General features: G+C 33.8%; 4 protein-coding genes across 4 annotated transcripts; 2 read left to right on the top strand and 2 right to left on the bottom strand.

Moving 5' to 3' along the window:
• Positions 1-16,394: 16,394 nt before the first annotated feature.
• LOC120069982 (trimethyltridecatetraene synthase-like) lies at positions 16,395-18,365 on the top strand. Its single transcript, XM_039021832.1, has 2 exons — positions 16,395-17,385; positions 17,562-18,365. The coding sequence occupies exons 1-2, from the start codon at positions 16,480-16,482 to the stop codon at positions 18,189-18,191; spliced, it is 1,536 nt and encodes a 511-aa protein (XP_038877760.1). The 5' UTR covers positions 16,395-16,479; the 3' UTR covers positions 18,192-18,365.
• Positions 18,366-22,164: 3,799 nt separating this feature from the next.
• On the top strand, positions 22,165-28,853 carry LOC120072755 (coatomer subunit beta-1-like). Its single transcript, XM_039025237.1, has 5 exons — positions 22,165-22,325; positions 22,430-24,501; positions 25,821-26,333; positions 27,766-27,851; positions 28,318-28,853. The coding sequence occupies exons 2-5, from the start codon at positions 22,456-22,458 to the stop codon at positions 28,520-28,522; spliced, it is 2,850 nt and encodes a 949-aa protein (XP_038881165.1). The 5' UTR covers positions 22,165-22,325; positions 22,430-22,455; the 3' UTR covers positions 28,523-28,853.
• Positions 28,854-29,253: 400 nt separating this feature from the next.
• Positions 29,254-33,121, bottom strand: LOC120083975 (receptor-like protein kinase). Its single transcript, XM_039039881.1, is given in 2 exon segments — positions 29,254-29,804; positions 29,905-33,121. Coding segments are annotated over 2 exon segments (3,315 nt in total). The 5' UTR covers positions 32,885-33,121; the 3' UTR covers positions 29,254-29,469.
• Positions 33,122-39,421: 6,300 nt separating this feature from the next.
• LOC120089310 (receptor-like protein kinase) lies at positions 39,422-43,291 on the bottom strand. The gene is made up of 2 exons (XM_039046746.1): positions 40,082-43,291; positions 39,422-39,969 (listed from the first exon to the last, which is right to left on the bottom strand). The coding sequence occupies exons 1-2, from the start codon at positions 43,056-43,058 to the stop codon at positions 39,620-39,622; spliced, it is 3,327 nt and encodes a 1,108-aa protein (XP_038902674.1). The 5' UTR covers positions 43,059-43,291; the 3' UTR covers positions 39,422-39,619.
• Positions 43,292-72,089: the final 28,798 nt, after the last annotated feature.

Raw genomic sequence — 72,089 nt, forward strand, 5'->3', positions numbered from 1 at the left:
CGATCCACCTATATGTCTCGACATTTATGTTTATGCTACAGAAGATAATCTTGGATCTTAGTTTATTGGTTTTGTGGGTTAATGCTACTAAATGTCAAATAAAATACCTCTTATTTTATTAGATAAATAATATGTTTGTGTAAATATAATCTACAAATTACAAGACCATGAGCTTTAGGGTATCAACCCAAAAAATCTCCCACTTGTCCTATAGCTAGTGAGACGTACCTCATAAAAGTCAAACTATGACAAAAGTACACAAAAACAAGAAACTAGTGCATACAATATGCATCCAATACAAAATCTCCCACTTGTCATAGACTAAATCTTGCTCGGTCCGTAGACCCATACTCTCAGGTGACCCTCAAACACCTTAGTCGTGAGGGCCTTTCTAAACAGATCAGCAACGTTATGCGCCAAAGCTATTTGTGTGACGATCATATCCCTTGATGCATAATATCCCATATCATATGGTACTTCTGCTCTATGTGCTTCCTGCGCTTATGACTCCTAGGGTCCCTAGAATTAGCCACAACACCAGTAATATCACAATAAAGAATGATGGGCTTTGACATGTCTGAAGCTACTTCTAGATCAGTCAAGAGCTTTCTGAGCCAGATGGCCTCCTTAGCAACTACACAAGTTACTACATACTCTACCTCTATGGTGAAATCAACAATGCACCCTTGCTTGGTGTTTCTCTAGACTACAACCCCTCCACTAAGAGTGAATATTGATCCTGAAGTGGGTTTCCTAGAATCCCTATCAGTCTGAAAATCAGAGTCTATATATCTTGCAAGGATCAAATTCTTAGACCCATACATGAGCATGTAGTCCTTCGTTTTCCTATAATACTTGAGGATAATTTTAATGACAGTGTAGTGATCGAATCCTGGATTTAACTGATATCTACTAATTATCCCCACTGCATAGTAGATGTCAGGTCTAGTACATAATATTGCATACATAAGGCTACCAATAGCTTATGCATATGGGATTTGTCTCATCTCTTTAACTTCTAAAGGTGTCTTAGGACACTATTCTATTGATAAAGCAACCCCATGCCTGAAAGGTAGCAAGTCTCTCTTTGCGTTTTGCATCAAATACTTGAGAATCATTTTGTCAATGTATGATGCTTAAGACAAGGCCAATATTTTATTCTTTCGATCCCTAAAGATTTGAATACCTAGAATAAACTACGCCTCTCCCAAAATCTTTCATTTGGAATTAGGTCACCAGCCAATGGTTAATTTCAGTCAGTAGACCTACATCATTTCCAATGAGTAGGATATCATCTACGTACAGCACTAAGAAAGCTACTAATGTAAACCACTAAACTTGTTTTACTAGTTAATTAAGTTTAAGTCCTCTTAATTATGATTTAAAGATGAGTATTAATGTCAATGGGAAGAGTAAGTTAAGTATAGTGAATGATGCGTCTGAAATGTAAAAGAAGGATTTTTTTTAAATGTTATGATTATATGCGTTCAGGTTGTAACACAGTTAATGCGTAGAGAGTTTGAGAAATCTATTAATGGTAAGCCAGAAAAAGGCATGAAAATATGTTAAGTATAGTATGTTGGGTTCTCAGGTGAAGTAGGAAAAAGTTAACACCTAGAGAGAGGAGAGGGTTCCATGCGTTGGAACTAGTAGGTGCCATATGGCTAGCTTGATTGCATGATGCGGCGAGAGGCCTAAAGAGGGGGCATTGTGGTTAAGTATAGCAAGTGGTATGTAGGGTTTGTGCAACCAACTTTGTATACCATTGTTGAGGGCTAAGCTGACGAAGGATGCTGTAAACGATCATGCTGTAAACGATCATTGTTGAGGGCTAATTTGTTTATATTTTTCAAAATGACAAGTTCACTAGTATAATTGTTGGCATCTGATAAAATAATTGGGGATAATTATGCAACCTAGAAATCAAATTTGAATACTATACTGATGATAGACGATTTACGGTTTGTCTTCACAGAGGATTGTCCTCTCATTCCAAGCTTTAATACAAACTGAACTGTTCAGGATGTACGATAGATGGATCAGGGTGAATGACAATGCCCTTGCCTATATCCTTGCCAGCATATTTGATGTTTTGGCGAAGAAACATAAGGATATAGATATTACCAAAGAGATTATGGAATCTCTACGTGGAATGTTTGGGCAACCATCATTCTCCTTAAGGCATGATGATATTAAGTCATTTACAACTATTGTATGAAAGAGGGCGCCTCTGTTCATGAACATGTCCTAGACATGATGGTCCACTTCAATGTGGTAGAAGTAAATAGGGTTGTCGTTGATGAGAGAAGTCAAGTCGATTTTATTCTAGAATCTCTTCCAAAGAGTTTTCTGCAATTCTGCATGAACGCGTTCATAAAAAAATTGAATAGAGTTTGACTACTCTTCTGAATGAGCTACAGCTTACCAGACAATAGTGAGAGATAAAGGTCTGGAACCAGAAGTACACCTTACTGCCGCTGAGAAGAGAGAAACATCATCCAAAAAGCCTGATGTTGCTTCCTCTTCACAAAGTAAGAGTATTCCTATTAAAAAGAGCAAAGGAAAAAGGAAGAAGAAACCCGCTGGGAGAAAAGGCAAGAATAACGTTGTAGACAAAGGAAAGTGTTTCCACTACAACGAAGAAGGGCACTAGAAGAGGAATTGCCCTCAGTTTCTTGCTGAGAAGAGAGTAGAAAAAGCAAAATAGGCAAACTAGTTCTTGAGGACTGCTTGTCAGCTTAACCAGTGGGAGATGTTGTTGGTTGATGATAATCTTATTTGTTTTTGTTATCTTGTAAAGAACAAATTGTATATATTTTTGTTGTAAATGAAATGTTCATTTTCGAAAATTATGTTTGTTCTATCTCATAGCAACTTCTTTTAAAGAACCAACCTAGTTAAAAGCCATTTGCAAATATTCAGATATTTAAAACGGCTAGAAATCAATTAAGGCAAGTAGTTATTTAACCTAAGTGATAAGTTTAGAGCACTAAAAACGTTCAAATTGTACAAAACTTGTTAGGTAAATGAAACCAAAATACTTTGATTGGATCAAAGTATAGAAAGTGTAAGATTTCTAGGTCTATTTGATAGAACATGAAATCCAGTGATAAACTTTCTTCTTGCCTTAGATTGTTTTCTTAAAACATTATTCCAATTATTGGAATATTGTGACAGATCACCTTGTATTATTTGTTTCCATAAAACTTGCATAATCAATAAAGAGTTTTTGAATTAACACTGTTAACAAGAGTTGTTTAGACTAGCTAGATGCATCTTACTCAAAGATTTGAGAGTACCTTGATGTAGTGGGAGGAAAGTATAACTTCCTGGTCATTAATGAGTATAAGATGCATTCCCCATATAGTTTAATAAGAAGTCTATTATACACTAATATGTTTACAACGATTCTCTCGCTAAAGTGTTATAGAATCACCTAGTAAGACTAGGAATACCAGGTTAATAACCTAGGGCAAGTGGGAGAAAAATTGGGTATGGGATACTGAATGGTACCATGGGTATGGGATGCCCTAGTTTATCATATTTCTCTGTAAACTCAGAAACTCAGTTTTATATATTCGGATATATAAGTTACCATTGGAGTTTTAGTCCAAGTGGGAGTTTGTTGGGTTTTATGTCCTAAAACTCGTGGTTTGTAAACAACAAAATTTATTCTGAAAATTCAATAAGTTATTATTGAAAATATTTATTGCTTATTTTGTTTTAAAAATCCAATAAACTAAAAGTCATATGACTATTACATGAGTACTTAACTTTATGTGGAGACATAAAGGTGGATCAGGTTCGAGTAAATAGTCAAAATGATCTACAGTATATGAATGGGCTTGGGTGCCTTATTTTGGAAGCACTATTGGATGCGACCCACTCTGTAGTTGTTACAAAGAATTGTAAAGTGCTACAGAAGATGTGATCCTAACTCTTTAAGTACCACTAATCCCTCTAATGAACATAAGTCATAGTACTGCTATGACTGAGTCCTCTCTTCCAAAGAGAAGCTGTGGCCACTATGTTCAAGCCCTGGAATCAGCCCTTAAAGGAGCAATCTCTCTATTTATCCCTACTTCGGGAAAGAAGTGAATTCTATCTTGTGGATTGAGTTCCCAGCTCTCAGATCAGACAAGTCCCTAAAAAGGTAGGCATGTTGAGTTGGCAATTTGGCCACTCTCACTCATACTAATCAAAGGACCGCCCTCAAAGGCAGGAGTTCCCAAAACACTCAGGATTGAGGTCGTGTCACCTATGGTTATTTAGGTGAGATGTAAGTCTCTAGTATCAACGGCGTTATATACAGAGTCTAGTCATCTCGTGGTCCAGGTCTTATACAAACTCTTTGTATAGGACACCCCCGCTCGCACGTCTCCACATGAATGGTCAGGATCTACCATCTGTAGTAGTTTATAATACTTGCAAGCCTCTACAAAGCGGGTCGTATCCATAGTGTCACCAGGATCAAGTATCCCACCTTAATCCTTATACTACAGACCTATTTAGGTTATCACTTAAGGTATGATCTACTTGTATATCACATATGTATGCTTAAGTTCACGTAAGATAACCGAGGAGCTTTGTTTATTGGATATGAGTAAATGCCATAATTAAATAACATTTATTTTATTCATCAAACAATGTGTATCTTTACAAAATAACGAGACTCTAGGAGAATTAGGACACCAATCCCAACATAAAATAACCTAGGATCTTCGTTTATTGGTTTGAGTATATGCTTATAAAATAACAATTATTTTATTAATAACAATTTGTTTATACATAGTTACAAATTACGAGAATACAAAGAGATTTAAGACACCAATCCCAACAATCTCCCACTTGTTCTAAAGCTTAGAGAACCAAATTTACAATACAAATAAAGTACAATATACAATAAACTAAGACATACATTATACCCAGTAACATCCTCCACTTGCCCTCGACAATATGTCGCATATCCTATGGACCTAGACTTTCTAGATGACTATCGAACACTTTAGTCATGAGAGCCTTTGTAAGCGGATCAGCAATGTTGTGCTTCAAAGCAATCTTCATGAAAATCATGTTACCTCGATGCACAATCTTTCGAATCAAGTGATATTTCTGCTCAATGGGTTTGCCTCTTCGATGACTCCTAGGTTCCTTAGAATTTTCAACAACTACACTGTTATCACAATAAAGTGTGATGAACAAAGACATATTTGGAATAACTTCTAAATTAGTAAGGAACTTCTTAAGCCAAACAACCTCTTTAGCAGCTTCACAAACAGCTACATATTCGGCTTCCATAGTGGTGTCTGTGATGCATCCTTGATTGATGCTCCGCCAAACTATAACTCCTCCATCTAAAGTAAACACTGACCTCGATGTGAATTTCCAAGAATCCCAATCAGTCTGAAGGTCAAAGTCCATGTATCCTGTAAGGATCAAATCCTTATCTCCATACACAAACATATAGTCCCTCGTTCTCCGAAGGTACTTGAGGATTGGTTCGATCACTGTCCAATGATCTAATCCTTGATTGGATTGATATCTACTGACAAACCCTACTGTATAGAAAATGTTAGGTCTAGTACATAACGTTGAATACATAATGCTACCAACAACCAATGCATAGGAAATTCGTCTCATTGCCTCAACCTCTTAAGAAGTCTTAGGACACTGCTCCTTAGACAATACAATTCCATGCCTGAAAGGTAATAAACTCTTTTTGGAATTGTGCATCGAATATCTGACAAACATCTTGTCGATATACGATGCTTGAGACAAGGTTAACCTTTTGTTCTTACGATTCCTGATAATTTGGATCCCTAGAACAAACTGCGCCTCTCCTAAATCTTTCATTTGGAATTGGACGGCTAACAATTTCTTTACATCAGTCAGAAAAACTATATCATTCCTAATGAGTAGGATATCATCCACATACAGCATGAGGAAAGCTACTGAGCTATTGATGATTTTCTTGTAAACACTAAGCTCATCAACATTCTGATCAAAGCCATAAGATTTGATCACTATATCAAATCTTATATTCCAAGATTGAGATGCTTGTTTCAGACCATAAATGGACCGATTAAGCTTGCAATGCTTTTGGTCTTGATCTTGTTTAATGAATCATTTTGGTTGATTCATGTAGATGGTCTCTTCAAGATTGTATTAAAAAAGATAGGCTTGACATTCATTTTCCATATTTCATAGTTCTAATATGTGGTTATGGACAAGAGAATTCTAATAGACTTTAACATGACAACAGGTGAGGAAGTTCCTTCATAGTCCACTCCCTCAACCTGGGTATAACCCTTTGCCACAAGTCTAGCTTTAAAGGTCTGTACCTTTCCATCTACACCTTTTTTTCTTTTGTAGATCCATTTACAACCTATAGGTTTTACCCTATCAGGTTGATCTACAAGCTCCCAAATAGAATTGAAGTACATAGACTCCATTTCTTGATTCATGGCTTTAATCCATTCATCCTTGTCAACATCTTCCATTGCTTGTTTATAAAACAATGGATCCTCAAAACTATCATCAGCTATGATGTCTTAGGCTTCTGTTAAACCCATGTAGTGTACATGTGGGTTCATAACCCTCCCACTACATTGAGGCAATCCCAACTCTTGTGATGGATGTAAATGTCTAGATGAACTGATTTCAACAACTCTTGTTGATGTATCAACCTTTTCAATAACTGTTGTTGAAGTCTCAGTAGATTCATTAGAAATTTCACTTCAAACAATTTTACTTCGTGGTTTATGATCCTTTATGTGGTCTTCTTCCAAGAAGATAACATTTGTGGATATAAACACTTCATTCTCACTTGGATCAAAGAAGTACCCACCTCTCGTTTCCTTGGGGTAGCCTACAAATAGGCATCCTCTTGAACGAGGTTCCAACTTTTTGGGATTTGTCATCAGCACATGGGTTGGACATCCCCAAATTCTGAAGGGAGTAAACTACCTTTACAACCTCTCCATATCTCAAAAGGTGTTTCAGAAACACTCTTTGAGGGAACAGTGTTCAAAATATAAATACCAGTCTCTACTGCATATCCCAAAACAAGTCAGGAAGTTGAGCATAGCTCATCATAGACCGAACCATGTCCAACAAAGTTCTGTTTCTCTTTTCCGATACACCATTCTGTTGAGGTGTACCAAGGGCTGAGAGCTGGGATGTAATTCCATGTTCTATTATATAGTTTTGGAATCTTAAGTTCATATACTCTCTACCACGATTAGATCGTACTCTTTATTTTTGTACCTAACAAGTTTTCTATTAGGGTTAGTGCTCTAAATCTCGTAGGGTTCTATAGTTTGTAATTGTATTGTATAAACATATTATTTATCTAATAAAATATGTGATGTTTTATTTGACATTTAGTTGCATTAATCCACAAACCAATAAACTAACATCCAATGTTATATTGTAGCTTAAACAAGTATGTAGAGATATACGGGTGGATCATGTTTAAGTGATAACCTGAATGGTCTATAGTAGATGGATAAGGCTGGATACTTTATATTGGTGACACTATGAGTATGAGCCACTTTATAGATGTTACAATTGTTGTAAAGTGCTACAAATGATCTGATTCTAATCATTCATGTGGAGATATGTGAGCGGGAGTGTTCTATATAAAGGAGTTTGTATAAGACCAGACCCCGAAATATTTAGTTTTATTATATAATGCCATTCATAATAAAGACTTACATTTCACTAAGATGACCATAGGTCACATAACCTGAATCCTGAGTAAGTTGTGAACTCCTACCTATGAAGGCGGTCTTTTGATTTGTATGGGTGAGAGTAGCCAGATCGTCAACTCAACAAGCCTACCATTTTGGGGATTCATCTGATTGGGGAGCTAGGAACACAGCTACACAAAAAGGAATTCACTCTTTCCCCAATGTCGGGGTAAGTATATTAGATTGCTCTCTTAAGGGTTGATTCTAGGGCTTGAACAATATGACACCTCACCATTTTTTGGCTCGAGAGGGGCTTGGTCATAGTTGGACTATGATTTATTATTCAATAGAGGGATCAATGGTACTTAAGGAGTTAGATGTAACTACAGGGGCAAAACGATAATTTTGGCCCAGCTATACTTACGAGCAATTTGTGAAGGGTCATCGTACTATTGATTGGTTATATCCAATGGACATAGAAATATATTTGGAGTGCGAAGAATACAGCTATCGGTCATTAATGGAGTGCCCGACAGTTAAGGGATGGTGAATACTTTAATTAAAGGAGCTTAATTAATTATTCATGTATCGTTAGAGCTTCAAGCTACAGGTCCATGAGGTCCCCTTTGTTGCTCAACGAGAATTAATGAGAATCAATTTTTGGATTAATTGAATTGTTCAAATTTATTGAGGGAATTAATTATATGTGATATAATTAATTTAATCTAATTATATATGATATAGTTACTATAATATATTTGATACATTATAATATAAAGTTTATTAGAGAGGAAATAAATATTTGAATATAATTCAAATATTAATTATGTCAATTGGATTCATATAATTAAATTTAATATAAATATGATTTATTTTAAAAGTCATTGGGGAGAGAGAATTGAACTATAGTTTATCTTGTATTTGATACAATATAGAAACGATAGATTATATGTTATATTTGATATAACATATAGTTTAATATATATATATTATATAATAAGTTAGTTATTATATAAATATCTATATTAATTGATTTATATATAAAATAAATTAATTTTATTCATTTATTAAAAATCAATTTTGGGAGGGAGTTGTAACTTCCTCCCCCTCTTTTCTCTCCTCAACGTGATAGTGGGAGAGGGTTGCAGTACGTTGTTTATTGATTCATCTTCTTCTTCCTAAAAAAAATTGACAGAAAAGTTCTGTAAGTTCTAGTTTTCTTTCCCAATCTCTTGCTTTCATCTCTCAATTCCCTCTTCCAAAATAGCCAGGGCACACACAAACTCCTAGATTCTCACCTAAGGAATACAGAAGTTTCAGCATGGTGGTGTTCTTTTTGGTTAGAGGGTTTTCTTTCTTGAAGAATGGTTCATCAAAAGTAAGGGTTTCAAAACCTCTTTACGCTTCTTTAATTCTTCTCAAGCATGTTGTAAATTAGTTTTAAATGCATAATCTGTATGTTTTGTTTGCTGTAAAATTTAATTCTATAAATTTTGGATTTGGGTCTGATCCTGTTCATCACTCAAGAACCTTCAATGGTTCCTTCAATTGGTATCAGAGCTGGGTTTCTTGCCCAAATTTTTCCAAAATTTTAGAATTAATTTTACACTTTTCTAGTGGGATTTTACATCTTGCCAATTTTCATGTGATGAATGTTTAAAAATTTGTTTGATTAAAATTGTTGGATGTTTTCGAGATTGGCTCTTTTGTTTATTGCTTTCCATTTACAAAATTGGTTTGTAAGGGCCCATGTTTTGGGGCAATTAAATATGATCGAGTCTATACATTTAAGTCCTTTAATCGTTCGTGATTTTTCTGGTGTCGATGGAGAACACAGCTATACATTAGAGATTGTACTGCAGTGTTGCAACCCTACGATGAAAAACAGTGTTGTGTTCTTTTCGCAACGTTGCAACTCTCCAAGACAGAAAAAACAAACTGATTCTAGTCCAATTTGAAGGTTGGATGGTTTGTTTCGAGCGGCTCAAGGCCCAATTTGCTTGTTTTGAACCGGTTGATCATTTAATTATGAAGTAGAAAAACTAAGGGTATATTAGATTATTTTTCTAAAATTGATTGGTTTCTCTAAGTGGTTTAATACAAATATAATAATATAAATAATTTATATGGTTTCAGCAAATTAATTCATAATGACTTCCACGACTCTTAATTTACTCATTGTAGAAAAACTAACGGACAATAATTACACAACTTGAAAAAACACAATCAACACTATCTTAATCAACGATGACCTTTAGTTTGTCCTAATGAAGGACTGTCATCCTATTGCAGCTCCAAATACTGCTCGAAATGTTTGAGAAGCATATGAGCGTTGGATATGGGCAAATGAGAAGGCCCGAGCGTACATCTTGGCAAGCATTTCTGAAGTCTTGGCTAAGAAGCCTAAGTCCATGCTCAAGGCCCGTGAGATCATGCAGTCCCTGAGGGGAATATTCAGACAACCGTTCGTACAGCTCAGGCATGACGCTCTCAAATACATCATCAATGCTTGTATGCAAGAAGGGGCATCTGTTAGAGAACATGTTCTCAGATGGTCTACTTCAATATGGCGGAGATGAATTGGTCCATCATCGATGAAGCCAGTCAGGTTAGCTTCATCCTAGAAACATTACTTGAAAGTTTCCTATGGTTATGTAGCAATGCTATTATGAACAGGATTGACTACATCCTAACCACTTTACTCAATGAGCTACAAACCTTTCAATCCTTGATGAAAACCAAGGAACAGAAGGGTTAGGCAAATGTTGCTTCATCCTCTAAAAAGTTCTTCAGAGGTTTGATCTCTGGGACAAAGTCTATGCCTTCTTCTTCCGGTACCAAAAATTGGAAGAAGAAGAAAGGTGGAAAGGGGAAAGCTAACCCACCAGTTGCTGCCGAGAAGGGCAAGAAGGCAAAGGTTGCAAAGGGAATCAGTTTCCATTGCAACCAGGAGGGATATTGGAAGAGAAATTGTCCCAAATACTTGATAGAAAAGAAAAAGGCCAAACAAGGTAAATTCGATTTACCTGTTTTGGAAACCTGTTTAGTGGAGAATGATGATTCAGTCTGAATAATTGATTCGGATGCCACTAATCATGTTTGTTCTTCATTTCAAGGAATTAGTTCCTAGTAGAAACTGGAAGCTAAGGAGATGATGATGCAAGTTGGAACTGGGTACGTTGTCTCAACTGTGGTAGTGGACGGACTCCAATTTACTTTACAAAATAAATATATTTTACTTGAAAATATATATGTTGTTTCTGGTTTGAAGAGGAACTTAATTTTTGTAAATGTTTATTAGAACAATATTATTGTATTCAATTCTCTATAAATAAAGTGTTTTTTTCAAATAATGGTATTAATATTTGTTATGCTAAGTTGGAAAACAATCTTGATGTACTAAGACCAGTAGCAACTAAAGCTATCCTTAACACTGAAATGTTTAAAACTGTGGTAACTCAAAATAAAAAGAAGAAAAATTAGAATTTCTCCTAAAGAAAATACCCAACTTTGGCACCTGAGATTATGACACATCAATCTCAATAGGATTGAGAGATTGGTAAAGAATAGACTTCTAAGCGAGTTAGAAAAAAAATTCTTTACATGTGTGTGAGTCATGCCTTGAAGGCAAAATAACTAAAAGATCCTTTATTGAAAAAGATCAGAGGGCCAAAGAACCCTTAGAGTTAGTACATTAAGACCTCTATGATCCGGTGAATGTAAAAGCAAGATGAGAGTTTGAATATTTCATCATCTTTACTGATGATTATTCAAGATATGTATATGTTTATTTAATGCAACATAAGTCTGAATCATTTGAAAAGTTCAAAGAGTTCAAGGCCAAAGTTGAAAATGCATTGAATAGAACAATTAAAACATTTCGATCTGATCGAGGTGAAGAGTTTTTGGATCTTGAGGTGAAGAGTTTTTGGATCTTACATTCCAGAAATATTTGATAAAGCATGGAATACAAACCTCAATATCTGGTACACCTCAGCAGAATGGTGTATCAGAAAGGAGAAATTGAACCCTGTTGGACATGGTTCGGTCTATAATGAATTACGCTTCCTTACTTGATTCGTTTTGAGGTTTTGCAATACAGACTGCAATGTATATTTTGAACTGTGTTCCATCCAAGAGTGTTATGAGAACACCTTTGGAATTATGGAATGGTCGTAAAGCTAGTTTACATCATTTTAGAATCTATTGTTGTCCAGTATATGTGCTTGAGACAAATCCTAAGAAATTGGAACCTCGTTCAAAACTGTGCCTAATTGTAGGCTACCCCAAAGGAACAAGAGGTGGTTATTTTTTCGATCCTAAGGAAAATAAAGTGTTTGTGTCGACAGACACTACTTTTCTAGAAGAATACATAAGGGAGCACAGGCCCCGCAGTAAAATAGTGTTGAATGAAATTTCCAAAGAAACTACTGAAGCCTCAATAAGAGTTGTTGAAATTGGATCATCTAGTAGGTCAAATCCACCTCAAATTTTGAGGGAACCTCAACGTAGTAGGAGGGTTGTGAACCCGTCTGTCTGTTATATGGGTTTAACAGAAATCCTAATTATGGTAGCTGACGGAGACGCTGAGGATTCATTGTCTTACAAGAAGGCAATGGAGGATATCAACAAAGATGAATAGATCAAAGCTATGGATCTCAAAATGGAGTCTATGTACTTCAATTCAGTTTGGGATCTTGTAGATCAACCCGATGGGATAAAACCTATAGGTTACAAATGGATCTACAAGATAAAACAGGGTGCTGATAGAAAGGTGCAAACCTTCAAGGCTAGATTAGTGGCAAAAGGTTATACCCAGGTTGAGGAGGTCGACTATGAGGATACTTTCTCACTTGTTGCCATGTTAAAGTCTATCCTGATCCTCCTATCCATTGCCTCATATTATGACTATGAGATCTGGCAAATAGACGTCAAGACTACTTTTCTGAATGACAATCTGGAGGAGACCATTTATATGGAGCAACCAGAGGGATTCATAATCCAAGGTCAAGAGCAAAAGGTTTGTAGGCTTAATCGGTCCATTTATGGATTGAAGCAAGCTTCTCGATCTTGGAATATAAGATTTGATACTGCGATCAAATCTTATGGCTTTGATCAGAATGTTGATGAGCCTTGTGTATACAAAAGGATTATCAACAGTTCAGTAGTTTTTCTAATGTTGTATGTAGACGATATCCTACTCATTAGGAATGATGTAGAGCTACTGGCTAAAGTTAAGAACTGGCTAGCAACCCAATTCCAAATGAAAGATTTGGGAGAGGCTCGGTTTGTTTTGGGAATTCAAATCTTTAGAGATTGAAAGAACAAAATGCTAGCTCTATTTCAAGCATCGTATATTGACAAAATGCTTGTGAAGCTACTAAGGAAGCTATCGCCTAGAAAATTTCTGACTGATCTGGAAGTGGTTCCAGATATGTCAAAGTCCATCACGCTTTATTGTGATAATAGTGGTGTTGTCGCTAATTTCAGGGAGCCTAAGAGTCACAAGTGGGGGAAGCACATAAAGCAAAAGTAACATCTCATCCGAGAGATTGTGCATCAAGAGGACGTGATCGTCATGCAGATAGCTTCGAAGCACAACGTTGTTGATCCATTTACAAAGGTCCTCACTGCTAAGGTGTTTGAGCGTCATCTGTAGAGTATGGGTCTATGGGACAGGCCACGTTTAGACTAGGGCAAATATGAGATTTGTATTGGGTGTGTATGCCCTAGTTTATTGTTTGTGTACTTTATATATTAGTTTGACTTTTATATTGTACACCCCACTAGCTTTAGGTCAAGTGGGAGATTGTTGGGATTGGTTCCCTAAATCTCATAGGATCCTATAGTTTGTAATTGTATTGTACAAACATCTTATTTATCTAATAAAATATATGATGTTTTATTTGACATTTAGTTGCATTTTATCCACAAACCAATAAACTAACATTCGAGATTATTTTGTAGCTTAAGCATGTATGTAGAGACATACTGGTGGATCATGTTTAAGTGATAACCTAAATGGTCTGTAATAGATGGATAAGACTGGATACCTTATCTTGGTAACATTATGAGTATGACCTGCTTTGTAGATGTTACAATTGTTGTAAGGTGCTACAAATAATATGATCTTGATCATTCATATGGAGACATGTGAGCAGGGGTATTTTATTCAAAGGATTTTTGGGAACACGACCAGGATCAGATGCATGTCTCCACATGAATGATTAGGATCAGATCATTAATAACACTTTACAACACCTGTAACATCTACAAAGCAGACAGTATCCATAGTGTCACTAGGATCCAGCCTTATCCATCTACTATAGACCGTTTAGGTTATCATTTAAACATGATTTACCCGTATGTCTCTATATACATATTTAAATTATATAAAATAACCTAGGATCTTCGTTTATTGGATTGAGTATATGCTCATAAAATAATAATTATTTTATTAATAACAATTTTTTATACAGAGTTTGCAAATTAAGAGAATACAAGAGAGATTTAGGACACCAATCCCAACAGTCACATATTCATTGGTTTTGTTGTGACTGCTTTAAATCAGCTACCAACTTGTACTTTGATTTGACATCCACCGCTCATGCATTTTTCGTTTTCCTTTCTTCGTGTTTCTACTCAACACATGGTTCTTTGCACACAAGATTGAAGTTGATTTGATCTCTTTATCCACCACTGATTTTTTCTTCTTTTCACAAGAATTCTGCATTCAAAGATGTTAGATTTTATAATTTTCAAGATAATAAGTTTTGTAAACGCATGAACGCAAAGTTTATCTATTTACATGAATTTCATTTCAAGCTAATATATTTTCCTCTTAATTTCCCTAATTATTCTCCATAAAGAGATAATAACTTGTATATCTACCTCTTATCCATTTTCTACCTATTTTTTTCTTCTACCTAATTTTTTTTCTTTTTTCCGCTGAGAAATCCCTTACGTACAGTAACCAATAAAGTATCAAGTGAAATGAACGTGTACAATTTGTTTTATGGTTGCATTTCCAGGAAATTTTGTGTTTCACTATTACAAAAGGCATTTTTGTTTTGAACCTTTCTGAGAAATTATGGTAATATTAGTGTAACGACCCGAATATTTTCACATTGAAATGTCCCATATGGTTTTGTCCCGTCTCGATATCAAATCAAAGGTTTTGTGGTTCACGAGATTCTCAGCTGCAACTTCGAAGAAATTATTAATGAGATGATATTGGTAGCTTGAATATTATTCACATTGGCATGCCCCATGTCCCATGTGCCATCCAATCTCATTTTTAATTTCTTCCTCTCCAATCAATGTTTCTTTCTAATCTTTTATTTCTTTCATTCAATTTACTCCATCTTAATTTTACTTTCTAACAATCTTGTTTTAGAAGTTTAGTATTTTATTTTTTTTAAAAAAAACAATTTTATTGATTGCGTAAATATCATTAGCTCGCTCAATGACAATATAGTATTTAGGTTGAGTTTACCTGTATAAAGAGTCGCACCAGTGTAGTATAGTGTCGTGCTACATATACTCTCATACTAAGTCAATTAAATGAAGTGTTCAGTAGCGCAAAACATGAATTAATTGGATAATTATATGGGTGATGACACTTGATCTATTTACATGCTCCTTTGTCTGTCATGTAGTTGGAGCTTGTATACTAATAATGGCACTGTCAAAGATGGAGATGTCAAGGTAATAACGTAGTTGGGACAATAGCTAGCCTGGATTCAATTATTTTCTTCTATGTAACAGGACTTACGCTTGACACATTTGTTCTATTGTTCAAGGGCTTCTTTTCCTTTTATAATGACATGTGCTTCAAGGGTCTCCTCTAGCTCATTCTTTCCTTTGGATACGGGTATCGACTATAGTTTTACCCCACAACAAATTAATCTCTCTTAAGAAATTATTGTCTAACGTATATTGATAATTTGATTGGCGATCGACTGTTTTTAAAATTACGTCGACTGAATCGTACATCAATCGATATTTAAATTTAACAGAAAAAATTACAATAAGATAAAGGACTGAATTGATTATCATGCGTTAAAGAGATCTACCACTAAATAGTCTCTATGATTTGATAAGATCCTCATAAATAGTTCATATGGTCAGGACTATTTATAAAAATGTTAGTAAACCATTGAGACTATTTATAAGATAAATATTAAATTCTAGTTTTTAAGATTATGTGGACTAAATTTTAATTTTTTTGAAACTTAAGGGTTAAATTTGCAATTAAATCTATTATTTCAAATACAAGATAAGTAAAAAGAAACCAGTGACAAATTGTGAATTGTGATTCATATGAAGGCCTTTTGTAAGTATACTAGAAATAAAGTTAAATTCAAAAGTTACACTTAATTAGTTTAGATTTAAATTAGGGCTTAATAGAATTTTAAATGATAGAAGAAAGTTTAGCTATAACTTATCTGTTTTTTCCCCTCTTTTGTTTTGTTTAATCATTTGAACGATAGAGAAATTTCGATCCTCTGTCCTCTCTACTTCGGTTCCAAATCAAGTTTCGTGGTCGTGTTTCAAAAGAATTTCTGCTGAAAGTTCAGAGAAATTAATGAGATAAGAATAATGGTTGATTTCTACTCAAAGTCGAGAAAATAACTTGCAACTACTCAACAATTTACACAAAATTTACAATTGAACTTGGTTTCTACCTAATTTCCATTTCTATTTATAGCTATTCGTTGCGTTTTCACCATCACCGAACATCTCATTCTCCTCTTCCACTCTTCACTTCTCTGTTTTCTTACTCACCATGGAAATGCAACTTCCTTCTTGGGTTTCTTATGCAGCTGCTTGGATGGCCACTCTCGCCCTCCTCCTCCTCTCCCGCCGCCTCTGTCGCCGCAAACTCAATCTCCCACCGGGACCGAGGCCGTGGCCGTTGATCGGAAATCTCAACTTGATTGGCTCTCTGCCCCACCAATCCATTCATCAACTCTCCAAAAAATACGGCCCCATTATGCATCTTCGTTTCGGGTCATTCCCTGTTGTGGTCGGATCCTCTGTCGAAATGGCAAAGATTTTCCTCAAAACGCATGATCTCAACTTCGTGTCCCGTCCCAAAACCGCCGCTGGAAAGTACACCACCTATAACTATTCCGACATTACTTGGTCTCAATACGGTCCTTACTGGCGCCAAGCTCGGAAGATGTGTTTGATGGAGCTTTTCAGTGCTAGACGACTTGATTCTTATGAGTATATACGCAAGGAGGAAATGAATGCTCTGCTTAAAGATATTTACAAGTCCCGTGGTCAAGTGATCAAGCTTAAGGATTACTTGTCTACAGTGAGTTTGAATGTGATAAGTCGGATGGTGTTGGGAAGGAAGTATACGGATGAGTCAGAGAATGCGATTGTTAGTCCAGATGAGTTCAAGAAAATGTTGGATGAGTTGTTCTTGCTGAGTGGTGTGCTTAACATTGGGGATTCAATTCCATGGATTGATTTCTTGGATTTGCAGGGTTATGTGAAGAGAATGAAGGCGTTGAGCAAGAAGTTCGATAGGTTTCTTGAACATGTGTTGGATGAACATAATGAAAGGAGAAAGGGAGTTGAGAATTATGTGGCTAAAGATATGGTGGATGTTTTGTTGCAACAGGCTGATGATCCTAATCTTGAAGTCAAACTTGAAAGGCATGGAGTCAAGGCGTTTACTCAAGTAATTCCCAAATGAAAATTTAAATTTTATATCTAGCAGTTATAAGATTTCTTTTTAAAACAAGAAAGTCAACAACTTAACGGATACAAAATTGAAAATTTAAGTTTGAGTCCAAAGACTTATTTGACCCAAAATTAAAAGTCGTTAACTTATAATCAAATCATTCACCGTTTCAGGATCTAATAGCAGGAGGAACAGAGAGTTCAGCAGTAACAATAGAGTGGGCAATATCAGAACTTTTAAAACAACCAGAGATCTTCGACAAGGCAACTGAAGAGCTAGACAGAGTGATCGGAAGGGAAAGATGGGTAGAAGAGAAAGACATTGTTAACCTACCATACATTAATGCAATTGCAAAAGAGACAATGAGGCTGCACCCTGTAGCACCAATGTTAGTGCCAAGAATGTGTCGAGAGGATTGCCAAATTGCAGGGTATGACATAGCCAAAGGCACCAGGGTGCTTGTGAATGTATGGACCATTGGGAGAGACCCAACAGTGTGGAAAAATCCATATGCATTTGACCCAGAAAGGTTCATGGAAAATAGTATTGATGTGAAAGGTCAAGATTTTGAGCTTCTGCCATTTGGGTCTGGAAGGAGAATGTGCCCTGGGTATAGTCTTGGTTTAAAGGTTATTCAGTCAAGTTTGGCTAATTTATTGCATGGGTTTTCTTGGAAATTGCCTGGGGATATGGAGAAGGAAGATTTGAATTTGGAAGAAATTTTTGGTCTTTCTACTCCTAAGAAATTCCCACTTGATGCTGTTGCTGACCCAAGACTTCCTCCTCATCTTTACTCTTTGTGATTAAGAATTTTGTTAAGATGTGTAATAGCTTAATTAAGAGACTCTATTAATCTTATGAACTTAAAATATGCATCCTTGATGTATCAATGTCTTGGTTTGAAATGAAATGTATTTCCCATATTAATTACCTAGTGTGTTGTAATAAAATAAGCTTCCTTCATGGCTTGAATAAAATTGAGAATTGTTAATATTATTAGTATTAGTATTTAATTGTAAAAATGAGCCTAATTCAATTCTTATATAGTATATGCTATGACTAATAGAGAAAGAAAAAGTTAACCTTTAATTTTGGAGTTGAAAGGTTTTGGTGGGTTTACATAGGGGAAGGAGAGTGGGCAATAAAAATCTTTTTTAATTAAATCAAATTAAAAAGTTATAATTCAATCCTTTGGACTTAGATACTAAAATTTGTATCTCTCCTTTAATAACCTTAGATGCAAATTCGAAATTTCATTACCTTTTTGCTTTCATGCATCTAATGATGTAAAACTATCAACTACATTATTATGATGGTCTCGTTGAATAATATACTTCTTCATTAATGTGATAGTTTCATTGAATAATATAACTTTTTACGAGTTCGTTCAATCGAGAGTGTCTAAGAATTTTTTTTTTTAAAAAAATGAAAATTTGAAAACTAAATCATTTGGTAACCATTTTATTTTTTATTTTTGTTTTTGAAAATTAAGCCTATGAACACTATTTCCATCTCGAAATTTCTTCATTTGTTATTTACTTCACCAATGGTTTAATTTAAAAACTAAAAAAATAGTTTTCAAAATGTTGTTTTTGTTTTTGGAATTTGACTAATAATTCAACCATTATACTTAACAAAAATACAAATCATAGTAATAAATTTAGATGAAATAGGTTTAGTTTTTAAAAACAAAAATAAAAAATCAAATGGTTACCAAACAAGACCTAAAAGAATGGAATTTGCTTTTTCATGTGAGAAAATAAACTTTGTTTAAATAAGGTTATATCCATTTGCATAATCACAGCCAATAATTGAAACAGTAACAATAGAAATAATAATATATTTTTTATATATACAATAAAGATGAAAGTTACTAGCTTAAAAACAATATACCATGTTGACAAATTTTAGGTTAAATTTCTTTTTTAGGAAAATAATAATAATAGAAGACGGTCAATAAAAATGTTTCAAATATAAGGAAACCAATATGGTTCAGCAGAGGTAGTAATTTCAACTAAAATCAATTTTAAATATATCTTGTATAAACAAGTTATGACTTTCTTGACCTAACATAATTTAGAATTAGTTTGAAATTGTTGTAGGTAGCTTTTAAAGCAATTATTTTCAACCATGCTTTTAGAAAAAATAGCATTAAAATGAAAATAAGCTTTTGTAAGTTTCAAGTTTGAAATGAAAAAAATAGTTCACAATATTTCATAAATTAATACTAAAGTGTTGCAATTTAACTATAATAACATGTATTATATTGTTTTAAATACTTTTTTAATACTTGAAATTATTATAACAAACAATATCTAACATTAATTTTAAGGGAAATTCTTATGAATAAAAAAATCTCCTAAAAATTTACACATTATAGCAAAAAAATTCTAAGGGTGTTTATACTTTTAGTATTTTTTTTTTTATAAAGTGTAAATATTTTTAAATATTTTTTTATATATTTTTAACATAAAAAAATGTGGTTAAAAAATAAAAGCTGATACTGTAAATCTTGCTCTTACAACTTTTGTTTGACCGTTACATAATTCAAAAATCATACTTATTGTTACAAAATTAATTTAACACTAGAAGTTGTTAGAAGAAAAGAGAGTAGTAACATTTTTTCAAAAAGAAAAAAGAATGAAAAGAAGAGTAGTAAATTATAACCCAAAAATGTTGAAATAATACCTATGTAATTAAAGGTGGGTAATATGTTGATCATAAAACAAGTGGCATATGTGATGAGTAGATTTGGAGTTGAGGGTATAATCGACTTTGTGCAAGCTACATACTGTCAAATCAAGGAAATGACAAAACTCGAGCCAAAAACCATATCCCAGGGTCTGAAGAAGAAGAAAGATTAGACCAAAAGCTCAAAATAACCTGCTCAACTTGGTTTAATGAACGTGCCATACTCGGTGAATTTTCCCACACATTTACGCCTATCGACCAACTCAACCTTGAGACCAAGGTTGAGCATCCCTATTTGTTCAATGGGACATGCCAAATGCATGTTTGAACCTATTTGATTCGAAGATAAAATTAATTTGACTTTAAAACTCTGATCCGAATGTCCTAATTAGGTCAGGAATTTCATATAAATACATCATTATGACTTCAGAAAAAGAAAGTTCATTCTCATCTCTAAAATTCTTGCTAGAACTAAAATACTTATTACCGACTTAAACACCAAGGTTGTTGTGATAAGTACCACACTAATTCTTAAATTCTCCTTATTTTGCAATCACATGAAGATCAAATGTATTTTTCCCGTAAGAATGTTGGCATCACAACGGAAGAAAATATATATGAGGATCAAATTGGGATTTTGAAAGTTTGTTAATGGAGGCAACAAATTTTTCAACTAATTCTCAAAAGCTGCTAATTACCCAAATATACACATAAAATAAATGAAAAAGTGATTCTAAAAAAGTAGTATATAATTAGTTTTATCAAAGTCTTAAAAGGGTTAGAATTATTTTAAAATAAATTTCATATCTTTCAAAATCAATCTCAAACGGATCCTTGGATACCATAAGACACAAACCATCGTTATAAAGATGGTTTGATCTCTCACTCTTACCATTGTTGAACTAAAAACTAAAAAAATAGAGTTATGCCTTTTGGCTAAAAAAATGTAGAGGTATATCCTCTTTGAGTAGATAAAAATCTAAACATAAAAGATTATATTTGTCTCAACTAATTACGATATGTTTTTATTTAAAGAAAAATAATTACGATAAACCTATTTTTGTAATCTTTTAATATTTCAACTTTCGGTGCAAGTGACAATTTAAATTTATTATTTCGAAAAAATTACTATTATCTTATCGACTAAACTATACTTAGAAATAAAAGTGAAAATTAGAAAATATAATATTAGAAATATTGAAAAATCCAAAATATTTTGAAATTTCATAGTCATGTGAATACTATATAGAATGAAAGACCAAAGCAAGAAATTGGAAAAATAAAAAACTTCATCCATGCATATACCTCAAATAATAATATAAAATTGGTTAATAGTGAGTATCATTGTAGTTTACCCTTCAAATTATCCAAAAAGCCTAATTTTGACATCTTCTCCGTGGAGTGGATCAATCCTTTTTTATACTAGTGTTGAATTTAAATCTCTTTGTGATTTTCACAATCAATCAATGCCCAAATGATTAAAGGTAATTACGATAGAGAATTCAAAATGCAATTAACAATAATTATTTTAAATTAGAGTCGTATAATAGTACTTTTGGAGTGTTATCATCAACCCTTGACTCGTGGCCCATCAAGTCATAGTTGAATTAGAACTTGCTTGGCATCTTATATAAAATCTACTTCTTATTCTAGCAAGGAATCAAATGAATTTAGTGATTTTTTGTTTCATGAGTATATTACTAAAAGAAATACTTGATTATGTTTAAATTCACAATGAAAATATGGAGAACGACATTATCATGTATTTTAGTTGTTTTAGGATGAGTTTGCAGTGAAATCTAAAATTAATGATTTTTCAAATTATGCCTCCAATTTTGGGCATCTATTGCAATTTTCTCTTGAAAAAATAATCACTAATACAATTGCACTTCCCAATCAAAATAAAATTAGGGAACGTAGGATGATTATCCAGAGAAGAAGCGGGTTGAGCCTTTTTAGAACTATTGGGATACATATGAAATGGGTTGGGCTTTACAGAATTCCTTTGAAATGGGCCTAAGAAGCGAATTTCAAAGCCCACGGTCCACGACGAAGCCGACGTTTCTCATGTCCGATTATTTTATCGGTCTGGTTTGTTCACAGTTATAGAGCAGAGCTTAGTCCTTGAAAGTTTGAAACGACCAGATCTGCATTTCCTCTCTTCAGGTTGAGAGTCGCTCACATCAACCAAACGCATCAAGCTTCTCGAGATCTAATTTCCTTGACCAACCTCCATAGCAAATCAGGTACTTTCTTCAATTCTCCCTTTCCCTTCCAACCTAGATCTGATTTTTCTCAATTCAATCTCTGTTTCGTCTCAATTATCTTCCCCTATTTTCATTTTCTTCAGATCTCAAACCGAAAAGGGAAGCAGATATGGAGAAGTCGTGCACTCTGTTGGTGCACTTCGACAAGGGCACCCCAGCCATGGCCAATGAGATCAAGGAAGCTTTGGAAGGGAATGACATTGATTCCAAGATTGAAGCATTGAAAAAAGCGATTATGCTGTTGCTCAATGGGGAAACCATTCCTCAACTTTTCATCACAATTATACGCTATGTTCTACCTTCTGATGACCACACCATCCAGAAGCTCCTTCTTCTTTATTTGGAGATCATCGACAAGACCGATTCCCGAGGTAAAGTTCTGCCGGAGATGATCCTTATTTGCCAGAACCTACGCAACAACCTTCAGCATCCTAACGAGTATATTCGTGGGGTTACCCTGCGATTTCTCTGCCGTCTGAATGAGACTGAGATCATCGAGCCGCTGATCCCTTCCATTCTCACCAATTTGGAGCATCGTCACCCATTTGTTCGTCGGAATGCGGTGCTTGCTGTTATGTCCGTTTACAAACTTCCTCAAGGAGAGCAATTACTGGATAGTGCTCCTGAGATCATCGAAAAGTTCTTGACCTCCGAGCAGGACAATTCCAGTAAGAGAAATGCTTTTCTTATGCTCTTCAATTGTGCTCAAGAAAGGGCCATCAACTACCTCTTTACTAACATCGAAAGGATGACTGATTGGGGGGAGCAGCTTCAGATGGTTGTCTTAGAATTAATTAGGAAGGTTTGTCGGGCCAATAAGGCCGAGAAAGGCAAATATATTAAGATCATTATCTCTTTGTTGAATGCCCCATCAACTGCCGTCATTTATGAGTGTGCTGGAACTCTTGTGTCTCTTTCCTCAGCTCCCACGGCTATTAGAGCCGCTGCAAATACTTACTGCCAGCTTTTGCTGTCCCAAAGTGATAATAACGTTAAACTTATTGTTCTTGATAGGCTCAATGAGCTTAAGGCATCTCATAGGGAGATAATGGTCGAACTAGTAATGGATGTGCTTCGAGCACTTTCCAGCCCAAATCTTGATATTAGGAGGAAAACTATCGATATTGCCCTTGAATTGATCACTCCTAGGAATATTGACGAAGTCGTTATGTTGCTGAAGAAGGAGGTGGTGAAGACTCAAAGTGGAGAGCATGAGAAGAATGGGGAATATAGGCAAATGCTGGTGCAGGCTATTCATACTTGTGCAATTAAGTTCCCTGAGGTCGCCAGCACAGTGGTACATCTCTTGATGGATTTCTTGAGTGATACCAACGTAGCTTCAGCAATGGATGTTGTTGTTTTTGTACGTGAGATCATTGAGACAAATCCCAAGTTGCGAGTTTCTATCATCACACGACTGTTGGATACATTCTATCAGATTCGTGCTGCGAGGGTGTGTTCTTGTGCGCTTTGGATCATTGGAGAGTACTGTCTCTCGCTCTCTGAAGTTGAGAGTGGAATCTCTACCATAAAAAATTGTCTTGGTGACCTTCCTTTCTACACAGCTTCAGAGGAAGGAGAGGCACCAGAGTCTGCAAAAAGTTCACAAGTAAGCTCAACCACAGTATCCTCTAGAAGGCCTGCCATTCTTGCAGATGGAACCTATGCAACCCAAAGTGCTGCACTTGAAACTGCAATGTCCCCACCAACCCTTGTTCAAGGATCTCTATCCTCTATTGGAAATTTGAGATCCTTAATTCTTTCTGGCGACTTTTTCCTTGGGGCAGTTGTGGCTTGCACGCTTACGAAGCTTGTTTTGAGGCTAGAGGAGGTTCAGCCTTCCAAAGTTGAAGTGAATAGGACCTTCACTCAGGCATTATTGATCATGGTTTCTATGTTGCAACTTGGTGAATCTTCATTTCTTCCGCATCCAATTGATAATGATTCACGTGATAGGATTGTCCTCTGTATTAGACTGCTAAGCAATACTGGTGATGAAGTGAGGAAGATATGGTTGCAATCTTGCAGACAAAGCTTTGTGAAAATGCTGGCTGAAAAGCAGCGCCATGAAACTGAAGAGATAAAAGCCAGGGCTCAAATATCCCATGCACAGCCCGATGATCTAATTGATTTTTACCACTTAAAAAGCAGGAAGGTAATAAACATTTCACCTGTTGTCTCCTGCATATTTCTTAGTTTACTATAGGCTCAAATTATCTATTGTTATTCGTATCATGGTTGGTAAGAGTTCAGTATAATAACTTTTAATATATTTGATCTCAATTTGCTTTGGATGAAGATCATTCGTGTTGTCTCCTGAATATTGTTTTTCAAAAAAAACTTATTTATGACGTTTTATTCTTCTATTTTTTTTTTTTTTTGGTCCTTGAGGTGTAGAGTTTAATATAATTTCTTTTGGTATCTTTTACATTAACTTTCTTTGGATGTAATATCTCATGTTCTCTTGTGGATTATTAAAACCCCGTTTGGTAATCAGTTTGTTTTTAAAAATTAAGCCTATATCATCCACATTTCTTACCATGATTTATATATTTCTTAAGTACAATAGTTGAATTCTTAGTCAAATTCAAAAAACAAAAACAATTTTTTAAAAGCTACTTTTTTTAGTTCTCAAAATTTGGTTTGGTTTTTTAAACCATTGGTGGAAAATAGATAACTAAGGAAGAAATTTGAAAGTAGTAGTGTCCATAGGCTTAATTTTCAAAAACAAAAACAAAAAACAAAAGTGTTACCAAACGGACCTAAATGTTTCAACAACATTTCATTCTTTCTTTCGTTTTCCTTGTTCTGTATTATAATGTTGACATGCAATGACTTAGAATGTGTTTGAAATCAATTTGCATTGGATGAAGCAGCTATGAATACCAATAAGTTGTGCTTCAATTTTTTAAGCATGCTTCGAGCTAATGTTTATAGGAAGAAGGCAAAATTAAACTGGAAGTTTCTAGAAACCCTTTCATAACTTCTGTTTCTTGAAAGGAATGGAGTACGGAACTCATTACAATATGTCAGCTTTTCACGGATCATTTTTAAGAATTTTATTTGACAATTTTAGCATTATGCATAGATTTGTGAGTAGTTTACTCCTCATGATAGGATACTAATGCCATGTCATCATTAAGTTTCTTCTTTTTCCCGCTCCAACTGGTTTCTTTTGCCCGGAGTTGAGATTGAATGCAATTGAATTCCATTATTCTTTTTTTCATGGTAAAGAATTTATATAAGATGGTAAAACCCATTTCTAGACATAAATTATGGTACAATCTTAGTAGGTAGGGGCTCCGAGAATGATTATTTCCGAGTTTCTGATGGTCTCAACTCTCCTGTCCCAATTCTCCCGATCAAACAAGTTACTGTGGTTATTATACTAGAAGCATTCAAGTTTTTATTTTCTAAATCATTGGTTTTCTTGGTTTCACTTGTTTCATTAACTCTATGAGCATCATTTTTCAGGGTATGAGTCAGCTAGAACTGGAAGATGAGGTCCAAGATGATCTAAAGCGTGCTACTGGAGAGTTTACAAAGGAGGGGGATGATGCCAACAAACTCAACCGCATTCTTCAACTAACTGGATTCAGTGATCCTGTTTATGCAGAAGCTTATGTCACTGTTCATCATTATGACATTGTTCTTGACGTTACAGTGATTAACAGAACCAAAGAGACTCTTCAGAATTTGTGCCTAGAGTTGGCCACTATGGGTGACCTGAAACTTGTTGAACGCCCTCAAAACTATACCCTTGCTCCGGAGTCAAGTAAACAAATAAAGGCTAACATCAAGGTTTCTTCTACTGAAACAGGAGTAATTTTTGGTAACATTGTATATGAGACTTCTTCTAATGTGCTAGAGAGAACAGTCATAGTTCTAAATGATATCCACATAGATATCATGGATTATATTTCTCCTGCATCCTGCACTGATGTGGCATTTAGAGCAATGTGGGCTGAGTTTGAGTGGGAAAACAAGGTACGTACACTTCGTTCTTGATAACATTCATTTTAAACTACCATGTTTTTTTCAATAGGGAGAAACTGAAATATAAATGAAATTACCCCCAATGGTGGCTGTTACAACTTACAAGAAGGATGGCCCATTATAAATCAAAGAAGAGAGACCATAATTCTTAAAAGGTTGTGAACATTTACACCAAGAAAGAGCATCAAACAAAACTTAATCGAGAAAGTCCTCAAAAAAAAAAAAAAAGGAATGAGTGTTGACGGATTCTATTCCTCCCATTCTTTCACACCGAAAAGACCAAAAGAGGAACGATTAAAGGCCAGCCATAAAGTTTGTCCATCTTCATTAAAGGGATGTCCTTCAAAAGTCAGTGATAAAAGAGCAAATATGGTGCCACGTGCCAGGCACAATCAAATATCAGCCATGACTTTTCACAATGAAATTAAGTAGTATGTGAGCAAAGAAGCAAGAACCAAAAAGATGGCAATGAGATTCTGAGCTTGATTTGCTCATAATAACCATGAAGGAGGGAGAGTGAAATAAGGCGTTTGCCTTTGGAGGTGATCTGACGTATTAATGCTACCCTGACTGATTTCCATAAAAAGAACTTAATTTTCCTTTGAAAATCCCTCCCAGCACAAGGTCAGCCACAGGCTTTTTTAAAGTAATAGATGTAAGAATGTGGGAAAGAGAAGTGCATTCATCAATATCATCATCTTTAAGATTCCTTCTAAGCCTCAAATCCCACTCTCTGTGATATGAGTAGATAAATTGTAGTTACAAAAAGGTTGTTTTAACTTTCTCCATGACAAAGCTAAAATAGTAATTGAGAGTCAATAAAGGACGGAGAGTCTTGCTGCTTGTTGTTGAAGATGTGATTATTGCATCAGGCCATATTACTCCATATCAAAGCCCTCATGAAGTTTAGCCAAAGGGCCTTTTGTCGTCTTTGAAGGGGTCACCAAGCAAAATACAAAATAGATAGTAGGGAGAAGATTTCACCTGCACGGATGAAATTTCAGCCAAAGATAGATAAGTCAAAGCTCCAGAAATCATTTGCAAAAGGACAGCTACTAAATGGGTGAATTTGAGTTTCTATATTCCTCATATATGAAGGACAGCATTCCGGAGAAATGCTGATCTAGGGGTATTTTCTCTGAAGGACATCCCGAGTGAGTATTGATGCTGGAACAGCTTAGTTCCTAAGTGAAGAATTCGATCTTTTTGGGATACGATCCACTCCATATGAGACCCCCATAATTGTGCAAATTTGTTTCTCCCTTTTCTTTTAATTTTAAGTATCCATCCTTTAGTAAGACTTCCACCATTACTTGTGTTGTAGAGATAGATTTTTAACTTGAACTTTCTTTTCCTATTTACAGATATTAAATAATTGTAATTCGATTCAATAAATTTTGATTTTGGTTCTTTACGACTGCAGGTTGCTGTGAATACAATAATTCAAGACGAGAAGGAGTTTCTAAATCATATTATGAAGTCAACGAATATGAAGTGCCTGACACCAATGTAAGATCCTTTGGTCTAGTATTTTATCTTTTACCTTTGGATGTTTTATGCGTATGTGGACAGGACACCTGCACTATAGGACTGTTTAGTTGTAGCCTGGTACTTCTACTGCAATCCCTTCTAATTTAAAATTTTCTTTCTGCTGGAACTTGCTCTGTTGCAACTTGACTGTTTGGTATCAGCTGTCTCAAATGTGATTTACCTGATTATTCTTCCCATTCCATATCCATTCCTTGCTTTGCTTCTGCTATTAACCATCTATGAATTGTGAATATACTCCATGGTGTGAAAGATGATGAGAAAACTGGAAGATAGCGATTTTCATGTCATATTATAGGGTTTTTTAAATATTAGTTACATGCTGGATTTATTCTCTTTTTCCACCGAATTATTATTCTCCTCTTTTGGGGAGGTGGGTATATGTGCTTACTTGAATTTAATTTTCTCATTTGTTATTGGGCATCAGATCGGCATTAGAAGGTGAATGTGGTTTTCTTGCTGCTAACCTATATGCAAAGAGTGTTTTTGGAGAAGATGCTTTGGTGAATGTGAGCATTGAAAAGCAAGTAGACAACAAGTTGAGTGGGTACATCAGGATAAGAAGCAAGACTCAAGGTATTGCTCTCAGTCTTGGGGATAAGATCACTTTGAAACAGAAGGGAGGCTCATGAACATTCAAATTTGATGAAATAATATTTGGAGTTTTTACTATTAAAATTTTGCTTCAACCACCCACTGTATTGCCCTCTTTTGCGGCCATTCGAACTCGTTGCCATTTTCTTTTCTTTTCTTTTACTGTTCATTTTTATTTAGACCTTTGATATATCTTGCTCTTTCTAGAAAGAGGGATCTATTGTTATATGTTAGTGTCCACAAACAAGTGGCAATTCTATGCTGCCTTTATTCTTTATTCCCCTTTTCGCCCCTCTTTTTGTAGTTATTATGTGTACTACAGAGTACCTTCTACAGTTATAAATTTGTTGTTGATCTTTTTCCATTACTTAGTTGTTTCGTTCACCAAGCTAATTGGGTTCTTATGAATATTAATAACAAATTGGTGGGAACTGTGTGACACTTCATTGTTTTCAGATGTAAACTACAGCTACAAAGAATCAAATGATAAAAACTTTATTCGTCTGTATTCATTTTCACTAGAACTTTTTTTTTTTTTGGTAGTGCAGCATTGCTTCCTCCTGGGAATTCATGTTTAGTTTCTTAACTATTCTACAAATCTTTGTCTTAGGTGAAGAATGTCGATATATTCGTTAGTAAGTGGGTTCGAGGATTAATTGATATTTTGCACTCTTTTAATAATAATCGTTTAATCTCTATACTTCTGGAAGTATCCTGATTAAATCAGGAATGTAAAGGAAAAAAGTAGAATAATCAAGACCTTGCTATAGGAGATGAATGTTATATATGTATTGGGGAATACTTTTTGCTAGGGAACTTAGAGTCATATGGATTCAATCATTGTAAAATAAGCCTTGAAGTATGTATATGCCAAAAACTAGGAGATTAAATATACGTGAAAGAAATGCTCATTACATAATCAAATTTGAGCATTAATGAAAACAGCTATGGAGAGAAGGAAAGAAAAACAAGGTAAGTATTTGATTTAATGACTTGTCTTCGAATCAATCAAGTGGTTCACAACATCTCTCATCATAGGTCTCTTGTTAGGATCCTTTTCTGTGCATCTCAAAGCCACCAAAACCACCTTCTTAATCTGCTCCCTTCGATCAGAATCTACAAGTTCTTCCACAAGCATTGGATCAACAATATTGTCTATTTCTTCTGTCTCATTCCAACCCGAACGAACCCAAACCATGATATTCCCCACCTCCATAAATGATAGATCTGATGGCTTCTTTCTTGTTATCAGCTCGAGTAAAAGCACTCCGAAACTGTAAACATCGGAAGCTTTGCTCTTTGCTGCTGAGAATGCATTCTCTATCACAAGCCCATAACACACATCACCACATAATTTGATACTTCAAAACAAAAACATGAGAATGAAGAGCTAATTCCTAATGTATGTGTAGAATGATACCTGGTGCAATGTAGCCAATTGTTCCTGCAAAAGAAGAAGAAGCCGTTGGTGCAGAAGTTTGGTCCAGCAGCTTTGCAAGACCAAAATCAGTAATATGAGGTTCCATCTCCGAATCTAGAAGTATATTCTGCGGTTTAATGTCTCGGTGTATTATAGGAGGATCGCAATCATAATGAAGATATGTCAATCCATGTGCAATACCAATGGCTATATTGTGACGAACTTCCCATGTTAGAGCTGGAGCAGGATTCATCTGATGCAACACATCATCAAGGCTCCCATTAGGTTGGTATCTGTAAAGTAGTAGACCATAGTCTTTTCCCAACCAAAAATCTTCCAAAGCGATCAGGTTTCGGTGTTTGATGTTACCAACGGTTTGAATTTCTCTAATCATACTCTGGCTTCCCCCTTTACATCCTCCAAATGTAAGCTTCTTTACGGCAAAAGCTCTCACCGAATCCAGGGAAGCCTTGTAAACAACTCCATGTGCTCCTCTCCCAATGATGAAACGCTCATCTAAATTATCAGTGGCCTCTATTACCTGGTGGACAAGCAAAGAAGTTGTTCCTACTTGGGCAGAGGTGTCAGTTTTTTCCTTGTTTCTTCTGATGTAAACAAATTTATAAACCAACCCAAGAAGCAAAAAGACAATAAAGAGTGAAGATCCAAGAGCTACCATTGCAATTTGAATATTGTTAAGACGAGAGCTACCACGAGAGCTCGAATGGCTAGCACAAAGTTTGATAATGCTACTTACATTGCAACTTAAGGCATCTAGTTCATCACAGCTCATGCAAAGCCCAGGATTACCTAAGAACGATGAGGGACGAGAATTCAGAAACTTCATTAATGACTGTGGCACAGGACCCGTGAAGAAATTATCTGAAATGTTAAACTCGACTAACAATGAACTTAGTTCACCAAGAACTCTTATACTTCCAGTCAAATTATTGTGAGACAAATCTAACCTCTCTACCATGACCAGATTCTTCAGCTCAGAAGGTATTTGGCCAGTTAACCCATTGTCACTGAGATTCAGGGAATAGAACATATTCTTCCAACCTCCAATAGATGAAGGGATTTCTCCTCCAAACAAATTGCCACCAAGATCTAGCACTGAAAGGCTTTCAAGTTCTGATAATACTTTCGGAATGCCTCCTGTAAATTGATTCTCTTTTAATATCAATGTGGATATAACTTTCCAGCCGGCCAAAGTACGAGATGCAGAACCATTCAGTAAATTGAATCCTACATCAAAATTATTCAACTCGATACAATTTGAGAGGGATGATGGCAAAGGTCCTTCCAAGAAGTTGTGAGACAAGCTCAAACTCTGAATATTCACGAGATTTCCCAACTCATTCGGCATAAGACCTGTAAGCTTGTTCCTTGACAAATTAATTGAGGTGAGATTGATGCAATTTCCCAAACTTGAGGGAATTTTTCCATGCAGGTCATTTTCACTGGCATCCATGAATCGAAGACTGTGATTTCTCATAAATTCCGGCAGAACCCCTGTTAGATTATTCCTTTTCAAAATCAATCTCTGAAGAGTCAAACAAGTTCCTATATCGGAAGGTACATTTCCTTGAAATTGATTGAAACCTAAGTTTAACATCCTTAATGTCTTTCCAGAGCATAAATTAGGTGGAAGTTGACCGGTGAACTGGTTATTGGTGAACTCCACTTGCACTAAGCTACTGCTGAGTCCCAAACTTTGAGGTATGACACCAGAAAAATGGTTTTCGAACAAAGAAATATTTTTGAGGTGCTTGAGTTCAGTGATTATCAAGGGTAGTTCACCAGAAAGGTTGTTTTCGTACACAAGAATATGTTGGAGACTTGCAATCTTCCAGATGCTAATTGGAATCTCACCAGTCAATCGGTTCGAAAACAATTGAAGGGTCTCTAAACCACTTAGCAAACCTAATTCACTAGGGATATGTCCCTCAAGTTGGTTGACATACAAATTCAGTTCTCTCAAGGATTTGCAAGCCCCAAGTTCAGGAGGTATATTACCAGACAGTTGATTTCTAGAGAGATCCAGAAGCGAAAGGTTACTTAGGCGGCCAAAGGAGGAAGGAATATGACCTGTTAGACTTGAATTGACAATGATTAAGGTCGTTAGGCGACTACACTTGCCTAGCCCAGCTGGTATACTTCCTGTATAACCATTGAAAGACAAATCTATATATTCTAGACTCTTGCAATTGCCTGAACCCAAAGGAATTGGACCCTCAAGATTGTTGTGGCTTACACCCAGATTAACAAGATTATCAAGATTGTTAAGACTATTGGGCAATATTCCCACTAATTGGTTGTGATCCAAATAAAGATGCACCAATTGACTACAATTCCCAATGGAAGAAGGTATGGTACCAGACAACTGATTTCCATACAGATACAAATGCAATACCTGCCTCAAATTCCCCACATTTGAAGGAATAGAACTATTGAGATTGTTTTCACTAAGATACAGTTGATGCAAATTCAGATTTTGAAATAACGAGTCCGGTATATGACCCGTTAGAACATTGGCATGGAAGTTCACAAACGTCAAGTTTCGAAGGTGAGTTCAGGATTGAGGAATTTCTCCACCAAATTGGTTCGAGGAGAGATCCAAGTACTCCAAATGGCTACAGTTAGCTATCCCATAAGGAATTTCACCAGAGAAAGCGTTGGTAGTCAAATCAATGGTACGCAAGTGGATCAAACGAGCAATTTCGGGTCCAAGCTGACCCGAAATGCCACGGTTAGAGAGATTGAAGGTGATGACACGAAGGGTTTCATCACACAGAATCCCAGGCCATGAACAGGGAGTGGAATCAGAGGGATTCCAATGATGGAGGAGAGAAGATTTGGAAGTCCATCGCGTTTTAAGTGATAATAAAGCCAACCCATCTGAGTTTAAACCAGAAACTGTATAGATAGGGAAAGAGAAGCATACAAGTAGGAAGAAAAGGCGGGAAAGAAGATGCATAACAACCAAACCCACATGAATTGCAGCACAAAGAAGTTACAAATCCAGCAGTTTGTGATGGAGGATACAAAGAAAGAAAGAAATTAGGGATTGGTTTGAGTTTGATTTGGGTAATTGAAAGTTGGAACTGAAAATGAAACAGTTTGAATGCTATTGGAAAGTGGGTGGCGGTGGTGGCAGCTCAAGAATCGGATGGGACACGCAACCATTTCAAGTTGAAATCGTATTTGTACAAGTTTTTTCGTAACTAACCATAAACATTAAAAATTCTTCAAATTGACCTTTTTTAAAGACATTTTATTTATTTATTTATTTATTTATTTATTTACCTTTTTGAGATGTGGAGTCCTCACCTTGCTCTCAATTTCAAATGAACCACTTTACTATCTCTCCTCTTTGTGTTTCTTTTTATATTATCATAACGTAAAATATCAGAAATGATCCGAATTTAAACTTTGAGAGGCTATTAAAAAATAAAGATACTTTATCATTTTGTTTCGTTTATAAGTATGATTGGAGAAAATACAAAAAATTGTATGAAAATGAGTGGTGACAAAAACAAAATCAATGTTTGTGCAACAAAATATGAGTGATCGTCAAGTTTAGGTGCATGAGTACTCAGAAACTTAGATAAATTTGGCTTTTGGAGTATTAAAGTCAATTTTTTTTTTTTAGAGTTTACAAGCATGATTGAAAAGAACACAAAAAAACGTATGGAAACGAGTCAATTAGATAAAACAAAATTGCATTGACGAAGATATAATCAAGATAAAATCGCAAAAGCGAGAGTTGTGGGATTGTTAAGCTTGAGCTTAGCGATCATACACCTTTTGTTACGCAAGCATTGATTTTGTTTTTGTCACATTTCTTTTGATACAACTTCATTTTAGTTAAATGACCACTCATTTTCACACAATTATTTGTGTCCTTTCGAACCATTTTTATAGATTGAACAAAAGGTTAAAAGCATTTTTACATTTAAATGGTCTCACAAAATTTAAACTTAGATAATTTATGGGTAAAATAAGAAAAAAACTAATAGAGAAAAAATAGAAAAGTGATTCATTTAAAATGAGGGCAAACTGTATATTTGACATCTCTAAAAAGTAAAAGAAAACGTGAAAAAAGAGGTCAGTTTAGTGGAAAAATTTGGATTTTGAGTTAATTTGGACGACTTTTCATGGTCTTTTGAAGTCTCCATCAATGTGGACGCAAAATTTATGGTAGTTTTCTACTTTGAACTCCTATGCTCTTATGAACATATTTCCATTTATCCATGATGGGTTCAAAATTTTGAAATATTGTTTATCATTGACTTTCATGGTGTTTCGTATTAGTTTCTTCATTTTCAAAGATATCCTTTCATTTTTTTTTTCTTTGAAAACTATCCATTTATATCTCACTATTGTATGAATTAAATTCTTAAATTAATAATTGTCTTAATTTAAATTATAAATTTTTGTAAATGAATCAATTGACATCTTTCTTCACATTAATAAACATTGTGTAAAAATTATGACTTTGTTAATATTTTATCAATTAAACCCTTAAAATTTCATAAGAGATAAGATTTCTTTTGAAATTTATTCCTAAATTAATTTTAGGCTAAATTATAGAAAATACTCCTAAAGTTTAGTACTTTGTGTAAAAAAATACTCTTGAAGTTTCAAAAATATTCTTAAACTTCCGAAATTAGTTTTGGATGGAAACCGTTAGTATTTTCTGTAAAAAATATACTTAAACTTTCAAAAGTTTCAAAAATATCCTAAACTTAAAAAAGAAAAAATATCAGAAACACCCTTACTGTTATATAGACAAATTGTTGATACCATCTCTTCTTCAATACCCTTGTACTCCCTTCTTTTGTTAATCGTTTGGTATTTGTTTATTTAAAATAAGTAAATCGTAAGATTCAAAAAAGAGATAAAGGAAGCATCAAGGGATTTTAGAACTTAAATGTTTTAATAAATTATATGTTAGTCGTTGAATTGTGTTAATAACCTAGTACATTTTTTTTACTTGACTATTTTATCATTTTGGTATGTTTTAAGAGGAAATTTTAATTTTGGTAATTTGTGAGATTTTGTGGGATATTATGTTTTAACTTATAATTTTGGCCGTTGAAAAAAATTGTGCAAGCTAAGAATTGAAAAATTAAGAGAAAAATGAAAGTATCCATATGGAAAAAAAACTGTGAAGATATCTGTATAATTTGTTTTAAAATTGAACACCATATTAATGGTAGGAGCATTTTTAAATTTTTTAAATTTTAAAGTTATTTTTGCAACGAGATATTAACGGTTTTTGTTCATATACTAATGATGAAGGTATTTTCTTAACTATTTTTTAAGTTAAAGGTATTTTTGAAACTTTTGAAAGTTCAAAGGTATTTTTCAAATAAAACTTTAATGGTTTCCATCCAAAATTAACAACAAGGGTATTCTTTTTTTAACTTCATTTTTTAAAGTTTAAGGGTAGTTTTGAAACATTTAAAAGTTCAGGAATATTTTTGACAAAAATACAAAGTTCTTAGACATTTTTTATAATTTAGCCTTAATTTTTCCAATCAATTAATTTCTACTTATCTCAATGTGATTCTATGTTTCCTTAAAATAGACCAAAAAATAAGAAAAAAGAAAAAAGTATTGATTTCAATGTATGCTTATATTAATATGTAAATATATACACTAATTGGTCAAGATAAATTAAAATGAAGGGCTAAATATCAATATAATGCTATTTAGACTAAAAAAAACCAATTTCAAAATATAATGAATGATATTTTTAACTCATATAAGGAATTTACAATTGTTTATATGATGATGTTTTAATCTTTTCACAATTCATAGAATAACATTTTAAACATTTAAAAATATTTTACAAAATAATTAAACAAAATGGTTTAGCTGTTTCTCTACTTAAAATAAAACTATTTCAAAAAAAAAAAATAATAACAATAAGATTTTTAGGATACGATATTCTTCACGAAAAAATAAAACTCATTAAAAAATCGATAGAATTTGCTAACAAATTTCTAGATAAAATTACCAATAAAAATCAATTACAAAAATTTATAGGTTGCTTAAATTATATATCAGATTTTACTCTAAATCTTAAAAGCTTACCGAAAATTGAAACTTTTTTTTTTTGTCTTTATTATATTCACACACTTGCTTCATTTATTTATTTTAATTAAAGTTTTTTTTAAATGATTATTTCCTAAGACTTGATATTTTAAAAAACTAAAAATTAAGCTTCAACTTTGGTTGTATTATTATTATTATTATCATCATCTTGTCTACACGTAGAAAGTCAAGATTTTCTTGTCAAGAATTGAATGGTATATATCACATGCCTTTGAAAAATAATACATGTAAGAGGAAACAAAAATTAATATAATTGTTCAAACATGATTTCGTTGATAATGTATTAGATGGTTGAATTTTTTTATACTTTTATTTAACTGTGAAATAAAAATTATTTCCTCGAAAAAAATAAGAAAATTATTTTCTATTCCCTGACTTTTGGTAATTTTTGTTATTGTAAGCCGTTATTATTAGATTGTAATAATTATCCTAAAATCAATATGAATATAGTTCAGCTGATAAAAAAAATGAACTATTCACCATAAGATTTGAAATTTGAATCTGAACACAAAAAGATAATTTTATACTATTATATATTGTTCAGAAACATTCATACACATGTTACACCAAATGCAAAGAAGAAATTTAAGTCTTCAATTTTACCTTAATGGTTAACTACACAGGTTAACAAAAAGTTTATATTCCTAAACTTAGGGTATAGGAAGAAAAAAAATTCAAAATGTCATTTTTATTTAAATACTTTTTTTTAAAACCCGTTTAATGTAAACATTTTCATATGTTTGGTTACACTTTCTTTAAAATAATTTTATACACAAGTTTGTTTGATTTGCTATATAATCAAAGTATTTTTTATTAATGTTAAGTTGTTATAAATGACAATTATTAAACACTATGAACTAATAATTTCAAAGTTATATTTAAAAAAAAAATCAATTGCCAAGTCTTTTTGTTTGTTTGTTTTTTTAAACATATATGATCAATCTAATTGGTCTTTAGAGTTAGTTGTTAGAGTTGGTCATTGGAGATAATCGATGCAGCTGATCGTTGGAGTTGACGATCGGAGACAATTGATGCAAGTAGTTATTATTGGAATTTATGCCCTAAAACCTCATAGTTATTTATTTGACATAATAGTTGATTATTTTAAATATATAATAATGAATTATCCATTAAGGGAAAAATACAAGATTATTTAATGAGATTTGAACCGTATGTAATGGACATGCAAGTGGATCATGTTCAAGTAATAACCTAAAGGGTCTAGAGTATATGGATAAGGTTGGGTGCTTTATTACTACTTTATCCTAGTAACACTATGAATACAACCCACTTTGTAATCGTTACAAAATATGTAATCCAAATCATTTATGTGAAAACATGCAAGTGAAGGTAGTATGTAAAACTAGACTGCGAAATATTTTAATCTCTCTTTGTAACACCGTTGATTGAATAGATTAATATTTCATAGAATGACCATATGTAAATTGATCTCAATCTTGAGTGAGCTATAGACTACTGTCTATGAGGGTTGTCCTTTGATTTGTATGGGTGAAAACAGCTCGAGTCGCCGACTCAATAAGCCTACCATTTTGGGACTTGTCCGAGTGGGGAGCTAGGAATATAAATAGATGAAACTTTCTCCGTCTTGCCTTTAGGATAGTAGATAAGTGCTGATTCCAGTCTTGAACAAAGGGTATCCGCAAGGGCAAATTTAGTATGGGTCCACCCACTCAACTTTATGCTCTTTATATATATAAAACTGACATAATATCAAAATCACTAGCTAGTCCAGTGGTAAATCTGTCTTCCAATCCCTCTAGACTCAGATTCAAGTCTCAATTAATTTTGAATAAGATTCAAAATTAAACTTATAATAAAAGGAGATTTATTGTATTTACATAAGATTCACATAATTATTAATATAAATTGGATTCATATTAAAACTATAGATTAAAGTTTAATATGAATGAGATTTATATTAAAACTATAGATTAAAGTTTAATATGAATGAGATTTATATTACAACTATAGTTTATGAGAGATAGATGCATTTGAATATGATTCAAATATACTTGTTACTTAATCTAAATTAATTAAGGGAGTGGGAGAGAGGAAATATGATAACTTTTTCATGTTAAAACGTAAAAAGAGGTTTTGCATTTTAATTAAAGATGTATAATTTGACCACTATGCTCTAGAAGTTTTTTCTTTACTCCCCATGCATCTCTCTCAAGGTTTTTGTAGGGAAATTGTTTTCTATGTAAAAACTCTCTTCAACAACAAAAAATTCTCTACCTCTTTCAAAAGGCGGTTCTCACAAATCGATGCTGGTCAAAGAATAGCAGGAAAGACCCTCACAATACTGTCCATGGAAGTTCAACTATAAAGGACGAAGAATTGCTAAAGATCTGAAGAAATATTCTTCAAACGTGAGTTCTTCTTCCCTATAACTTTATCTTTTTTTAATGCTTAATCTATGAATTTAGCATAATGTATTTTACTGTATGTTCTTTTTTGTGCTGTTAAATTCTAAAAACAAAATCAAAGTAAAAGGCGATCACTCACTTCCACTGTGGGATTCAATCCATTCAGTTGTCAGGCCTAATCATCGGAGTTTGCCATCAGTGGTTGTCGCTAGAGATGACTATTAGTGGTGATTGCCAAAGGTAGTTATCACCAGTGATAGTTGTCGTCGAAAGGCAGTGGTATGCAACAACTATAGTAGAAATGAGTGGAGGATTAATAAGAGTTTTTTTTTTACACTTTTAAATGTCCAGAGATCAAATAAAATATAGACTTTGATTTAACCTATAAAATTGATGTTTCACCTTGATGGAATTTTTCAAAGAGACCAAATTATTACATATTTTAAATTGTATAGATTAAATGGATATAATTTTAAAAGTACACAAACCATAGTTTTACATATTAGCTTCAAAGAAAATGTTGTGTTGTATCAAGAGTTCAACTTTATGATGTCTCCCCCTCCCTCTAGGAACACCTCATCTAAGTTAATTGATGTTCATAAATTGGCACACATCACCAATATAATAAACAAATTTCCTTATAATGGAAGACTTTCTCTTGGATTTCAAAGTGTGAACATAATAGGAAATAAAAATACTAGCAATTGAAATCCTCTAACCTCAAGGTCAATTATAATTCTATTCCCACTCTCAACCACTCTCTCTTTCTTTATGAAATTTTCTCTACACAAATTCTTACATCATCCCTAAACACTATAGAAAAAATAAGATTAGACTGTTAAATTCCCTCTTAGAAGAATTGCATATATATCAATGGGAAAAAAAAATAGCAAATCTAGCATCAACCGTTGATTGTTCAATAAAGTCAAAATTTTACTTCTTATCTAGTCATTCAAATGATCATCAGTTAATAGTTTAGTAGTGCCATCAATAAAAACCAAGCCTTGTTCCTGAAGTAAAATCTTTCCTTCACTGAAATATACCTGGATAAAACAAGCTCTAACCACCGCTAAAAAATCTAATCCTCACAGCCAGAACATAACAATATCAAACAAATTATATTGACTAATATAATATTCTAATAATACATGATCAAATTTGAGCATCTATCAAAAATGTTGAGGTAGAAAGAAGAAGCAAGGTTAGTCACATTTCCTGTAATGACTCGTCTTTGAATCGATCAAGTGGTTGACAATATCTCTCATTGTAGGTCTCTTATTAGGCTCCTTTTCTGTGCATCTCAAAGCCACATGAAGCACCTGCTTCATCTGCTCTCTATGATCAAAATTAATAAGGTCTTCCACAAGCCTTGGATCAACAATTCTATCTATTTCATCTGTCTCGTTCCAAAACGACCGAATCCAAGCCATGATATTCCCGACCTCCATAAATGATGGATCTGATGGCTTCTTTCCCGTTACCAGCTCGAGTAAAACCACCCCATAACTGTATACATCTGAGGCTTTGCTCTTTGCTGCTGAAAACGCATTCTCTGTCACAAGCACATAACATATCATAACACAGTTCAATCCAGCCAAAGAAAAAAAAAGGAAAAAACACATGAGCATGCAGAGCTAATTTGCAATAAATGTGTAGAATGATACCTGGTGCAATGTAGCCAATTGTACCCGCAAAAGAAGATGAAGTTGCTGATTCAGAAGTTTGATCCAACAGCTTTGCAAGACCAAAATCGGCGATATGAGGCTCCATCTCCGAATCTAGAAGTATATTCTGTGGTTTGATGTCTCGGTGTATTATGGGAGGATCACAATCGTAATGGAGATACGCCAATCCATGAGCAATACCGATTGCTATGTCATAGCGAAGTTTCCATGTTAGAGTTGGAGCTGGATTCATCTCATGCAACACATCATAAAGGCTCCCATTTGGATAGTATCTGTAAAGCAATAGACCATGGTCTTTTCCTAACCAAAAGTCTTCCAAAGTGATCAAGTTTCGGTGCTTGATGTTGCCAACAGTTCTAATTTCTTTAACCATATTCTGATTTCCCCCTTTACGTCCTACAAATGTAAGCTTCTTTACTGCAAATGTTCTATTTGAATCCAGGGAGACCTTATAAACAACTCCATGTGCTCCTCTCCCAATGATGAAACGCTCATCTAGATTATCAGTGGCCTCCATTACCTTTTCAAGCAAGGAAGTTGTTCCTACTTCAGCAGCAGTTTCAATGTTTTTCTTGTTTCTTCTGCTATAAACAAACTTATAAACCAACCCAAGAAGCAGAAGAATAATAAACAGTGAGGATCCGAGAGCTACCATTGCAATCTGTACATTTCCAAGACGAGAGCTACCACGGGAGTTTGAATGAGCAGCACAAGGATTGATACTATTATTTCTATTGCAACTTAAGCCAGCTATTTCATCACAGATAATGCACAGCCCAGGGTTACCGAAGAACGATGAGGGATGAGAATTCAGTAACTTCATTAATGTTTGTGGCACAGGACCCGTGAAGAAATTATCTGAAATGTTAAGCTCAATTAATGTTGAACTTAGTTCGCCAAGAACAGTTAAACTTCCAGTCAAAATATTGTGAGATATATCCAACTCCTGTAGCATGACCAAACTCGCTAGCTCAGAAGGTAGTTGGCCAGTTAACCCATTGTTACTAAGATTCAGGGAATAAAACAAATTCTTCAAAGCTCCAATAGATGAAGGGATTTCACCTCCAAACAAATTGCCACCAAGATCTAGCAGTGAAAGGCTTTCAAATTCTGATAATACATTGGGGATGCCTCCCGTAAATCGATTCTCTTTTATTATCAATGTGGATATAACTTTCCAGCTGGCCAAACTATGAGGTACAGAACCATTCAATAAATTGAATCCTACGTCAAACTTATCAAGTTCGGTACAATTTGAGAGGGAAGATGGCAAAGGTCCTTCCAAGAAGTTGTGAGACAAACTCAAACTTTGAAGATTTACAAGATTTCCCAACCCATTAGGTATAAGGCCTTTAAGTTTGTTGCTGGAAAAATTAATGGACGTGAGATTGATGCAATTTCCCAAACTTGAGGGAATTGTTCCATTGATGTTATTTTCACTGGCATCCAGGAATCGAAGATTGTGATTTCTCATAAATTCCGGCAGAACCCCTGTTAGATTATTCTTTTTCAAAATCAATCTCTGAAGAGTCAAACAAGTTCCTATATCGGAAGGTACGTTTCCTTGAAATTGGTTCAAACCTAAGTTTAACACCCTTAATGTCTTTCCAGAGCATAAATTAGGTGGAATTTGACCAGTGAACTGGTTATTGGTGAACTCCACTTGCACTAAGCTACTGTTAAGTCCCAAACTTTGAGGTATGACACCAGAAAAATGGTTGTTGAACACAGAAATATTTTTGAGGTGCTTCAGTTCAGTTATTATCAAGGGCAGTTCCCCAGAAAGATTGTTGTCGTACACAAGAATATGTTGGAGACTTGCGATCTTCCAGATGCTAATTGGAATCTCACCAGTCAATCGGTTCGAAAACAATTGAAGGGTCTCTAAACCACTTAGCAAACCTAATTCACTAGGGATATGTCCCTTAAGTTGGTTGACGTACAGATTCAGTTCTTTCAAGGATTTGCAAGCCCCGAATTCGGTAGGTATATTACCAGATAGTTGATTTCTAGAGAGATCAAGAAGAGAAAGGTTACTTAGACGGCCAAAGGAGGAAGGAATATGACCTGTCAGACTTGAATTGACAATGATTAAGGTTGTTAGGCGACTACAGTTGCCTAGCCCAGCTGGTATGCCTCCTGTATAACCATTGAAAGATAAATCTATATATTTTAGACTCTTGCAACTGCTTGAACCCAAAGGAACCGGACCCTCAAGATTGTTGTGGCTTACACCCAGATTAACAAGATTATCAAGATTGTTAAGACTATTGGGCAATATTCCCACCAACTGGTTGTGATCCAAATAAAGATCCTGCAATTGGCTACAATTCCCTATGGAAGAAGGTATGATACCAGAAAACTCATTTCCATACAGATACAAATGAATTACTTGCCTCAAATTCCCCACATTTGAAGGGATAGAACCGTTGAGATTGTTTTCACTAAAATACACATACTGCAAATTAAGATTTTGAAATAACAAGTCGGGTATTGCACCAGTTAGAACATTGTCATGGAAATTCAAAAACGTCAAGTTCCTAAGGAGCGTTAATGACTGAGGAATTTCTCCATCAAATTGGTTCAGGGAGAGATCCAAGAACTCTAAATGGCTGCAGTTACCTATCCCATAAGGAATTTCACCATAGAAACCATTGGTGGTCAAATCAATGGTACGTAAGTGGGTCAAACGTGCAATTTCGGGTCCAAGCTGACCCGAAACCCCATAATAAGAGAGATTGAAGGTGATGACACGAAGGTTTTGATCACATTCAATCCCAGCCCAAGAACAGGGAGTGGAATCAGAAGCATTCCAAACAGGGAGAAAAGGGGTGTGGGTAGTCCAGCGGCTTTGAAGAGACAATAAAGCCAACCCATCTGAGCTTAAACCAAAAACGACGTAGATAGGGAAAGAGAAGCATACCAGGAGGAAGAAATGGCGGGAAAGAAGCTGCATAAGAACGAAACCCAGAAAGCTGCAGCAGAGGAAGTTGCAAAAACGGCAGAGTTGAGCAGAAGGAGAAAAAGAAAGCGATTAGAAGAAGATGGGGAAGAGAGAAATGAAGGTGGGTTGGAGTTGGATTGGGGAATCCGTGTAAACTGAAAGTAGTTTGAAATGGAAAAGAAAGAGAGTTGAATGACATTTGAAGATGGGGAGAAGGAGAGAGAAATTTGGTTTGGATATGACTGGCAACTTTGCAGATGCTTTAAATATTACTCGGTGGAAACGCGCAATTTCATGTCTTTTTCCGCTTTCAACTTCTACATAAAATATGTTTCTATTTGTTCATATAACCGACTATTAAAATGTCCTCCTATTAAAAGAATTATATATATAAATTGTTTGACCAAAATTTCTACTCTCAAGTTGATAAAGACGTTGGAAATTTCACATCCTTAGGTTTACAAATCTTAAGCAACAAAAGTCTCTCGTGGTAAAACACATTAGAGAATTTCTAACTCATAATAAAAAACCAATGAAAAGACAAATCTAAGAGATTACAACAAACAAACTCACAATCGAACACAAGATATTCGAGGCTTAGATCGGAAGATCAAATAAATTATCTTTCAAATTTAGAGATTTCTACCAAATTATGGAATATCATATCAGTTATATTTCCAACTTGAAATCTTTTAATGCTACGTTGAAAATGATAGCGAATTTTGACATAATTATTTTGTTATAATTCTTTATCTTCTTTCTAATAGTTGTGTGCCTTAGAAAATAGTACTCCCAAATTAAACTCAAAGTATTAGCTAACAGCTGAAAAAGTGGAGATCTGATAACTGAGTGAATCAATCCTAAGAGAAAAAAGTAAATTACTTTTTATTCTCATTAATTGGATCAAAGATTTGGGAGAATCGAAACTCTAACTTTGAAATTAATAGTACAAATATTATATCAATTAAACTATATTCATTTTGGTATATATTAATATAAATAAAGATAGGGATTGATTTTTGTTTTCTTTTTAAGTACACGAGTGGACATTTAAAAAAATAAAAAATTAAAATAACTACATTTGCGTATTGTGGATTTTTTTTTAAAAAATAATTAGAGGTCAAAATGAAATTAAAATATTATGACCACTTGTTCAATTTATTTATATGTTTTTTTTTAAAACCATAATTTCATCTATTTTGTTTCTAATCAAAGTTCCTTCTAAATAATAATTTCTTGTGACTTGATATTTATATACATATTTAGGATTCTATTCCATTCTACCAAGTTTCTTTGTTTCACATGTTTTTATTATGATTATTATTTAAATGTATACGTAGAAAGTCTTGAATTTCTTTTTCGGAAAGAAAGTCAAGAATTCAACGGTACATATATCGCGTGCCTTTGAAAAATATAAGAAAATTAAAATTGTAAGATAAAATCAAAAGTCTAATTTTGTCAATAATGTATTAGATGGTTGGATTTTGTAGTTGGAATTGTTTGAGGGTTCTTTTTTACTAAAATTGTTTGAGGGTTTAAATTATGGGACGGTTGAAATATAGCAATCAACCCCAATATAATAATATATATAGTATAATGTATTTTTTTTTAATATAAATATAGCAAAATGTAAATAATCTATCCGTGATAGGCCATATTGTTGGTAGTGTTTATCAATGATAGATCATATTAGGATAGATTTTGCTATATTTGCAAGCTTTTTAAAATATTGCTATACATTTGGTTATTATCTCTAAAAATGCTATCCATTTCAATTACCCTTATAACTTATATTTTGGGAGAAATTTAGTTATGTTTAAAAAGAGGTTAAAAAAAACATTTTTAGTCCTTATATTTTGGGAGAAATTTAATTATGTTTAAAAAGATAAAAACAATTTTAGTCCATACATTTTAATTGAGGACTCAACTATTAGGTGTACAAAAATTTCGTATATATAGTTTCAAATTCGTAACAATTTAGTTTTTAGTAATGATTTTAAATAGTAAAACTATTGGAAATATTTTCAAATGTAGCAAAATGTCAATGTACCAATGATACACACGGGTAGATTCTATCACCGATAGACAGTGATATTTTGCTATATTTATAAATAAGTTGACTCATTTTCCTATATTTGAAAAAAAAAATCTTTAATTTATGAATTTTAATTTCAAGTTTAATAACGACGTAGCCCATGAACTACCATGAACTATAATATGTAAAATCCAACTCCTATATTTTAATATATGTAAAACGTAGACTTTACGGTGCAAAATTTTGTTAAGATTTAATTAGGTTTTTTTTACATATATAGATCAATAAATTGTTAAAAGATCAAATACGTTTACAAAATAAATTGATACTCAACTTTAAAATTTTTACCATAGAGATAAAGGCTCAACTCGTTAGGTGGAAACAAAAATTCACATTAGCTAGAGAAGGAAAAGATTCATGATATATAGTGAAAGCAATTATCTTCATTAGTATGAGACCTTTTATCGAGAGTGTATATAAAGTTTCACATTGGATAGGAAATAATACGAAGTGGTTATGCGTATATAAGTAAGGACAATTATCTTCATTGATATGAAACCTTTTTGGTAGTTCTAAATGTAAAGTCACGAGGATTTATGTCCAAAGTAGACAATGTCATACTATTTTACCATTGTGGAGATAACTAAGCTTTCATTGTTCTTATCAGCTTTTGGGTAAAAAAACAAACAAACAAACAAACAAACAAAGTCACGAAGGGTTCCAAAGAGCATTATGGACATATGTAGAATTTTGAATTATAGAAATATGTTAGAACATGTGCCACGAAAAGTTGATGCGTCGTGGAGGAACCACTGTCCTGAAAGCAATTACAGCGCGACCTCGGTGCTAATCGCTATGACAATTGCTCCCCAAGGTTAACACGACCTCCAGTTCAAGCATGCACTCACCGAAATGGACTAGAATTGGAAGAAAAGTTGTTTAGAACAAATGAGAATAATATCAATGAAAGGAACGCATACAGATCTGTATTTCTCTCATATCTGATGAACGTGTTAAGAAGAAAAAGAATGGAAACGATTAGGGTTTGGAGAGGAGAAAACGGTCATATACAAAACTCTTTTAATATTAAAACATTTCATTTTTTAATAAATCAACTAAAAAAAACTAAACGAATAAGTAATAAAAATTTAGTTCTTTTTTGCGCATGCGCAGTTACCCGAACCCGTTTAGACCTTCCGGACGGACAGCAACGTGCGCGTGTGGTGAAAAGGTTATACTTCTACCACTAACACACTTTGGACTCACATCTAGCATGCCTTGGTATTTATACCTTTAGGCATTGCTAAATTTTCCAATGTGGAATAAAGTTCTCCCACTCTCTTAACTTTTGCTATGGGCGTAAGCCTAAAAGTCATTTCCAACAATCCCCCACAAATGATTATTACGGAAAAGTTAACAAGTAAAACAAAACAAAACAAAAAATTTGAAGAAATTGTTCTTACCAAAGAAAGGAGATCAAACTTAAATATCAATATCTAACGATTTGAATTGATGCATAGTGAAGCAAGGAAACAACCTTGTTAGTGAAAGGATCGAATCCCGCAACGAAAGCATTATGAACGCCTTGCATCCTGCAAATCAATTTTGACATAAACAAAAATAGAATATATGTAGAACAAACATGTAAATAGTATGTTGTAGGGAAATGATAGAACCATTCTGACCTTTGTAGATTCCCAAGCTCCAAGAACGATCCTCCCGATGTTCCAACGAACGACTCCTCCAACGATCTTGAGCACAAACATTTCCTCGGACAATCTTGAACACAACCACGAGAGTAATCTTGTTATTCTCAAATATCTCAATAGAATGATAGGTGGTATCAAACTATTGGAAGAGGGTGAAGAGGAAAAAATTTTGGGAGAGTAGATAGGATTTCTTTTGTGGCTTAGGAAAAATTACACAATGAATGCTTGAAACTATGTTGTATTATGTGTGTATCCCAAAAAAAGTCATAAGAAAGACTTTTTATAGAGAAGAGTCAACCCATTCTCCTAGTCTTTTTCCAATTTTTCCTTGTGCACAATTAAATAAATAACATTTTAGCATAATTAATTAAATAAATTAATTAGCACATTAATTAAATAACTATTTATACATTAAATCCAATTTAACATATTTCTATTTAATATCATAAACATCATATGTATATGTGCAACACATCTTCATTACTTAATTCTTTGTGAATTTGAATCTTATTCGAATGTTTCTTTCTAATTTAATTTGAATTATAGATCATATCCATAACCAATTACATATTAATCATATTAATATACAATTTTCACAAATTGATTTTAACAATTCAAATTGTCCCTCTTTAATATCCTTTAGTAAGCTAACAAAGGGACCTGGTGGACTTTTAGATCAGAAGCTCCAATGATATGAGATTAATTGGCTAAACTCATTAACCAAGTTAATCAATATTCGTTAATTGTGGGTGCATTCCATTAAAGACCCATAACTACACCCTTCTCATTACAGATATATTTCTGTGTCCACAAATATAGACCAATAACAGTAAATTAGTCCTTCATGAATGTTCATAACTCTAATTGGATCAAATTATCGTTTTACTCTTGGGGTACCTCCGACTTCGTTAAGTACCAGTGCTCCTCTAATGAACAACTTGTTTATTGTCCAACCAATAAATGGAAACACCTATCGAGCCAATGAGAGGGTAGGACCCCTTGTTCAAGTCACGGAGACACCACTTAAAGGAACATCCATCTAATTGCCCTGAAGATGTGAATGAGTGAATCTTGTATTATTATGTTCCCAACTCTCCCTCGATCTTGTCCCGAAATGGTAGACACATTGAGTCGGCGAACTAGCCAACCTCACTCATACAAATCAAATGACAATCCCTCATGAACAAAAGTTCATAATATACTCAAGATTAAGACTAAGTTGCCTAGGTCATCCTACTGAAATAAGAACCTAATTAGCTAACGGTGTTACATCTAGTGGTTATTATTTCGCGGTCCGATCTTATGCAAACTCATTAAATAGGATACCCTCACTTGCGTTCACCTACACAAATGCGTTGGATCATTAGGGTTGTATCAAATATAAAGTGGTTTGTATCTATAGTGTCACCTGGATAAGGTACCCAGCCTTATCCCTATACTATAGACCTTTTAGGCTTATACTCGTTGAGCTTTTCAAGTGTGTCAGACTTATGCTGCATGTTGCATTAGATAAATATGCCCATATCTTGAATAATAATCATCCATAAAAGTGACAAAATATGCAAATTCTATTCTAGCTTTTACATTCATCGGACCACAACGGTCTGAATGTATAAGCTCAAAGGGTTATTTCGCTCTATAACCTTTTCCAATAAAAGGTCGTTTTATCATTTTTTTTTTCCTCTAGACAAGATTCACATACAGGTGAAGAATTTTCTTCTAACTAGTTTAGAAGTTCATTCTTAACCAACCTCTCAATCCTATTGAGATTAATGTGATCTAGTCTTAAATTCCAAAGATGAGCATTATCTTTAGGAGAAATTCTTCTCTTCTTAGTTTTAGTGGTTGCAATGTTGAACATTTCAATATTTTGGAGCATTTTAGATATTAACGGTCTTAGTATATATAAGTTGCTTTCGTTTGTTGCAGAAAAAATATCAATACCATTTTTTGAGACAAACGTTTTATCTCGAATAAAAGATACATTAAAAGAGTGTTTTAACAAAAACTAAAATCAAGTTCCTTTTAAATTTAGGAACATAGTAAACATTGTCTAACAACTTAAACTCTGATTCAAAAAACAACTTCAAACTCCCAACTACAACCACCAAGAAAACCTCTCCTATTCCAACTCGTAGAGTCATTTCTTCTACTGCCAGCAGTTTCTAGGAACTAGTTTCCTACAAAGAAGTACAAACGTGGTTAGTGGCTCTTGAAACAAGTATCCAGGTATGATTATCATTTTCTACCAAACACGTTTCCAGAATCAGTAAATCATATTTACCTTCTTTTTCTTTCTTTTTCTCAGCCAAATATTTTGGGCAATTCATTTTTCATGTCCATCTTGGTTGCAATGGTAACAGGTTCCTTTTGTAACTTTGACATTCTTTCCCTTTTGGGTAGCAACAGCAGTAGTGGCTTTATTCCCCTTTCCACCATTCTTCTTTTTCTACTTCTTCACACCAGATGAAGAGGGAGGCACAAATTTAGTTCCAAAGGTCAAACCTTTGATGAACTTTTTCTTGTTGGAGAAGACAACATTTTCTTCCCTATTTTTCTTTTAAACTAGGTTGATCAATTTTGAACTATTTAAAATTAATTTGGACCTATGTTTGCATACAACTCTTGATTATAAATTTTAATATATCTCATTAAAACTATAACAATTATATTTTAATGCTTTATTAAAACCTATAAAATTTGCATATAATGACATCAATTAAATACAACAATTATATTTATCTAAGTAATGTCATGCTCAATGCAAATTCCATTTTCATTTGATAAATATAACACTTACATAAACCATAAGCATTCACATACATCATACCACTATTTATAATAACAATTTTAATATATAGCATGATGCATGAACATACTTAGTGTAATCATACATCACTATAACATAACACTTATATCATGATGCATGAGAATGCTAATTTAATCATGCATCCATAAACTATAACCCTTATATTTAAGTATGATGCATGTACATGTTTATCTTGAAGTGGGTATTTTTTTTAATCTAAATGACATACAATATGTAATATGAATTCAAATATTAATCTAAATATACATCCAATGCATAATTAAATTAATTTAACCATAAAAAATTGGTCCGATTTTTTGCACCCTAATACAAAATTAATTAATTGAATTAATATAAATATTATATCAATTTAACTAATTAGTATTAATTAAAAAAATACAAAAACACAATTAGGTTAAAAACTTTAGTTGCATCCTCCTCACATGTGCCGCCATGACTCCATCAAAATTTGGGCGCTGCAACGATGAAGAGCAGTATTACAACGCTACAAATCCGATGCGTTGCGCCTTGTCTTTTAGTGTTGCAACTCTACGATAGCAGCGTCACGACGCTGAATGGTAGAATGCTTCTGTTCTACTCGTTTTTGTCTCCGAACTTACCCCGAACACCTCCGTTTCTTCCAATCTCTTCAGCAACCATTTCTCCTTCGATGAACACGGACTTACAGACTCGAAACAAGAATTAAATTACCCAAAAAATAAAACGAGCCCTTACAATTTAATCATATTAAAAGTGACCTATGTGCCAAAATTAAAAACATCCAATTTTGGAAACATTTATTCAAAATGAAGATTTAATAACTCGCCTCTAAACTCATTTTTGTTCAAAAAATACGAAGAACAAAGATGCAAGAAATTGGCTCTGATACCAATCGAAGGGATCGGATCCCACAATGGAAGCGTTGTGAACACCTTGCATATTGCAAATTGATTTTTACTTAAATAAAAACAGTAAACGAAAATATAATATACGTAAAACAAACATGTAAATAGCATGATGTAAGGAAAGGATAGAACAATTCTTACCTTTGCAAATTTCCAAGCTCTTAGAACAATCATCTCGATGTTCCAACGAATGACTCCTCCAACGATCTTGAACACGAACATTTCCTCGACCAATCTTGAACACAACCACAAGAGTAACCTTGTTACTTTCAAAGATTCCAATAGAAGGATAGATGGTATCCAACTATTGGAAGAGGGTGGTAGGAAAACTTTAGGGAGAGTAGAGAGGATTTCTTTTGTGGCTATAGAAAAACTACACAATTCATGCTTGCAACTCTGTTGTGTTCTGTATGTATCCACAAAAGGACCTAAGGAGGACTTCATATAGAGAAGGGTCAACTACTTCTCCTAGTCTTTTTCCAATTTTTCCTTGTACACAATTAATTAAATAACACTTATTTAATTAATTAGCACATCAATTAAATAACTATTTATACATTAAATCCAATTTAACATATATATTGTAACGACTCGACCCCCTAGGACTTAGGTAAGGCCGTTACTAAAATAAATGCATGCAAAGAATTTAAAACGACGCTCAGTCATTTGAAATAAATGCTAATTAAAAACAAGAGAAGTTCAAAAGACATTTATTAAATGCAAATGTTAAAAACAATAATAAGGTACCCATAAATCACAAAGGTTAATAAGTACATATGAAAAATAATTCTTAATAATAAGTTTCAAACATCAAAACTAAATATTAAGGGAAACATGAAAAGAACTCTAAATCTCATGATGCGGAAGCGTAACGACTAGTCCCAGTGGCTCGATCATGAATTCTGCTGCGCCATCGCCGGTGCATCTCTACCCTTACCTGAAACATCAACATAAGAAAGAATGAGTATAAAATACTCAGTAAGTAACCCCACCACTGGGGTCAGGCTAGGCATCTATGTCCTTTAGATACCAACATATGGCACATAATTACATGTAACATATAAGAGTCTGAGTCCTATCCTATTGTAGTTAAGTATGCCCACAAAATTGGTGAATCCCAAAGGAAACACAAAACTGGTGAATCCCGAAGGAAACACAAACTGGTGAATCCTGAAGGAAACACAAACTGGTGAGCATCTAACTAATCAATGAGGATATTCATATAGTCCTAACGTGCTAAGATTTAACATTGTACGGTTCTAAAGCATACATAAAAATCCTTAATACCATGGCTGCATCACATACCCATAATTCTTAACAACATATTATACATCATCCATGTATAACTTATATCATAAATCCACAACATACAAGTATGCCTCAACGCCAGCAGATTAGACATCGACATATGAAAACACATACTATCACATACTAACAATCAATCACTTAGGTGTGTATGTAAATAAATCAGAATTTGTGCCAGAACATACTTTGATTTAAGTCATACTGTCAATCAACATGCTAACATTTACCATAACATACACTTATCATGCTAGCATACGACTAGAGTTTGGCCCGTGGGCAGTTCCAGTGATAAAATTACTTACCTCGAGTCGATACTCTACAGATAAAAAATTTTAGACCACCAAACTATGACGGCAAACCAAGGTAGCGGTCCTAACAACAAAACAACTCTCAAATTTCAGTTGAAGCCATAATTGTAATACTTCAGGTCCAAGTTCAAACTATCAAGAACTTACTCAAAGAAAGAAAAACACTTCCACCTTCCACGACGGTACCTCCTTTGACTTCCAAACTCCCTGACGACTTAAGCTTGAAACAAAATTCAATAAAGACAAGTCATAACACTGAAACACAATATCAATGGCCAAGAGAACGAACGAACCGACACAACCTTACCCCAATAGATCTAACAAAGACCAAAACGGACCTGACGTGGTAGGGCGACGACAGCTGGTAGCGAAGCGGCTAGGGTGGTGGACGCGGGGGAGCTGGATCTAAGACGTCGATCGGAGGTGGCGTGACTTGATCGATTGGCGAGAACCATCGTGAGCGAAGGGCGAGACAAGCAGTGCGGTCAAATCCCTAGATCCGACACGGACTACTTTGGGGAGACGCAGCGGTGCACGAAAAAGAGCGGCACGCGCGTGACTAGGTCTGAGATGTCGATCGGAGGTGGCGCGGCTTGACCGGTTGGCGAGACGGGAGCGAAGAACGAGGGTTGCCGAAAGAGAAAGAGATGCGAGCGGCTGGGATTCGTGGCTGGCGGCAGACAAGTGAGGCGGCTGTGAGGGAGATGGGGGTCCCTTTTTATTTTAAAAAAACTAATAATAATAATAATAAAGGAAAATAGTATATTTCTAATTAAATCCTTTCCTTAACCCACTTTATACTATTTAATCCCTTTCCTTTTTCCAAAAATAATTAATTCCTGCCATAACTTTTTAAATTGCATTTGAAAATTGAAAAAAAATTTGTGAATAAATTCCACGACAATACTTAAATCCTCGCATTTATACTTTAAATTCAGAATTCTAAACACGCCCTTCAACTAAGGACAAATATTGAAAAGGGAAAAATTTTACATTATTAATAAATAAATAAAAAGGTGTGGGATGTTAGATATATATTTAATTTCATAAACATCATATGAACATGTGCAACACCACTCTATTAATTAATTCTTTGTGAATCTAATTCACTTGAATTAATTATTTGAATCTTATTCAAATGTTTCTTTCCAATTTAATTTTAATTATAGATCATATCCATAATCAATTACATATTAATCATCTTAACATACAATTTCCTCAAATTAATTTGAATAATTCAAATCATCCATATTTAATATCCTTTAGTGAGCTAATAAGTGGACCTGTAGATCAGAAGCTGCAACGATATAAGATTAATTGGCTAAACTCATTAACCAAGTTAATCAATATTATTAACTGTGGGCAACACCAGTGCTCCTCTAATAATCAACATGTTTATCGTCCAACCAATAAACAGAAACCCCTATTAGGCCAATGAGAAGGTAGGGCTCTTTGTTTAAATCCCAGAGACACCACTTAAGAGAACACTTATCTACTTACCCTGAAAACGGGAATGAGTGAATTTCATCTTGTATTATTATGTTCTTAGCTCCCCACTCAGTCTTGTCCTCAAAATGGTAGGCATATTGAGTCAGCGAATTGGCCATCCTCACCCATACAAATCAAACGACAATCCCTCGTGAACAGGAGTTCATAATATACTCAGGATTAAGACTGAGTTGCCTAGGTCATTTTATTGAAATAGGAATCTAACTAGTTAACGGTGTTACATCTAGTAGTTACTATTTTGTGGTTCGGTCTTATGAAAATTCATTGCATAGGATGCCTCCACATACGTGTCACCTACACGAACATGTTGGATCATTGTGTTCATATCAAATACAAAGTGGGTCATATCCATAGTGTCACCAGGATAGGGTAACTAGCCTTATCCCTATATTATAGACCTTTTAGATTGTATTTTAAACATAGATCCTTGTATATCTCCGCATATAGTTCAAGACTCATAAGACAGTTTTGGATGTTAGTTTATTGGATTTAGGGTTATTAAGACAAAATAGAAAACAACACAATACATTTATTGAAATTAATATCTATAACTCTTTATTGACGATGGTCAATTCATCACACTTACTATCTACGAGTTTTAGGGCATAAAACCCAACAGTTAGAGAGAGTGAGATACTTCTTGATCTTTCAATAACACTGGATCAGGCCCCCACAACACGTTTTACTTCTAGTCATTTTCTTGATTTTGCGATATAGAGTGTGTTTATTATGGCCATACACATAAACCGTGGGTCACCGTGAAAGCTCTAGAAAGAGACCTTTAAACTCTTTTATAGAAGGCGACTACACCTTCACTATCACGTCAAATGCTTCATCAAGTTTGTTAGAAATAAACCTATCAAAACTGAGCTATGAAGATGTCGTCATCTAGTTTGTGTCAAAACCATCTTCATCAAGTCTATCAAAGACAAACCACAAAATACTAAGCTATGAAGATTTCATCATATTCCATCAAGTTTATATTAGAATCACCCAAAGAAAAGATTATGGATTACTAAAAGATTTTAGTATTATCCATCAAGTCCATTCTAGGACCACCCACACAACAGGCTATAGACCATCAAGTCTATCACAACAAACCACCCAGACAATGGGCTATGGACGATGAAGTCTATCACAGTAGACCACCTAGACAAAAGGCTATAGATCATTATAAGGGTTTAAGCCCCATGTTCACTGAGGATTCTAAAATTATTTTCCTTGTTAAGCCTTTGGTTAAAGGATCGGTCAAATTCTTCTCAAACCTCATATATTCCAAGGAAATAACTCCTCCCTTTAACAGTTGTTTCACAGCTCCATGTCTAAGACCTATATGTCTTCTTTTGCCATTATATACACTATTCTTGGCAAAACCTATGGAAGCCTGCGAATCACAGTGTACAGAGATCAGTACTGATGCCCCCTACAATGGTACATCCCCTAGTAGACTTCTAAGTCACTCAGCCTCTTGTCCTGCTAATTCTAGAGCAATAAATTCAGATTCCATGGGGGATCTAGCTCTGCAAGTTTGTTTTGCAAACTTCCACAATATTGTTCCTCCTTCGAGTAAAAATACATATCTACTAGTAGAACTGACCTCATCATTATCAGTTCCCAGTTTGCATCATAATAACCTTCTAATACAACATGTAATTTGTTGAAATGGAAACAGTAGTCTATTGTGTCCTTAAAATATCTCAACAGACAATGAAGAACGGCCCAATGATCCTTATCAGGAATATGTGTATATCTACTCAATCTATTCACAGCATATGCAATATCAGGTCTAGTATAGTTCACTAGAAATATAACACTACCTATAATCTTTACATATTCAGACTAAGACATACTATCTCCTTTATTTTTCTTAAGACTTACACTAGCATCATAAGGAATTCTTACAAGAGGATCATCAAAACAGCCAAATCTCTTTAAAAAAATTTCAATGTAGTGTAGTTGACATAGAGAAAATCCATTTTTGATTTTTCTTATTTTAATACCAAATATTACGTCAACTTCCTTTAAATCTTTCATTTCAAAATGCAACAATAATAACAACTTGGTATTACTTATTGTCTCTATGTTTGTTCCAAAGATAAGCATATCATCAACATATAAACATATAGTCATACACTCGGTGATAACTGGCAGAAATTCCAATTATTATAAGCCTTTTATTTAAAATTATGAGGGCTGACAAGTAGAAAATGCGGTGATAGTACTTAGAATTTGTGAAAAATTGAGTTTTGCGTCGATCAACACCTAAAATCCTCACTAACCCCAATATTATACGTTATTCTGTGTCAAATTGTCTATTTTTGTAGCTATCGCAGGAATCAAACACATGCGCTGGAAACAGGTAATTGCAAAATCAAATGCATACGCTGAAGCCAGGCAACCGCAAAGATAGTCGCATTCGGTGAAGCCGAGCTATCGCATAAACGATCGCATGCGATGATTGCATACATTCATCACAGGGATGTTGCGGGTATCCATCGCATAAGTTCATTGCATAGATGTTGCGGCTATCGATCGAATGCGTTCATCGCTTGGAGATTGTGGCTACAAAGTGATAACCATAATAAAAGGGCGATCGCAAGATGGGTGGAATGCGTTGATACTTCAATTGAAATAAGCTCGAACGCATATTTTAGGAGTATCAACAAGATAAGATGATGTGACATTGTCCATACTGTGACAAAGGCAGCAGTAAGACAGAACGCAATCATGATTGTTGTCAGTGTTTAAACTCTATAAATATCCCTTTGGACCTTCAATTCAAGGTATCCGAGCTTCTGCCTTAAGGCAGATGCTTGCGGTCACAAATGAGAGCATGAGCGAGATTTTCTTTGAGGATTCTTCACCTCCACAACCCATTTCGAGTGAGGACCTGAGCTTTCACCGGAGTTAGAGCTCAAGAGAGATGTCTCCACCATCCATCCATAGCACCACCAGTAGCCTTGGCACATAGCCTTACATTTCCTTTATGATCTCTATATTGTATTACATTTTGGGCTTAAGATACTTACATTTTGTAATCAATACATCTCTAAATTCCTTCAACGCCATCTTCTTCATCTTCTTTATCTTTATCATCGTTTACCTTCATCGTTTATTTATCAAAGGCAATCGCATACTCAATCGTGTAGCCTAGAGATAGGACGTATGTAGCAACCCATTGAAAGGTATGCGTTGTGCAAGTATAGTGACTTAATTTTCTTTGCTTGGTGAGAGGTTGTAGCAACGCTTATTGATGGGCTGTTGCAATGCTTGTCTATAAGTTAATTAGCCGCATCTAACTGTCTGAGAAGGTAAGAGATGGAACGTACTAAAGCAAAGTATGCATTGTTCCTAGAGATAGGCATGGTCTTATGCTCGACGAAACCATGCACTATAGAGATATAGTCATGCGGCTGACCACCGAGAGGTGTGCGATTCGTTAGTGTGACGAGCTGAGATTACTCGAGCGATTTAAGATAATAAACATTACTATGCATTAACAATTGTTGCATATCTACCAATTCTCATCGCAAGTCTTCCATTACTCAATCTGTTTAGTTAGAAGTAGGAGTAGTGTGTAATCCATTAACTTCTTCTTTTTACTTTTATTCATCGCCTTAAACGCATTGCTTCATAAGCATTATTGAGTTACAAGTCCCTTTATTAGACCTCGGATCACCCAAGAAACTTGCGTTCTCATTATACTTGGCGAGAATGCGAGAAAACTTGTGATAGGAACGCATGGTCATTGCATATGAGATCAACGCATACTTTCCTTCTCAACGCATGACCATCGACGCATGGGTACACTAGAAAAAATTCGTGCTTTAATGTCAGTTGGCAACCGACATTAAAGATAGTGTTATTAAAGGTCTTTAATGTCGGTTTTAAACCGACATTAAAGGCCTTCAATAACACCGGGCAACCTTCAATGTTGGTTGCAATCGACATTAAAGACCTTTAATGTCAGTTGCAACCGACATTAAAGACCTTTAATGTCAGTTGCAACCGACATTAAAGACCTTCAATGTCGATCGCAACCGACATTGAAAGTCTCAACATTGAAGGTCTTGCAACTGACATTAAAGGTCTTTAGTGATTAAAGGTCTTTAATGTCGGTTGCCCCCCTTTTTTTTTCTAATTCTTAACCGACATTGAAGCCCGAATCTGTCCGTTTTTTTTTAATTCCGTTGTCGAATCCATTTTTTTGGTCAAATAAGTTAAAAATGACATTATATGTCTCGTGTTGGGTCAGGAAATATCCATCATTGTTTTATATTAAAAAGTATAAAAAAAATTGCATGGCGAGCCCATCAATATTTGTCTTCCACCTATGAATTTATCCACAAACAAGAATCAATATTTCCAATCCATTACATATATTCATCAATATTTGTCTTCCACCTATGAATTTATCCACCAAAATTTGCAAAAACATAACCAGGCCAGACTTTCATAGGAATACAGCTTACACCAAAGCCATCATTTCTCTCATTCACAAATATCAATTAGTACTAATTCCATAAAATAAACAAGAATCACAATACTATAAATACAGCTTCCAATAATAAATTGATCATGTCTTCCCACCTATGAATTTATCCACAAACAAGAATCATAATACCAGAACAGACTTTCATAGAATACTTTACACCAAGCCATCATTTCTCTCATTCACAAATATCAATTAGTACTAATTTCCATGGATAAACAAGAATCACAATACCAAAATTACAATACCATGAATACAGCTTCCAATAATAAACAGATCATGTCTTCCACCTATGAATTTATCCACAACAAGAATCACAATACCAGAACCAGACTTTCATAGAATACTTACACCAAGTCATCATTTTCTCTCATTCACAAAATATCATATTATACTAATTCCATTCAACAAGAATCATGGTTAGATAAATTTACATTCATTCTAAGCTAGTATTTACATTCTATTGAGACAAAAAAACAAGAATTAACATCCTTACACAAATCGGCCAATATAAAACTTGCCCATTGGGTCCGAATTCGCCGATCTCTCCTTGCGTATATGCATCTTTGTATTAAACTACAAAAGGAAAGAAAAAGATAAATTCAACATAAGTTTAGTCCATTTATTAAATTAAAGCTAGCACTATATAAAAAAATTAAATAATTTACGTACGAGGCTTAGTAATGGGAGTAATAGGATTATGGATTATTTGTGTATTAACTTTTTTCACATAGTACCCGCATCCTACAGATCTAATGTGACGAGGGCACTGCATATAAAGAATTGAAAACAATTGTTAAATTGTTATAAAGAAGTTGAATGAACATAAATTGTTAAAAATGAATACAAATTTACCTTTACAGTTCCATTTTGGAGAAGACCGAATAGTGTTGGAGATCGTGCTTGGTTTGCCTATTTTCAATCTACTAAAATAGTTTAAAAAACATTAGTTAAATATAAATATCTTCAATTAAGAGCTAAGAAAATTCAATTACACTTACATATTTATAACTCCATGAAAATCCTCTTGAACCTTGCTTCGAAGAGAATCTAAAACATAAATACAATTTCTCTTGTAGATTGATTACAACCATGAGAATCCAAAACACTAAAAAACATTCTAACCTACCATCTTTCTTAAAGTTTTTTCAAAGTCATTTACTAACGGAGCAAATATAAATATCTATGTCATTTCCCGTTGTTAGGAACCAGATATTAGTGCAATCAACTTAAAAAAATTTCGCTTCATGCACAACCATGGAGGTAGATTGTACGTCACTAACATCATGGCCAACAACTATTCTACTACTAAGATCTCCATGTGGATTTACCCCATTTGTCAAAAGAGTAAGACGAAGATTTCTAGGTTCTGACCCAAACTCTGGCCACAAATTGTCTATTTTTTTTTCACGATAGGGGCATCTTTGGGATGTTTTAATAAACCACGTTTCTTTTTGTTTTTTTTTAAGCATGCCAACGTCAATAAACTTGTTGTTTCTTTACTTTGAAAACATTCTTTCAAATCTGGAATTGGGGGGAAATACCACATGACTTTTGTTGGGATATTCTTACCCTTTCGTTTAAATTTTTTTTGAAGCTTCCATCTTGACGTATCACAAATGGGGCATACATTTACATTAGAAAGTTCTTTTCTAAACAAGCAACAATCATTTCTACATGCATGAATCTTCTCGTACTTCATTCAAGAGTACCCAACATCTTTTTGCTTCATAAGTAGAAGTTGGAATTTCATTAGGACTAGGTAATATGTCATGAATTAATTCCAACAACTCAGTGAAACTTTTATCACTCCATCCAAATTTAAGCTTTTAAATTATATAACTTTACAATATAGATTATTTGAAAAGATTTAACAATTTGGGTACAATGGTTTCTTCGCATCATCTAATTCTTCAAAATTATCGGATTTCCACTAAAATAGTTATTGTATGCAGCTTCAAAACATTCCAATTGTGTCATCAACATCAACATCATCCTCATCAACTTCATCTCTTTCACTAGTAGACACATTTTCATTTGTTTCTCTTAATCGGTATATGATTCACCATGAAAAATCTATGTCTGATAAATTTGATCTATATCATTAAAAAATAAGTGTTCTCTTATTTTGTTCACATCTAGAGTCTTTGCATTAAACACACTTCAAACATGGATAACTCATAACATTCGGTATATTTGAATGTTGTAGACCATTTTTAATAAACACCTCGACCCCTAAACCATCTCAGATAACATTCTATTCATTTCATCCATGATTTATCCATGATTATAAAATATGCAACTTAAGATACTAAAAAAAAAAAAAACAATAACAAGGAAAAATTTAAAAAGCATAAAATTATGATTGTAAAATATGCAACATCAACAAATTTAGAAACAACTAGACTTTTAAGATAAGCATCTTATAAATATTACCTTGTCTTTGTTATTAATGTTGTTATGAAGTCCTTTTTGTATCAGGTGCACCTTCTCCACTTGTCAACCTTCTTAAAATACGTCCAATGCAATCTTCCTATCTTCATTCCAAATCCCCAAGAAATCCAAATTTAGCCTTACACGTCAAACTTGAACCTAACAAATGAAAACTTCCTCAAAATCAAGTATTGAATCAAACAAATATCAATCCAAACAAATATCAACAATAAACCGTGTCCTTAGATTTTGTATGAGTCAATATCAAGGAATAATAACTCTTTTTTAGAGCTATCACAATATAAGCTATAATCTCAAACCATTAAACTAGAATCTCGAAACTAACATACCTTAGCAAAGATTATAACATATGGTGGATAACTTACAAAAAGGAATATGCGACTGAGTTAGTAGTTACTCCATAGTTCTTGACCCAAAGTTAGTAGTTACAAAGGATCCAACTTCATTAACAATAGGAAAAATATTACATACTACATATCAAAACAATTACTCCATAGGAGCTCCATAGTCCTCTATTTTCTTATGTGTGCTACGGTGGGTCCTAAAGACCTAAATCATATCTCCTCACCACATGGCCAGGTATCTCTGGATTTCTCGGTTACTCTGGCCTTTTTCATCTCTGGTAATCTCCTACTCACTTAGGTGGCGCTAAACACATTCTCATAGCATAAGGGTAAAATCACCATGAGTATAAGATCTAGTAGTTTGAAAACAATCTTTCACAAACCAGCATAAACCATCACTTTCCATAAACCTTTATGAATAGAATTTCACACCGAACCATTCCATGAAAATCAAGCTAAAACAGGATTTTCAAAACATTTTCATCAATAAATTCAAGCTAAAACATATTTTTCATATAAATTTCCAACGAATCATAATATTAAAACTACCATAAATGCCCATGAATCAATGATAGGCAACTGTCATCAAAACTACAATTTAATTACTCTAAAAACAAGTCATGCTCATAAAATCAGGTAAAACTGCAAAGGTTTATTTTCAAGGAAAGTAGTCACTCACAGTCAAGGGCGAGAACTGTTTAGGTTGTAAGCTTCCCCAATCTCCATTTTTCCTGAAATTGTTCAACCAATAATATTAACACCATTTTTCTATTTCAAACACCTTGTTTCAACCAACTTAACTTCTTCGCAACCCACATTAAGTCAAAAGAAACTACCTAAAATATCAAGATGGATGTGCATTTGGGAGTTCAAGCTAAAAGTGGGTTAATTAAGCTATAAACTAGAAGAAACAACAACTATGTTAAAAAATAGCAGTAAATTTGACAAAAGTACAGATTTTTTACAGTCACTTCATTAACGAAGAATACAGCAAATTCGACGGCGAGTGACAGCGTGAAGGAGATCGATGGCGTGAAGAACGATCGACGGACGGTGAGGGAAGAAAACTGATAACGATTTGCGGACGGTGAGGGAAAGGTTTAGGGATTGGGCGAGGTAAGGTTTAGTGACGGCGCGACAGAGAAGGGTTTGGGTGTAAAGAAGAGACGGAGCACGCAATTTAGGGATATATTATTTAATAAAATAAGAAAAAAAAAACAATACACCTTTAATGTCGGTTTTAAACCGACATTAAAACCCATCTTCAATGTCGGTTTAAAACCGACATTAAAGATCCTTCTTTTTAAACCGACATTATACATCTGATTTCACTTTTTTCAACCGACATTAAAGCCCGAATTTCTTCTAGTGGTACAAACGCATAACATAAGACATGCACAACACATAATTGCATTCCGAATTTTCATCAACACTCGGCTCCAAACAACTGCGAATAAACACACGTATCAGAGGAGTTCACCTTAAACCCGTTTTTTTTATAAAAGTATCATTAAATTTTTCATACCATTGTTTGAAAGTTTTCTTAAGACTATAAAGAGATTTTTTAAGTTTATATGCTTTATTTTCCTAACCGGCAACTGTAAAGTCTTCAGGCTATATTATATAAATCTCTTCTTGTAGATCACCATTGAGAAATATTGTTTTACATCCTTAGTAAATTAGAAGTCCATGGATGGCAACTAGTGCAATCAAGGCTTTAATCATAGCTATTTTTTATTACAGGAGACTACGTATCAAAGTAGTCAATACCTTGTTTTTGTGCATACCCTACTACTACTCATCTAGCCTTGTATCCTTCAATTGAACCATCTAGCCTTGTTTTCCTTTTGAAAATCCACTTGCACTTAATAGATTTACTACTTTTAGGGAGATCTACTAAGTCCCAAGTTTGGTTCATGGTTAGAGAATCCAGTCACTCTTAATGGCTTCCTTCCATAAGTTGGAGTCTATCGAACTTAAGGTTTCTTGGTAAGTTTTAAGATCCTCATCTATTAGATACATATACGCAAACTAATAGTTAATATCATTTGGCCTCTCAACTAAAAAGATAGTAAAAAAATAAGGACCAAAATTTTTCTCAGTTCTCTGTCTTTTACTTCTTCTAGGTTTTATATCATGCATTTTATCAAAAGTGCTAACATGTTCAGTTTCAAGCATACTACCAAAAGCTATATTATTTCCAGTTTCATGCATAACACTAAACCATTATTATTTTCAGTTTCATGCATACTATTAGACAAAGAAGGCATAGAAACAGATACATTCTCATAATTAGATGTTCCAATAGATTCAATTTTTTCCCTTTTCAATGGAAAACATTCTCAAAGAATTCTGCTTCCCTATATTCATATATGGATATATCATTCAAGCACATAAATTTATATGCAACACTATTTTGAGCATAACCAATAAACACACAATCAAAAGTTTTAGGTTTCCTGAATGCAAGATATGGTACCCTAGCCAAGCATCCCCAAACCCTCAAGTAAGTGAGATTAGGTGCATAGTCTTTCCAAAGTTCATGAGGTGTTTTATCCATTTTTTGTGAGGTACCCTGCTAAGAATAAAACAGGCAGAGAGCACAACTTCTCCCAACATATTATCAGACAATCCAGAACTTAACAACATAACATTCATCATTTTCTTAAGAGTTTTATTTTTACGTTCTGCTATATCATTTTGTTGTAGTGAATAAGGTGCAGTAAATTCATGAATAATGTCATTTGATTCACAAAATTCTTTAAGGGAATGTATTCACCATCTCTATCTGACCTTAATCTTTTAATCATCTTATCTAATTGATTTTTTACTTATACTTTATATTTGAAAAACATACTACTAGTTTTATCTTTTGTTTTTTAAAAAATAGATTTTAGTATATCTAGAAAAATCATCAACAAATTAATTTTTTCGCCTCTACTCGTGGTGTTTTTAAAATCAGCAGAATGAATTAATTCAAGCAATTCTATACTTCTAGATTTGACAGATTAAAAAGGTTTCTTGATAAATTTTGTGTATAGACAAACAAGACATTTACTAGTTTTATGTGGTTCAAATGCATTAATCAGTTTTAATTCCTTAAGTTTCTTAATTGATGCAATATTCACATGACCTAGTCTATAATGCCAAATATCAAGAGACTAACTATGTAAGCAGAATTAGAAGCACTTGCATTCATCACATTCACAACAATGAAAATATCCAATACAAAAAGACCATCAGCTAGATATCCCTTACCAACAAAGTCTCCATTTCTTGTAAGGACAACCTTGTCAGCTTCTAGTACAACCTTAAGCCCAAGTCAATTCAATAGACTCCCAGACACGAGGTTCCTACGTAAGAAAGGTACATACAATACATTACTTAAGGATAAAGTAATTTTAAAAGAGCCTTTCTATCTCGAAGCTCCAGTGTCAAGTATCCAATCAATTTTGTTTTCCACCATGTTGCTTAGCCTGTGGGATGGGTCATCGATTTAGCCTTCCTTGTCTTTGATTGCATTGGTAGGATTTGTGCCTAGGATTCCCGCAGACATAACAAATTAATTTCTTCTTTTCAATCTTTCCATCAGCTTATCTTTTAGTTTGTGATCCTTCTTTTGTGTTTCAAATGGTTTATGTAGTCGCTCCAAGATGGGGAAAGATTCTAAAAAATTACATTTTCTTAAAGAACCTCACATATCTCCATGCCCTCAAACAGAACATTGGCCACCAAAGTTTCATATTCATGAATATGGCCACCAATGAACAACATGTGTGCATGTGGTGAATAGGTTTTACTTCCACCACCAACACATTTTGGACTCATATCTAGCATGCCTTGGTATTTATATCATTTAGACATTGCTAAATTTTCCAATATGGGACAAAGCTCTCCCACTCCCTTAACTTTTGCTATAGGCCTAAATCCAAAAATTATTTCTAACCAAATCAATTTGTTGCATAGAACACAAGTTCATACTCCATGATAGTAAGCTATCTCAAATGTTCCACGGATTATATTTTAGATCTAGAATGAGTTTTAAATTTTTTTTATTATTATTATTATTTTAAAAGATAGAGAATAATAGAAAATAAGTGGCACGTCAGGCTTTCATTAGTAGTTAAAAAAAATTATAAAAAGATCAAGATAGAACCAAATACAAATCTAAGAATAAAATTATTTTTGTAAAGACATCCCTATGCAACCTAACCTAAATTTCAAATACTAAAATTCGTTTGATAATTATTTTGTTTTGTTATTTTTGGTTTTTGAAAACTGTTTATTTTCTCTCTATTTCTTATAATGATTTGCATCTTTCTTAAGTATAATAGTGGAATTTTTAAACAAATTCCAAAAACAAAAACAAAATTTCAAATGCTACTTTTTTTAGTTTTAAAAAGTTGGCTTGATTTTTTAAACCATCAGTAAAAAAGTTGATAATAAATAAAGAAATTTAGAGGTGAAAGTAGTGTCTGTAGCCTTAATTTTAAAAAACAAAAACAAAAAACCAAATAGTTAACAAATGGACCCTTAATTTTTTTTTTTTTTTTTTTTTTTTTTTTTTTTTGAAAAATCAAGCCTATAGACATTACTTCCATCTCCAATTTCTTCCTTTGTTATCTAATTTTTATCAAGCCAAAATTTGAAAAACTAAAAAAATAGTAGTTTTTAAAAGTTTTGTTTTGTTTATGAAATTTTACTAAAAATTAAACTATTGTACTTAATAAAGAAGTAAATCATTGTAAAAATATAGAAGAAAATAAGCTTAATTTTCAAAATCTAAAAACTAAAAAACGAAATATTTACCATACAAATCCTAAAATATAATTTTTCCTTTAATTTTCAAATTTTTCTTTTATTTTTTATTTTGAAATCGAGCTTGTAACACTATGAAGCACAGATACATAAACGACTACATGATACAGATACGATTGGATACGACGATTCGTCAATTTTAAAAAACTAAGATACGGATGTGTCTAAGAATACGTCACTTTTTTATATTATTTTTTAATATATATAATATATATATTATATATTATATATTTATAATTAAAAAACAAGGATACTGATAAGTTGAAGACACATTTTTTTCTTTAAAAAAATCTAGGATATAGATAAATTTTAGCATATAAGTTAATAACAATAGCACAAAATAGAATACAAACACTGAATTACCAATAAAAAAAGCAACATCTAAGATGTTGAAGTACAATAGTTAATAAAATGCAATAGAAAAGTGACTCATATTGCAAAGAAGAAGAAGAAGATTAGAGAGAAAAGTATGAAGATAAACGAAGAACTTATTGTTGAAAACATCCAAATGGTTTATATTTTGGTGGACTTTGTGGGGACTCAAATGTGAAGATAGAAATTAGATGATTCTAGTCTATGGTTTGGTCCGTTATTTATTTTTTTTTTATTTAGTTTTGGACTCAAGTAGTGAGTTTTTTAAATAGGTTGCCTAATTTTAGATTCTGAAAGATTAGATGAGTTGTCTCTTTTTTCTTTAAAAAAAATATGCATAGAAATAAATACGTCAAATCGCGTGTCAGACATATATCTGGAAAGTATCTTAAAATATAGATATGTCAAATCGTGTGTTAGATACGTATCTGTGAAGTATCTAGAAGTATCGGTATTTGAACGTGTCTGATACTGATTTTTTGACTCACATGAAGTATCTGTGCTTCATAGTTGTAATACATACAATTAGTTTAATGTGAATAGTTATGTATGGTTAGGAAAAAAGTCAAAGTCCTTTTTTTTTTCTAGTTCTCAAAGTGTGAATGGAAAAATAAAATAAATAGAAATCTCTCTCTCTCTCTCTCTTTTTTTAAAAAAACGCACACTCTTTTTGGACTAAATTTTATTTACCCATAAAATTCTCACATGATCAATTTTTTTTTTCTTCTTCTTTTCTTTATTAAGAAAATGAACTTTTTCTACATCATCACTTAAAAACGACAACATCTTGATGTGCCATTTGTAAGACTAAGTTATTCCAACATGAAATTTTCTAATATCATATTTTCTTTATTTACATTATAAACTTGTCTTTATAAATATTTAAAGATCTCATATTAATATCAATGAGTTCAACTCTATTTTTAAAAGCACTTTGATGTGGGACACAATAAAGGTATGTTTGGAAACAATAATAGATCTAAAAATTTTATATACAGGGGGCACTATGTAAAAAACTATAAATAATATGTAAGAAAAATTCATGATTTCATATATTAACTAATTTAATACATATTACAACTATCTCGATGAGGTTTTCATGTTTTGTAATCGATCCATGATACTTTTATTATCTAACTTATCCAATAAATCTTTCTCAATATATGCTTACTTATGAGTTGTGAATTTTATAGTACATATATCCTAGTGAGGAACGAAAAAAAAAAATATTGTAGTTTTAACTTTGAAATTAATTAAAATAAATATATACATATGCAGTGCCAATTTGAAATTTTCTTTAAAAAATGAACGATACATTTTCAATATTGAAAGTGAGAATTTAGGTTAAAAAAGATTTATGAAAAATAGAAATTGCTACTGTTTTTTTTTCTTCTTTTAAATTTTTGTTAAGGTGGCTGCTATGAAATTTTAGTGATTGTTTTTTTTTTTTTTGGGTTAAAATATGATTTTGGTACCCATACTCTGGAGTTTGTTTAATTTTAGTCTCTATACTTTAAATTGTCCAATTTTAGTTCTTGTACTTTTACTAAATCTAAAATTTAGTTGCTCAAATTAATTTTTACTAAAATTGAGTAAATAATAATGATAATTGTTATGCAAGAAAATAAAATATGTGAATAGTTGGAGTTGGAGTAGTGATTTTAGAACAAGAGATTTAGGTACAATTGATTTTGTAAAATTGAATTTTAATCAATTAAATTTATGTTTGGTTTCAAAATTTTTTAAGTGATTTTCAAATATTTAAAAGTGATTCTGAATTATTATGTTTGATTCTAAAAGTGAATTAGAGTTACCCAATTACTCAAAATTATATTTTTCTATTTGAAAAATTATCATTTAATTAAATAATTATGGTAAATATATATTTCTATTTATTTTATTGTTTAATTTTTATATACATGATTGATATTTTGAGTAAGATGAATGTTTATAATAAATATCGTATAAACCTCGAAACCTAATCTACTGATTAGTTAAAGTCTTTGTGATTAGGGAGTGAATTAAGTTTGGAGAGTTGAAGACTAGGGAATGAAGAGCGCAAGTACGGGTGGGTAAAGAAAAGGGAAATATTCTATGTATGGAAGTGCATCTCGGGTAATCGCATGGACAACCACACTTAGTGAAAAATTGGGAGTTCTAAATAGGAGGAGATTGGATGAGGAAAAGCCAATGGAAGTAAGGAAAATATCTCAAGTATGTATGTCGAGGCTCTTGGGGAGAAGGGAGACTGATGCGATGAAGGCATGTCATGCCATGCGCCCAAGACTCTAAGAAGGGAGTTTGTAAGATAACCAAGTTTAGTGTTGCATTTGCTATGCGACGATGTATGCAGCAAGGTAATCGATGAAGTATGCTAAGGTAGTTAACCGAGGGAAAAGTTGGACAATCTAGAGGAGAAGTGTGTCTGAGGCAAGGTGTGGGTCTATGTGAGGATCGTGAATCGAAGGGTGTACTACATGATGACCAGAGGAGGGGCTTAGGTGATCGCAAACTCTATGCAATGAAGATAAGTTGGAAGGTTCAACCTAATCTTTTACGCAAGTGGGCTAAATGGCAGCTTCTGAGGCACTAATTGAAGATTAACATGCCAGGTGGAAACTAATTAAGATAAGTTTGCATACAAACTCAAGTATAAATAGGTTTGTCAAAAAGATATTTTTCTAAAATTTACCTTTCTTAAGAGGAAGTGGTGTGCCGATTTGGAGTTCAAAAGGAGAACCCTCGGCTAGCTTAAGGGATTGAAGAATTACCAGTTTGTTCAAGAGGAATTTACAGCTCAAAGGTTAAGGTAAGGAAGTTTAAGTATTTATGAGAAAAAATTCTAGAAGGAAATTTAGTTAGAACATGGTTGGATTAAAAATCATGTAATTTGAAGTTGAAATCTGGAATGATGTTGTAGATAAATAAGCAGACAGTTGCAATCAAAGGATAAGCAAGTAGCTGGCGAATAGATGGTATGCAATAGGGTCCATGAGTCTGGCTAAGGTATCACATAAGGGGATGATTCTCGCATAAAAGTGGGAAGTGAAGGAAATCAAATATGAGGATTTCCATGAGCAGCGAAAGGATTGTTCCAAATTCCATTCGAGTTAAACATAAATAATTACAGTATAAGAACGGAAACTAACAGGTCATGCACAAAACGAAATTATAGCATGCTAACAAGAGTATTGTCACACCCTCTCCTAGATTACCCTCTCAACCTGGAAGAAGATGTGATGGTAGTAGTTACTAGCCTTATCGGCAACACTTACCCCATTTACTTACTTACTTAACTTCTTTAGTGCCAATCTGATAAACATATTAACTTATACAATTAGCCCATATCAAGAAGGCTCAACATTAACTTCCATACGATCATATGCTTAACAAACCATAACACAATATCTACAGATAAAATATTTACAACTGGGCCCAAACCGATGTTAACAAATCCCTAACATTACTCATTGACATGTCCCTGACACTTCTTACAACATGTGTACATATATACAATAATTAACCTAGTTTCTCTTCAACTAGCTGGGTCTTGTGTGGTAAGCAACAACATGATCAATCTCGAGGAATCTGACTGCTACCTAGGGAAAGAAAGAAAAAACATTTGAAAATCGTGAGTTATTCACCCATTGAGTGACTACTAGAAATTAGGACATACCATGCTTTTCATTAATATAAGGCATGTAAACATACTGGAAAACATTTCAAGCAACCTCCTTTAAAACATGAACACAGTCATAGTATAAAGCTTTAGAGAAGAAAACTCATTAAACATCATCATTAAACCTTAGTTGAAATAAGCATATATCGCTTTAGCTCCCAACGTCTGTATCCGGCAAAGAGACCCATACTTCGGCCTCAGGTTGCTAGTATATGGCTTAGGAGACCCTTACTTTGGCCTCTCATTCAGAACTACCTACGTACATGTGGAGTTTCTAACTATCGTCCACACCTTAGGTACTTTTGGATACCTTCTATACCTTCAGTATCCAGCTTACTAAACATATCATGCTAAAACATATACATTAAGAATCATTCAATCATAGCCCTTAGCATAACATTTGTAGAAATATATCATAGATACTTAGCTTTTATAATGAATTAACATATAATTTAAAATGAATTAACATATAACCTTGGCATACAGTAAAACATACACATGCTGGAGAAGAAATGTTATGCAACTAATAAAAACTTGGTTGCTTGAAAATGCATAAACTTATCATCAAACATCATTGAAATCACATGGTCTTTTATGCATAAACATTGAAAACATTAAGTTATTTTAGTCACTCACTACTCGTCTGGGCTCTTAACGGTTTGTAGGCTTCTCCTATCTCTTCTTGGCTTGAAGCAACATAATTCCTTGTTAGATTCCTTAGAATTCTCATCAAGATGTCTCAAATAATTTGTTTACTAACAAGACCCTTACTAGTGGGATCATCACTAGCGAGACCAACACTAGCAAGATCATCACCAAGGAGATCATCACTAGCGAGATCTTCACCAACGAGATCATCACTAGTGAGATCATCTTATGAGCGAGACTTATCATGGAAATCAGTGAGACTAGGCACATAACTAGCGAGAATTTTCATTAGCGAGACTTAGTGTAATTTCTAGCAAGACTAGGTAGAAAATCAACGAGATTTGAGTGACTAGTGAGATTTACACCATCCTTATCTCGCTCTCGCTCCCTTGGGTGAGCTGTTTGCTTGATCTTCCCAACTAACTATCTGCTTACGCAACAAATTCATGTTTCAACTTCAAAAATTTATAACTTAAAATCTAGAACTCATTTCAAGAAACTTCCTTCCACAAACTTGTTTATAATTGAGTTAGCTATCTTACCTAATTTTAGCTTTAGACTCGATCTCTACAGCCTGTTATCCTTCGAAAATCACACCCTGTCCAGATTACTCAAATTCCAGACCAACTTCAGTTCTTCTTCGAATTTCACCTGTTTCTCTTCACATTTAGCTCAGACATCCTTCATAAAATTTGTTAAGAAATGAGTTAACTTACTAACCTCAAATATTCATCTCCAAAATCCATCCCTACAGAATGTTATCCTTCAAACATCGTACCCTGTCCAATTTACTCGATTTCCATACCAGCTTCAATTCTTCTTCGAATTTTCCCCAAGTTTTCTTCACATTACACCCCACTCAACCCTAAACCTTCTTCTTCTTCTCCAATTTGATGCCTAGCTGAAGTGCCTCAATTGTTTCTGTTTGGAGGAGAAGGTATGTCGGCAGTAAAAATGGGGAAAGAGTGATCCCTCATACCACTTAAACCTTCCACTGACTTGCATCTTTTCTTCTTTTCCTTTTTTATTTTTTCATATAATCACAAAATTATTTATTTCCATACTTCCCTTCAGCTTTTAGTATCAATAATATAATAATCATATTATGCTTACTAGTATTCTTCCACCCGAGGCGTTTCAACTCAACACTTAGAGTTTTCCCTTCTTCTTTCCCTTCATTCTTCAACTTTTCCCTACAATGTAACATTCCTCATAAGTAGACCTACCTAACATTATAATCACATAGTTAAACATACTTAGGTAGGGAAGGTAGGGTTCGGTGTTTACAAGTATCAAAGGATAGAGTATGCATACCTTTGAAGAAACATTCTTCACGAATCCCTCGATCTATCTCCAAGAACAGCGCTCGAACGCAACGACCGGTGCACAACACAAACACAACAATCACGAACCCAACGAACGACCTCCACGAACCAATCGAGTCACACTCAATTCACGAGGTAAGTGAGGACATCACCACAATGGTTACCTTGGTATTCTCGGTGTGAGAATCCAAGAGTTGTGGGCTCTATATGATCTTGGTTTGAGGAAGAGACCAGAGGACAACAATCGTGTAGACGATCAAGCAAGTGGGAGATAGGAAGCTGTCTATCGTATAGACGATATGCTCGATCGTGTAGTAAATGGCAGCCTATC

This window comes from Benincasa hispida, chromosome 1 (genome assembly GCF_009727055.1).
Source record: "Benincasa hispida cultivar B227 chromosome 1, ASM972705v1, whole genome shotgun sequence".
Classification (NCBI taxonomy): domain Eukaryota; kingdom Viridiplantae; phylum Streptophyta; class Magnoliopsida; order Cucurbitales; family Cucurbitaceae; genus Benincasa; species Benincasa hispida.

Bases quoted from the DNA above. Each gene is read 5' to 3' on its own strand.
- LOC120069982 (XM_039021832.1), top strand. From the start codon at position 16,480: ATGGAAATGCAACTTCCTTCTTGGGTTTCTTATGCAGCTGCTTGGATG. The intron at 17,386-17,561 runs GTAATTCCCAAA...TCACCGTTTCAG, and splicing joins GAGTCAAGGCGTTTACTCAA to GATCTAATAGCAGGAGGAAC.
- LOC120072755 (XM_039025237.1), top strand. From the start codon at position 22,456: ATGGAGAAGTCGTGCACTCTGTTGGTGCACTTCGACAAGGGCACCCCA. The intron at 24,502-25,820 runs GTAATAAACATT...ATCATTTTTCAG, and splicing joins ACCACTTAAAAAGCAGGAAG to GGTATGAGTCAGCTAGAACT. The intron at 27,852-28,317 runs GTAAGATCCTTT...ATTGGGCATCAG, and splicing joins ATGAAGTGCCTGACACCAAT to ATCGGCATTAGAAGGTGAAT.
- LOC120089310 (XM_039046746.1), bottom strand. From the start codon at position 43,058: ATGCAGCTTCTTTCCCGCCATTTCTTCCTCCTGGTATGCTTCTCTTTC. The intron at 39,970-40,081 runs GTATCATTCTAC...TGCTTGTGACAG, and splicing joins AATTGGCTACATTGCACCAG to AGAATGCGTTTTCAGCAGCA.